This window comes from Primulina eburnea, chromosome 7 (assembly GCF_022965805.1).
Source record: "Primulina eburnea isolate SZY01 chromosome 7, ASM2296580v1, whole genome shotgun sequence".
NCBI classification, from domain to species: domain Eukaryota; kingdom Viridiplantae; phylum Streptophyta; class Magnoliopsida; order Lamiales; family Gesneriaceae; genus Primulina; species Primulina eburnea.
This window is the reverse complement of record NC_133107.1, coordinates 5,966,660-6,037,579: the sequence shown is the minus strand read 5'-3', so window position 1 is coordinate 6,037,579 and position 70,920 is coordinate 5,966,660. Positions and strand designations below refer to the sequence as shown.

Sequence of the window (70,920 nt, the reverse complement as noted above, 5' to 3'; positions counted from 1 at the left end):
CAAAGGCACAGCAATTTTCTTGTTTTATTTAATGAGATTAATTTATTTATTAGAACTGGCAACTATTGTGATTTGTGCAATAATTTCTCTAAGCTTATCAGCACACAATGGATCTCCAACTGGTGGGCAGCTACCCTTGGGTAGAAAATATCAAGTAAAAACTTGACCAAAACTGAAAATTTCAGAAAAGAGAAGTTGGGTACCTTCCGGAATGAGGTTATAGAGAGAATCAAGTGCCTTGAGCTCATAAACAATGCCAAGATGTTCACCATCAAAGCAGTATTCGCACAATGTTACCATGGCGGGATGACTGATTGCTGTGTGGTGGCCAAGTAAACTCAGCTCATCCTGAACAAGCAAGCTATTAGTAATCTGTCAGACTGCTAGACAATGGAAATATGAAATGTGCTTTCTCCAGAAGAAACCATACAAATAATCTAGCCTCATTTTCTCCAGGTAGATAGTTGTATATAACAGGAACTTCCCATATCTTCACCACCACATGTTGGACCCCACCCTTTCGTACAATTTTTCCATGGTAATATTTTCCAAATTGGAAATGGCCAATGTAGTTTCCCTCACTAAAGTTATCGGTATAACAAATCAAACTCTCATAGGAGACTTGTGAAAGTGTATCATAACCCATTTCGCCAATCTTCCAGTCCAGCCCAACTGTCCAAGAAGTTCTTTACTTCTGTATGCTAGTTCACAAAACAGAAATTAATATCTCAAGGAGACACCATTTGTTGAAACAGTAACTTTTTGGGAAAATATAAGCACAAGCAATGTAAATGAACAATACCTTCACGACAAACAAATATCTACAATTCAATAACTTGTGCATATAGCCTATGATATATCATCAAGTTATAAGGCCTAATGCATAAGCAAGAGGGTACTTATCAATATCAATTCATCTAAGGATCAGCATATCATTGCAAAAACGTCAGTTAAGAAGAGATTGAGTTAAAAGTTCAGCAGTAAGAAAATTATTTTGAACTAACAAGAAAAGTAGGTAATATTCAAGCTAGCCTGGGTGAAAAAACAAAGAGTAAGTTGCATTAAATTGAATGTCGACTGCAAGGTCTGAACAGTAGACAAAATAGATGACAAATCACCCCTTTCTATTTGGCATAAAGAATCAAAAATTGAAAGACGCTACTTACTGAGAAAACAGAATCCCACAACCCACTCAGTGTATATCCTTAGCTGAAAAAATCAAAAGAAAATACTAAAGTTCGAGAAAGTCTAAAGAAATTCCAGTAAAAAAAAAAACAAAGGAAGATTCACAAATATTTTGAAGGGAGATTCACAGAACCCAAGAAAATAAAGTTTGAATTTAGACGGAAGCCATTATTATGGAGGATCTGGAGATTTGGTATTGTTGGAGGTGGATTTCGAAGAGAAGCCAGACGAACAAGCAAGAGTGGTTTCAGATTTGGGGAAAAACGTATTTCCCGGTCTCAATTACATAATCAAATATGGATTTTTATACATATTTAGCTATATTTCCTTATTTAATTTCAGATATTCTAATTAGCTAACTATAAAAAATAACAATTCATTATTTACCTTTATTAAATCAGATAAATTGGAAAGTTGTTTATATCAATGTTTTATTATCGGATCGATAATCAAACTAATCTATCTTAAAATAGTATTTAAATCATAAATTCGAGCCTTGATTTTTTTTATTTTTATTTTTAATATTTGTTTCGATTAGATTTGTTATTCTAAACTTTCAACAAATCCGTTTCGTACCGTACATAGCAAATAATACATATGAAAAACGACATCATTCGCACATTCTCAACTTTATGAACATACTTTACATCTCCTTGAAGTAATTTACACAAAGAACTTCAAACAGTCAACACACGTCTCAATATGAAATATATGTCTTTAGCTCTTATTGCAAGAAGTCATGCTATACAACATTCTACATTTAGCCGGACTCAAAAACTGCTACAATGCATGATACAACAAGCGGTTTTAACTATTTCCGCCCAAAATGTATGCAAATGAGAATAATCAGTCGGTTTTCCAGTCCACATCTCCATTGGAGTTTTCAGATCAATCGTCACTGAAGGACAACGATTGATAATATAACAAGTAGTTTTAACTGTTTCTGACCAAAATGACTTATCTAGACCCGCAGTCTTCGACATGGGTCTTGTTCTGTCCAATAAGTTCATGTTCATCCGCTCCGTCATTTCATTCTGTTGAGTTGTGTAAGCCGTAATAAATTTTCTTTTGATCATGTTTACAAAATGCATCAGGCTCGTCACTGATATATTCTCCTTTATAGTCAACATATTTCTATTATAATTAAATAATAAGATAAAACATCTCCGAAATGATCACTAAGAATAATATGTCTTACAGTTTTAAAGCTACAAATACTAATTAAGTCTGTATAATATGTTGTTTAATAATTTTTTTTCTCGATAACACACTCAATCAATTCAATATTTTTTGTGACATGATTGATCAGAAAAAATTTTTGAAGAACCTTAATTTCGAGAAATTTCGTTATGTACTCGCTATTATAACTGGGATAATTACAATATTTTATAAGCAATATGAATATTTGGGAAACATGCATACACTTTCTTAAGCAATTCACTACATCAAATTGCTGATTTTGTTCTCTCGTTAACGATTATTTTATCAAACTAAAGTAATAATACTTTAAGGCTGCGTTTGGTTGTAGGATAAAATAAACTAATGATTAGTATGTAAATGATAAAAAAAAAAATGATTGTTGTAGAGATGTAATATATGATAGTATGTTTGGTAAGATTTTTAAGTATATGATAATTTTGAAATTTTTGATGAAAGGATAAAATTGCCCTTCCTCTTTTATTTTTCTTCTTCCACTCCGACGACGGCGGTCCGACGGTCCGGCGGCGGCGATGGCGCGGCGACGGTGGTCCCGTGACGGCTGTGCGGTGGCGTCCGACGAATGTCCGGCGAGGGCGGCTGTAGTGACCCGTTCCAGAATCACCTACTAATCAAAAACTAAGCATGCAATTAACCTAATTAATTATAATCAGAGATAACAGCGGAAATATGGCCAACAACAATAGTTATACAACCCAATCGAAATCGAAGTCTAGACTAACTCAAAATGAAATATCCAGTACAACCATATCGAATCAAATGGAAAACACTGAAAACTAAACCAACCAGCTACTCAACGTCCTCCTCCTGCTCCTCCTGAGCCATCCAACCTGAGGCCTGCCCCGTGGGAATGGGGTGTCCAAGAATAAACAAAACCGAGGACGTGAGCGATAAGAACGCCCAGTACAAAAGTATGAGTATACAAACCTATATGAAATGCACATGCTATTATATGATACCAGGGTAGTCAAGAAACAGGAATCACAAAGGATCTCAAAATGCTCAGTCTAGAGGCGCCAAGTGGATAGTGCCGCACGGTCCAACCTCTGGGTCACTGCATCCACTACAAGACAAACGTGGACCTAAAATGTCCCGGACCACCGAAGCCCTCCCGACCCGTCGGCCACTGTGTACTCTCGGTGTCCATGCGTCCACAAGACAGGGCTGAGCGGCCCCAAGATATAGCTTATCTCGAAAGAGATACAGCTCAACAGTAAAGGCTATCTCGAAGGAGATACGGCTCAACATGATATGCAATATGCATCATAACTCGTGACATAATAGCATGCATCATATGACATATAACAATGCAGCAAATACTCATGCAACACATATATGAATGTATACTCAACCAGGATATCTCGGATAGTACTTTCGTACCTCTATCACAGCAAGCCTAGCCTTACGCAACACCGCTAATCAGGTCTAGCACAAGCCTACGCATCAAAAGCATACTCAATCAATACTACCATGCTCGACTAGCAAAACCAGTACTCCCTAGTACTACCAAAGGTTTAGGGTTTACCTTCGTCCGTCGACAGCCCTTTGATGTCGATTGCCTTGAAACTCAGGCGCCGCTACGCTACTACTCCTGGCAGCTCTTGGCTATCGCTCGACCAACAACTAACCCTAGAAACCTTCCAAATCCTCTCAACTATGAGGCAAAATCATGAATTGGCAAGTCACAAATGAGAAATCCGAGCACTATTTATAGGCCATGTTCGGATCCTCCGAACAACACTTCGGAACGTCCGAACGCTACGTGTCCATTGGCTCTTGACAGCTCATGATCGGATCCTCCGATCATACACTTCGGACCGTCCGAACATGCATGGAAAATGACGTGTCGATCAACACTTGACACCTATGATCGGATTCACCGAACTACACTTCGGATCGTCCGAACTCTTCGGTGCTTCCGAACCCTCTTCGGTTCGTCCGATCATGACCATAGCCAAAATTACACCTTAAACCTTCTTAATCACCATTACTCCGTTAATTACCCAATTTGGAATTCGGGCTACTACATTCTCCCCCCCTTAAAAGATTTCGTCCTCGAAATCAGGCTTAGAGAATGAACAAAACGAAATAACAACATCATTAATACATCTCAATTGTTGTTGAATACAACTGATACTATGATTACAACTGAAAACACAAACTTATACAAAGCACAACTCAAAAGAGCTCTGGATGCTCCGAACGCATACGACTCTCTAACTCCCAAGTGGCTTCTTCAGTGCCTCGACGCTGCCACTGCACTAAGACAAGAGGAATGATCTTATTCCGCAACACCTTATCTTTGCGATCTAGAATCTGAACTGGTCGCTCCACGTAAGACAAATCCGTATCAAGTTGAACTTCAGATGGATGTAAGATGTGCGACTCATCTGCTACATAACGTCTCAACAAGGATACGTGGAACACATCATGAATACTTGATAGGTACGGCGGCAACGCAAGTCTGTAAGCTAAATCTCCCACACATTCCAGTATCTCGAATGGACCAATAAATCTCGGAGACAGCTTACCCTTGAGACCAAATCTCAAAATCCTGCGAAAAGGCGAAACTCGGAGAAACACCTTCTCACCTGGCTGAAAATGAAGAGGTCGACGCTTTGTGTTCGCATAACTAGCCTGTCGATCCTGAGCAGTCTTAATCCGCTTCTTGATTACTGCAACCTTATCTATAGCCTGCTGGACTAACTCCGGTCCCTCTACCTGTCGTTCCCCGACTTCATCCCAGAATAATGGAGTACGACAACGTCGCCCGTACAACGCCTCAAATGGTGCCATACCAATACTACGATGATAGCTGTTGTTGTACGCGAACTCAATCAAAGGCAAATGATCCTGCCAAGCGGGTCCGAAATCCATAACACAGGCTCGCAACATATCCTCAAGCGTACGGATAGTCCTCTCTGATTGACCGTCAGTCTCCGGATGATAAGCAGTACTCAGACTCAGTGTAGTACCCAAAGCTGACTGGAAACTACCCCAAAACCGTGAGGTAAAACGAGGATCTCTGTCACTAACAATACTGACAGGCACTCCATGCAAACGTACAATCTCCTGAATGTACAATCGAGCCATACGATCGAAAGTGAAATCACGATTATACGGCAGAAAATGAGCAGACTTGGTGAGTCGATCCACCACTACCCAGATAGCATCGCTGTTCCTCGAAGATAATGGCAAGTGAGTAATGAAATCCATCGTAATATGCTCCCACTTCCATTCTGGAATAGGTAAGTTCAACAACAATCCTCCCGGTCGACGGTGCTCTGCCTTAACCTGCTGGCAAACTAGACACTTGGAGACAAACTGATACACGCTGCGCTTCATCCCTTTCCACCAAAACCGCATCCTCAAGTCTCTATACATCTTGTTGCTTCCTGGATGAACACTTAACTTGCTTCGATGCGCCTGAGACAATATCTCGTCCCTCAAAGTGTCATCCTCTGGTACTACCACCCGATTAGATAAGCACAGAAGACCATTGGACTGATAATGGAAATTGCTATCACCACCAACTAACCGAGCTAATCTCTGAGTCTTGAGATCAGACATCTGAGCTTCTCGAATCCGAGTGAACAAATTGGGCTCAGATAAAATGGTAGCAACACGAATGCTCTCCATACCTTTCCGATGCTTGAAGTTAAACCCCAACGAGCAACTATCCTGGATGGCACTAGTCATAGCACAAGTCTGAAGTGCAGAGGCTCTCACCTTGCGACTAAGTGCATCAGCTGTGAGATTCGCAGAACCTGGATGGTACTTGATCTCGCAATCATAATCCTTCAGCAAATCCATCCAACGACGTTGCCTCATGTTCAACTCAGCCTGAGTGAACAGATATTTCAGACTCTTATGATCAGTAAAGATTTCAAACTGAACACCGTACAAATAATGACGCCAAATCTTCAGCGCAAACACAATAGCTGCCAATTCCAGATCATGAGTGGGATACTTCTCCTCGTGAGATTTCAGCTGTCTGGAAGCATAAGCAATCACATGACCATTTTGCGTCAACACACACCCTAAGCCTTGAGTGGAGGCATCGGTGTGAACACTGAAACCATCAGATCCTGACGGTAACGCCAAAACAGGTGCGGAAGTCAGAAGTCGACGAAGCTCTCTGAAACTATCTTCGCACTCGGATGACCACTCAAATGGAACATCCCTCCGAGTAAGTTGCGTCAATGGTCTGGCTATCTGAGAGAAATTCACGATGAAGCGACGATAATACCCTGCCAGACCTAGAAAACTACGGATCTCAGCCACCGTCGTCGGACGTGACCAATTCAGCACTGCTTAAATCTTGCTGGGATCCACAGAAACTCCTTCCTTGGAAATCACATGACCAAGGAATACCACACGATCAATCCAGAACTCGCACTTACTCAGCTTAGCATACAATTGCTTCTCGCGAAGAATCTGCAACACAATCCTCAAGTGTTGGGCATGCTCTTCCACACTGTGGGAATAGATCAAGATATCGTCAATGAAAACCACCACAAACTGATCCAGAAAATCTCGGAAGACTCGGTTCATCAGATCCATGAACACCGCTGGCGCATTCGTCAATCCGAATGGCATAACTAGAAACTCGTAATGCCCATAACGAGTACGAAATGCAGTCTTGGAAATATCATCATCTCTGACTCTCATCTGATGATAACCCGATCGCAAGTCGATCTTGGAGTAAACAGAAGTACCCTGAAGCTGATCGAACAAGTCATCAATACGGGGTAAAGGGTACTTGTTTTTGATCGTCACCCGATTCAGCTGGCGATAATCAATGCACAACCGCATCGATCCATCCTTCTTCTTGACAAACAAGACTGGAGCTCCCCAAGGCGAAACACTCGGGCGAATATAACCCTTATCAAGAAGATCCTGCAATTGCTGCTTCAGCTCTCTCATCTCTGACGGAGCAAGACGATAGGGGGCACGAGAAATCGGTGCAGTCCCTGGCATTAAATCTATGCCAAATTCCACCTCTCTAACCGGAGGAAAACCAGGAATCTCATCTGGGAAAACATCAGGAAATTCACAAACCACTGGAATATCCTCTAGACCAACACTACCTGTGGATGAATCAATCGCATAGATGAGGTAGCCTTCCCCGCCCGACTCTAAAGCACGACAGGCTTTCAGAGCAGATACCACTGGCATCGGAGGTCGCGCTCCCTCACCATAGAAAAACCAACTAGAGCTTTCAGTCGTACGAAACTGAACAAGCTTCTGGTAACAATCCACAGTAGCTCGGTAGGTAGTCAATAAGTCTATACCCAAGATACAATCAAAATCTTCCATCTCTAGGATCATAAGATTCGCAGTCAACTTGTTACCCTCAAAATCTAAGGGACAACCCATCACTAGACGCTTCGCTAACACCGAATGACCCATCGGAGTAGAAACAGAAAGAATGACGTCTAGAGAAACATAGGGTAACCTATGACGCTTAACAAATCGTGCAGAAATGAAGGAATGAGAGGCTCCTGTATCAATAAGAACAAAAGCAGGAATACCGCATAAATGAAAAGTACCTGCTATGACTCTCTCCGTCTCATCTGCAGCCTGATCCTGGTTCAGCGCAAAAACCTGACCTTGGGCACGAGGTCGAAGATTAGAACTACCCACTGCCTGACCCTGCCTCCTCTGCTGAACAGTCGTCTGAGATCCAGAACCGGATCCTGCTCCACCTCGCAACTGAGGACAATTCTTCTTAATATGCCCCATCTCTCCGCACTGATAACAAGCTCCTGCGGCTACTCGGCATTGCTCCGATGGATGGTTCTTCCCACAATGCGCACAAGACTCCTTCTTCTTACCAAAGCGGAAAACACCACTAGATCGAGATCCAGATCCAGAAGAAGATGAACCAGATTTCTTGAATGACTGAGATCGAGGCCTCAAAGTACTCGGAGGTCTAGAAGAAGAAAGAATAGCCCTACCACGCTGGAGACTGATCTCTGCCTGGCGACACCGGTTCACTAACCCATCATAAGAAGTAGGATTATCACAGACAGTGACTCGATCAAAGATCTCCTGATTAAGGCCCTGGAGGAAATGATCATACTTGGCCTCAGAACTGCCACTGATATGAGGAGCGAAGGGTAACAACTCAAAGAATTTCTGCTGATACTCATCAACAGACATACTCCCCTGCTTAAGATTCAGGAGCTCAATCGTCTTGGCCTGGCGAAGGGCTGGAGGAAAGTACAGCTGCATGAACGCTGCACGGAAATCGACCCAAGTCGCTCTACCCTGCGACTGAACTATCGGCGCAGAAGTTGATCGCCACCACCTGCGAGCACGGCCCTCGAGAAGAAAACTAAGGGTCTCCATCTTCTGCTCATCGGTGCACTGGAATGCGCGGAAACAACTCTCCATGCGCTCTAACCAATCCTCCGCATCATCGGGAGTCTCACCGCCAACTAAAGGCTTAGGCCCCATCTGCATGAAACGATGCATATCGAAACGCCTAGGACCATCCCGATGATGACGATGCTCACGATGACGTCTATGATCGTCCTGGTCACCCCATCGACCTACACTCCCCTGACTACTCCCGTCATCAAAATGGTCAGCCATCGCTACAAGATAGAATAGGGAAAATGGTAAAATGGTCAACGGAAATCCCAAAACAGAATCTATATCCCAAAATCATACGCATGCTCTGATACCATAAATGTAGTGACCCGTTCCAGAATCACCTACTAATCAAAAACTAAGCATGCAATTAACCTAATTAATTATAATCAGAGATAACAGCGGAAATATGGCCAACAACAATAGTTATACAACCCAATCGAAATCGAAGTCTAGACTAACTCAAAATGAAATATCCAGTACAACCATATCGAATCAAATGGAAAACACTGAAAACTAAACCAACCAGCTACTCAACGTCCTCCTCCTGCTCCTCCTGAGCCATCCAACCTGAGGCCTGCCCCGTGGGAATGGGGTGTCCAAGAATAAACAAAACCGAGGACGTGAGCGATAAGAACGCCCAGTACAAAAGTATGAGTATACAAACCTATATGAAATGCACATGCTATGATATGATACCAGGGTAGTCAAGAAACAGGAATCACAAAGGATCTCAAAATGCTCAGTCTAGAGGCGCCAAGTGGATAGTGCCGCGCGGTCCAACCTCTGGGTCACTGCATCCACTACAAGACAGACGTGGACCTAAAATGTCCCGGACCACCGAAGCCCTCCCGACCCGTCGGCCACTGTGTACTCTCGGTGTCCATGCGTCCACAAGACAGGGCTGAGCGGCCCCAAGATATAGCTTATCTCGAAAGAGATACAGCTCAACAGTAAAGGCTATCTCGAAGGAGATACGGCTCAACATAATATGCAATATGCATCATAACTCGTGACATAATAGCATGCATCATATGACATATAACAATGCAGCAAATACTCATGCAACACATATATGAATGTATACTCAACCAGGATATCTCGGATAGTACTTTCGTACCTCTATCACAGCAAGCCTAGCCTTACGCAACACCGCTAATCAGGTCTAGCACAAGCCTACGCATCAAAAGCATACTCAATCAATACTACCATGCTCGACTAGCAAAACCAGTACTCCCTAGTACTACCAAAGGTTTAGGGTTTACCTTCGTCCGTCGACAGCCCTTTGATGTCGATTGCCTTGAAACTCAGGCGCCGCTACGCTACTACTCCTGGCAGCTCTTGGCTATCGCTCGACCAACAACTAACCCTAGAAACCTTCCAAATCCTCTCAACTATGAGGCAAAATCATGAATTGGCAAGTCACAAATGAGAAATCCGAGCACTATTTATAGGCCATGTTCGGATCCTCCGAACAACACTTCGGAACGTCCGAACGCTACGTGTCCATTGGCTCTTGACAGCTCATGATCGGATCCTCCGATCATACACTTCGGACCGTCCGAACATGCATGGAAAATGACGTGTCGATCAACACTTGACACCTATGATCGGATTCACCGAACTACACTTCGGATCGTCCGAACTCTTCGGTGCTTCCGAACCCTCTTCGGTTCGTCCGATCATGACCATAGCCAAAATTACACCTTAAACCTTCTTAATCACCATTACTCCGTTAATTACCCAATTTGGAATTCGGGCTACTACAGCGGCAGCGGCGGCGAGTGTCCGACGGCGGCGGTCCGGCAGCCGAGGTGGTTCAATAGCGGTGAAGGAAGAAGGGTAAAATTGGAAAGAGAGTAGGGATAGAGAAGGGATTAATAATCCAACGGAGGAAGGAGGTATTATTTAATCACACGTAATACCACCCAATCACTTATAGGAGGGATTGAGCTGGATAATTAAAAATCGTACCAAACGCAGGATAAAGTGTGATAAAAAATTTAATCCTTCTTAATCTGGCCAACCAAACGCAGCCTAAGAATGTCAACTCCAAAAATAAAGCATCCACGTTAATATCATAACAATTCTTATGAATCAGATAATAAATTTATATTGTGTCAATTTACTATAATATATAATAAATTTAGAGAATCATAAATATTTTTTTGTTTATACCTATCCATGGAATAAATATTCAAGAGGCCCAAGGTTAATAAATTTTGTAAATAAATTTATCAAGATACCCATGAATAATAAAAAAATTATATCAAGCTAAAAAATATTTTATTGCGCTATGTTAGGAAGAAAAATCCTCAAATAATAATTTACACTAATATATAATAAGATTTTTTTAAAAAAATAATAAACCATCGTCTATACTATATTATTAAGTAAGAGGCATCTAGAGTAACTAACTTTTGGTGTCTTGGTCTGTTTTACTAATGATATATATTAATAAAGTGTTAAAAAATTAATGTAAATCACATGTAGTTTAGTGGATAAAGCCTATGTTTTTTAGCCATGAGGTTGTGGGTTCAATTTTTATTTGGGTCTTCTTTATTTTTTTTAGTTCATATATCAAAATTACAATGTAGCAACTCATTATTTCTTATAAATATATTTTGATCTTCATTTAAATATAAATCAAATAAATTATAAAAACATATCGTACAAGCACGTAACGCGTGCGTCGGTGTACTAGTAAAAATAGTGCAAGTAAGATCTCAGACCTTTGGATAGAAATGGTCATGTATATACCAAATTGTGAGAAATTTGGGCCAATAGACCTCCTCACAATCACATTTAAGAAAACGGGCCTTCTATGTCAAATTCCCTTTTCTTCCCAACAGCCTACGTTCCTCCGCAAGAATCTCCATTCCTCTCTTAACTCTCTTACCTTGCTCAGAAGGACAAAAGGCGATGGATGGACAGATTTATCTCCAAATCTACGTCTCTTTCAAACCCAAATCAAATCTCATGCATCTACTTTCTGCGGACCACATCGCATATTAATTATTAACTGATGTCTTCTCTTAAATTTATTTCTTCTGAAGGATCGATAGATTATTTATTATTCTGCAAATGGTCTTGAACTTTCCTTCTTTTACCCTCTTTATCTTTATTATCGCGGCTTTTCAGATCTTATTATGATTCACCACTTTATTCCCGATTAATAACTGGTCATTTATTGTATCTAAGTTCGTGTTGTAGCTGATTGGCTTATAATTTATTTTTCTGTTTCATAATTTGTGTGCCCATTTCTATCCTTGCATGCTGCCTGCAAAATGTACGTAGCTAGCCAGCCACCGTCTTATAAAATTAGTGTCTGGTAAACATATTAGTTTCTACGATTTTACGCTCGCTTGCTTTTTGATGAAGTTATCCACTTTGCTACTGCTATTTGGAATCCTTAAATCTGGAATTATCACCAAGTACTTTGACGACAAATATTAAAGTAACATGGATTCGGAATTCTCATAGTAAAATATGTTGTGCAAATACTTCATTATATCCCCGGAACAGCTGGAAAAATAAATTACTGTATGATAATTGATGAATTACAGAACTAAGACTCGGACTTAAGTCCCCGTAGCTGTGATATAACTTCATCAATTGAAGGACGCCTATTTTCGAAGTCATCTGTGCATGAAATTCCTAATTTTGCGAGTTTAATTGCGTCTTCTGTGCTGCATCCCGAACTTACTATTGTTTTGTGAACAACTTGGTCAATCTGTTTATAATATTTTGCAATCACTGAGATGTGATTTTTTTCTTCCTTTCTGCTGGAGCTACTTCCCCCCTTCCTTTTGCTCATTCTTTCGGGCCTTGTTACGGAACTTTTTGTGGGCACTTCTCCAAAGTCATTTATCTTCATTATCATCTGGAGAAGAATTACACCAAAACTATATACGTCTGATGCAGATGATCCATTCCCTATACATATTAATGTTAAATTATAAATACAACATGGTGAAATATTTTAGAGAATTTTCCAGATTGAGTTAATTTGGACATATGTATTAAAATTTATATATTTCTAAACTTAAGAATATCAAGTTTGTTTTGTGTACATGTAGATTTTCTTGAGCCAAACGGTAGTTCTATTAGTATATGGCAGAAAGGAGACAAAAATCTAAGTAGTCGGCACAATCTCCAACCTGATGTGTAACTAATTAGCATTTAATTTAATTGTCATTAGATCAGAAGTGAATGGTTATTTAACGTGTTAAAATTAATAAGATAGTGTATTATTTAAAAGTCTCATTACCATTGATAAACAATTCTCTTGCCGTATAGTGCCAATTTACTGTTGGTATATTTTTCCCTCCTTTTCTTGCCGATCCAAAATCACATACAAAGACGTTATATTCCTGCAATAGCATAACTTGGTAAGATTAATCAAATTATATGTTGACATATACTTTTGTGGTTTTCATTGCATTAAATTGTTTATACCTTATCCAACAACACGTTATCGGGTTTGATATCACCGACCACGAAATCTTTACGAGAAATTTCTTGAATCGCCATGGCAAGCTGTAGGAGTATCTTATGCACGCCGGGCCATTCGAGTTTCATTTCTATTAATCATGTTGATCGATTATAAAAATGGGATCGCAAAATAAGTATAATTTTCATACATGCACGGTAACAAATTTTCCTACCTTGAAGAACAACTTCGAGATTTCCGGGTACATAGTTCAAGACTAAACTAAAATGTTCTTCGTCGTCACATTGTATCCCAATTAAAGATACAATGTGTACATCATCCAAGCTGCTGAGAGCATCTCTTTCATTCTTGCAATTGAGAAAATCACAGTTTCAATTAAATAATTAAAGTTATTGCTTAATTAATCACATTTTACATGATGAAAAATGGATTTTTAATTACCTCCCAATAAGCTTTGTCAGCGTAGTCATACACTTTAACGGCAATATCTCTATAGTTAAATGTTCCTTTGTACACCTTGCCATATTTTCCCTCGCCAATAGGTGTATTGAACCCGTCAGTCAATTCTTCAAGTTCTACGTATGTAAAAACTCGAGGGTCTTTCCTCTGATTGAATTTTTTTTTAAAAAAAGTTCATTTTATAAGGCATTGTAAACATCACTCTAGTGAAAAGCTAAATCGATTAATTTAATTTTAAAGTACATTTGTTTTGCTCAATGATAAATGTTTCTTATTTACCTATTGTTATCTGGATCACAAAGGAGTAAAAATAAAAGAACAGTGGAAATCAAATATGAACATGAAATCATAGAAATTCAACCTCGTGTGTCTTTTTCGAAGATTTCGGTGAAGCTTCTGAACTTGAAGCTGAAATCAATTTTATCTTTCCAGCATTCCTTGATTTCGGGGCCATGATTGATAAGTTTGCTTCCTGATCATTTAAAACAATGCACGTCTAAGCATATTAAAACATAAAACAATCCTGCAGCATGTGTTTCTTCCTCCAGTACATGCATGAAAGGCAATAAGATTGAAGTCAAGCCGGAAAGTGAACCTTGATAATGTGGTAGGACTCACCTGTTGTATGTTCTTCAATGTCTTCGACCTCGATTACGACGAGTTCTTCAAGCCCAGAGATGATTACAACCAGCTTACAAGGTAGGTTTAGATGATGTGGGTTAAATATGATTCACAGTTGGTACTAGTAGTACTGCATGGTGCTGGAACATGCATATTGCTTTCTGATAACTTTGCTACTTATATCCATACTTATGTGAACATGAAACGGCCTACAGTAGTTTGTGTCAACGACGCAACAGCTGACTTGAAATCTCTATCTATGGTTTACGTAGTAAGGTATTTTCTGCTTCTGATTGTTTCGGCTTCTGATGATGCTCAAGGGAGATCCTTCGATTGCTGCTAGATTCGAACTGGACCAGAGGTTGTTTATTCTGCTACGAAAGGTTTGAAATCCATGCCATTTGGAGAACTGCTTGATGCTGTCTAAAAGAAATTCGCAGCTCTGGTTCACTTTTCTTCCAACTTTTTTTATATTTGCATATTGAGCAATTGCATTTTATATCTTCATTTTAGCGCTTTCTAAAGATTTAAAAATGAGAGTCTTCGGATAATTTGTGTTATTTGAAAGTGTTAAAAATTTGATGAGCAAGTACGTTCTTATATATTTATATTCATGAGACAGGTCGATTCAGTTCATTTATATAATGAAAAATAATATTTTTTTTGCATAAAAACGGTACTTTTTATGGATTGAGTATGATATCTATCTTATGAAATTGATGCGTGAGATGATTTCATATGCGTTTTGTTTTTTAAATTTTATTTATTAGTAGCATATACGATTTATGTCCAAAACTTAAAAAATTAATTTATTGAAAAATATATATCGGCGACAAAAAAATGATGTGTAAATTGTATTTTATTTAGCAAAAATTAAAATAATTTTATTAGGATGCTGTTTTCGGACACACACAGCATGTTCTATTTGACAGCTAATGAGTTTTGAACACAAAAAGAGAACTTGGAAAATAAATAGCGATCAACGTCGGAGCTTTAAAAACACTATGGGTGTATTTGGTTGAGTGGATTAAATAAGGATAGATTAATAGTCCAATATTTATCGTTAAAATTTTAAGTTGTTTTAATAATCATTTTGACCCGGTTTAAGATCCAATTTTATGGATAACTATTTGATTAATAAAATTGGATCTTAAACCGGGTCAAAATGATTATTAAAACAACTTAAAATTTTAACGATAAATATTGGACTATTAATCTATCCTTATTTAATCCACTCAACCAAACACACCCTATAGGTCTAATTTTTTGATACCAACAAGAGCCGCCACGCCTTAACAGTCTACTCTAGGTGACTCCAGATCGTGCTTTTAATTAGGAGCGGGGAAAACATATCAAATTTTCGATATATCGAGATTATCGTACCGAAAAATTTACTGAATTTTCGGTGTACTGAATATTTCGATACGAGTTTTAAACAATAAATTTATAAAATTTTAAAAATATAAGGTTTTTTCGATATAAAATAGTATACACTCATACTGTACATAAATCTCGGTATACCATAAAATTTCGATATAATCGGTATGCTAGTTATACGTACTGAAATTTTCGGTATCGGTATACCAAAAAATTCGATACAGTATCGTTATAAAAAAAATTTATATCGTAATTTTCAGCACGATATACTATACATAATTTTCGATACGGTATGATATACAACTTCTACTTTTAATTAAAGACTCTTCATTTTAAGACATCGATTGTACTGCATAAACACCTATATGTTACATCTCATATGATTACATATCAATGGATTATCAGAATTCAGACAAAAATGTTATGAGGTCTACAAGAACATTTATTAATGTTTTTGTATAAAATCATAAATAATGCAACATATTTGATCTAACATACACGAGCTCAATTGTACATATCTTTAACATATTCTCTTTGGTCTTCCGTTTCTCGTGGGACCAGGGTCTTAATTAGGTTGATTTCATCATACATGTAGGGACACTACCCTCATGATAGAATCAAGGGCCCAAATTTAGCCACACATATATGAGGTCCACTAATTTTTTTTAAAATCACACATATGTGTGAATCTTGTCTATCCAAACCATGTGGGATAGTGCCTCCACATGTAGCATCGACTTAACCCGTAAATAGTTCGATTCCTTCTCTTCATAACTATACAAAACCAAAATAAAATCTTAATTGGCTATATAATAAAATCTTAATTGGCTATATATAATCTTTTTAAAAAAGAACAAAAGCAACACTATAATTGACATAAATTTCAACACTACTTAACAATATAACATTTTTTGTGTGGCGTGAGAATTCGCAACTACTATTTTTTGGTATCCACTTGGTAAAATTCTTAGGTTAATGCAATAGCTTGCAAGCCAAACTCAAGATGATGTTGGTAGAGTAATCGAACTCTTAATCATTGGTTAAGTGTTCACACACTTTCACCAACTCGAGGACACATCAATATAACAATTTTTAATATTATAATAGGAGGTTTCCGATTTCCCATGAGTATCAATAAATTTAGTAGTACGTATGTAGACATGCTAAATTTTAGGTTGATGTGATTTTTACTCTATTTTATGTTATTACTAGGAAAAGAAAAGTGTTTTATATATGGATCGATATTTTCATTTGATAATAATTAGCAAGTGGATTCGTTTATATGAAAGTAGATGATTCTGAGCCGAAATAAAAAAAAAAAACTTAAAAATATGGGTTTATTTTTTAAATTACCACTTTTAGATCCTAAATAACTCTATGTTAAAATCTAACATTAAAATGGTATTTGGTATACACAAAAACTCATATGAGATGGTTTCATATGTCAATTTTATAATACAGATATCCGATCCGACCCGACCCATGAAAAAATGTTATTTTTTATGTCAAAAGTATTTTTTTAACTGTAGATATAAACCGAGTTGACTCGTCTTACGGGAAACCTACTTCTTGGGTTGCATAAACATTAGTAATCTTGATTTTGTTGTTAAATTTTTTTTTTTATTGTATTTCTAATATTTTAACTCAAATGTGCAGCTGTTAGATATCAACTTAGAAGATTTGAAAATCTGGAACAAAAATGTAAGTTGAAAATTTGGCCAGCCGGAATATTTTGATATCTCACAAACCAGTGGCCCAAATGACCAGAGGGGAAAACGGTTAAAAAGACAATACAATTCTCTCCAAGTCATACCTCAGTCCGTTCAGGTTATTTCTTAAGTTATCTATGTTAAACGGATGTCGCAATGTCCAGTTGGGAGTCACAGATACTGCAAAACAACTACACTTGAGCAGTTATGATATTTTGGTCATGTTTCTCAGCTCGATTATCATAATAGAACAATTTTAAACATGCTTTAAAAGGACAAAAGTGATATACAAATCATCTTCCAAAGTCAAAGTCTGAATCAGAGCTTAAGAAGCTGATAAATAGTGATGGAGTTTCTGGTTCTGCAACACGGATACTGCTGCTGACTAGACATGAGCAGTTCTAGTATTTTGAGATTATTTATGGCCCTTACACGGTGGGATTGTAACCGTTATACGGTCTCGTCTTCTTAGATGAGTAAAAATTAGAGAACTATATCAGTAAACCATGAAAAGTAGAGAAACCTCAGTACCTTGACCAAAATTATGCTTATGGTAATGACGATGACATGTTATGAGAATTATGATATGCATGATATGATATGTGGTTTTCGAAATTCATGTGTATTTTTATGTTTGTGTTCGAAAAACCCCGCTTACTAAGTGACGATCATATCCCTCACCATTTAGTCTACCCACTCCAGATAAGTCAAAAAAAGAAATGAAGAACATGAACACGATCAATTTTGCGGTTGGAAGTGCACGCATGAAAAAGTTAAATTAGCTTATGTAAAATTGATTTTGTTCATGTTCTTCATTTCTCCAAATAAAAAGAAACGAAGAACATGTACAAGATCTATTTAACATTGTAAAACACTTCTGCAGAATTTTATCATTTTAGAAATTCCGTTATACAAGTTCAATAAATTTTTGATTGATCAAATTTTTGCAAATAATATTAAATTTTAAGAGTAAGATAGATTTTTTTAATATTATTGTATATTCGTATATATACAGAGTAATTATTATAATTTTTAAAATATTACACTTTTCAGGTTGTAAATAAAGTTTAATATTCGAGTTTCTAAAGATAAAAAAAGAATTTGGTATTATAAGAAAAATATTATAATTTATTATAAGGATTTCTTTGTATTTGAGTAAACACTACAGTACCTAATTTTACCAATTTGCAGATCCTTTGAAGCCGAAACAATCAGAAGCAGAAAATACCTTACTACGTAAACCATAGATAGAGATTTCAAGTCAGCTGTTGCGTCGTTGACACAAACTACTGTAGGTTTCATGTTCACATAAGTATGGATATAAGTAGCAAAGTTATCAGAAAGCAATAACTACAAAGAGTTTCTTAATCATTTTAACTCTCAACACACTTACACCAAGCAAATATAAAAAAAGTTGGAAGAAAAGTGAACCAGAGCTGCGAATTTCTTTTAGACAGCATCAAGCAGTTCTCCAAATGGCATGGATTTCAAACCTTTCGTAGCAGAATAAACAACCTCTGGTCCAGTTCGAATCTAGCAGCAATCGAAGGATCTCCCTTGAGCATCATCAGAAGCCCACCAAAGGAAACATATATATCCCTAAAACCAGTAGAAAACAAATCTCAGACAAAGTACAAGAGAAGCATGCAATGAAGATTAAGAAAGATTGCAGGTTGCACCAAGGAAATGTTGAAGCTGTCATTGATCACTTCTTTACCATTGTTTAACTAGCATATCACTCCCAGAGATGTATTAGAATAACAATAATTTGCAAGTGATTTTCAAGAAAAAACATAGATAAATGTCACGAGAGATGAATGCATACGCTTTAACATGCTTCTCTTTAGTCTCTTCAGAGATTTTGTACAACTTCCCTTGCATGACATAATCAAACTTATCTGCGAGCGATTTTCTGTTACCCTGAAATCAGATTATAATTAACATAAAGCTAATCAATCGTTCTCCCAGTGATGGTGCAAGAGAATAATCGGTTGCTCAACCAGAATATAAAATAGCATTTTACCAGAAAAACCCAAGATAAAAGTACAAATAGCTGATATTTTGTTTTCCCCTGATTTTGATGAAGTGTAAGTTTGTTGCCTCACACCAATCGGAACACACAACTCCAGGAACTGGAGGACAAGTACCTCCATTTCAAATTCTGTGCCTTACGAGTTTGTTTCATTCTCGAGACTGGCAAGAACAAATTAAGTCAAGGGGACAATAAAAGAAAATTCTAAAGCAACCCCGGAGTTAGAGTCAGCCTATCGGTATCCACAAGATCCCAAACGTACAAATATATTTGCAAAACAGTACAGCTTGCAAATTTAGATGAGTATAAAGAACTTAACAAAACTGGCTCTTGTATCAAGAAAGCATCGACATGAATCTGCTTGCGCTCAAATAGAATGCATCCACTAAACAGGGCAATAAGATGTTCTAAAATCATGTAACTAGGTGTCGCTAGGGAAAAATATTATGGGAAGATGTAACTGAACAGAAGTTGCAAAAACCTGTAATATGTCAAAGCACAATTACCGGAGTGTAAAAACCACTGTCTGGTGTTCCATCCAGATTCAGAGTAGACGCCAAGACCATCATGAATTTGTCTCCAACATACATCGGATATATCTCCGTGTTGACATCAAGGTGCAAGAGCATGTCAAATTGTTCACTTCTAGCAACAATGCGTGAAGCTAAAGAAAACATAACAGAAGATTAGAAGTTAGGACAATATTCCAGATCAAAACATGTCACAGACCAAAGTATAAAAGCAGTACCTAGCATTGAAAACCAACTTACAGAAGCCTGAAAACAGCAAGAAAATCAAAGGATGACAAGGCACAATTATTGGCTTCTGATTTAACAATTCAGTGCACCAGTTCTTCATTCATTTTGTAGGTCTAGAGCATGCATTAAGTGTGTATATTTTAACTTTAACATGACCAACAGTAATTTAAATTTAGAAACCATAGCGAACATAATAAAGGAATGTCGTAGTTATAAAAATTTATTTTAAGACCCACATAACAATTAATAATTAATAGTTCGATATTAAGAAGATATAGCACTCAATAATTCACTGTCTTGGAGAAATTTATAGTCGTTGAGACCTTTGTATGTCAATTTTGGCAACTGACCGAATGCGGCTAAAGAAAAACAAGAGACAAGCAGAAATAAAAGTTCTTCAACATAATAGGTCAAATAGCCATATCATTTATAAGATGCTCTGATCAATAACATAGATGCTTGTTGGGGCAGTTAGATTTTTAGCCTCAATACAAAAGGGGTCCTAGTTTCCATAAAAAAAAAGCAGGTGGTAAGTTTTTTTCCACAAAAAACTCCATGCTCGTTATTACATGAATGGACAAAACAGAAAAACTCCGAGATTGAGCAAATATAATAGTTGTTATAAATTTACAGCATCGGAGAATTCATATATAATTTATTTGAAATCTGGAAATTAAAGAAAATGTTTGCAAGGAACTTGTTATGACTTTCTCTCTCTCTCTGTTTTTTTTTATTAATATTTTCACTTATCCTCAACCCTTTTAATTTTTCTTTAAGAACTGGCGTGTTTTAAATATAATTAAGAAAGTGTCATATCATAAGAGCAGCTGATAATAGATGAACCACACTTCTCAGTTCAAGAAATATGGCTCTGTAATAGATGAACCACACTTTTCAGTGAAAAAATGAGCACATTTACTATGTTGTCATAAACTATGCTGTTTGTTAACACAACTCCCCTCAATAGCATTTCCTACTATGTTCCATCTCTTCATTATCTTAAATAATCTATCATTTACAGGTCATCCATTCGAGGTGTGAATGGCCCAAGTTTCATAAATTAATTCCTAAAGATGAGATTAACTCATCATGTTTATGACAGCCTCACACGCCTCAAATGTTGGGCTTAATCAACTGAACCTACTTTATCTTACAGCAATGCTTAGCATGGATATCTTGTAGTTTCCAATACTCACCCTCGATCATATTCCCAAGTGACCGGCTATATCATCACAGGCACAGGTTGACATATCAGCTTGCCACTGGCAGAGCTACAACGAATCCAGGGGTTAATGACCAACCTGGTCTTCAAAATAGCCTTAGATACATATTCATCTCACATGTATATCAGAAGAGATTTCGAGATAAATGTTTAATTGACCTCACCACCAAAGAAAAATTTAATTGGTGGTGTCCAATCTTTTCATAATGAAAAAAAATTATCAGTAGATTATCATTAATATTTTGTTATAATGAATGTAGGCAACTAGACAAATTCTAAGAGACTAATATTATAAATTTAACCATCAAATTACCAATACACTTCTCGGGGCTATCATTCCAAAATCAAAATCAGATTATCAATGAATGCCTTTCTGGTCATCAATATTTTCAGAAGCAAACACAGAATCATGAATACATATTATTTTTCATTTATATACAAAAATCATGACAATCAATTTTGTTTGATGTATAATTTTCTTTAGAAGAACAATAATCAAAATTGATTATCAGTATTCTTTTAGGTGCGGATATATTTTACAAAGAAGGTTGATAAAACATGAATAACTTTGTGGTGAAACTAGTATTTTGCTTGAGCAATATTACTAAAAAATCGACTGTAAAAATAAGTGAGATTCTACTGCTGTTATGTTTCAACTTTAAAAATCACTGAATAAAGCTGAGAAGATACATGGCTTCATCATTTCTAATACATCTTCTGTAGCCAATGTTTTGCTTAGATTCTAGTTAAGTTCCAATTAGTAGGACTTAGGATTGTTCAGTGCTAAGCTTGGTTACGTCTTTCCCAAGGAATTAGAATTTTGTTAGCATTTACACGTGCCCCAGTTAGCCCTCCTCCAAGTATTGTAGCCACTATTCTAAACCACCAAAATCTGTCAATGCCCGAGTTCCATGAGCATCCTAGCTCGTGTAAACTGAACTACACTGAAAATATATTTCTAAAAATAACGACTTATGGTGACTTACCAACAATCTCTTCTTTTCCTTTATCATCTTGCAATCTAAATTGAAGAACTCTCAGGAAAAACAACAAAAGTTGGATGCTGTTTACTAGTCAATATCGCCGTTGAAGGAAAAGAGAAAAACACACAGCAAGTTGAGATGGAAAAGAGAAAAATAAAATTTGCAACAACTTGAGGAGAAAAGTTTAGGAAACCCATTGAGAAGATGACTTTTAAAATACTTATGGATCTTTTTTTTTCCACATGTCATCCTTTGGGTAAGGGTTGTATAGTAGTCTTTTGAGTTTTGAGTCCAATTTTTTCAAATACCACCGAGTTCAATCCTTATAATCTAAATTCTCCAATACATTCGTATGTCAGTATGCAAGCAACCAACAGAAAAACAACGAAACAAACACAAACAGATAACCATAAAATTCCCTGGAACCATAGGATACCTTTATCGAATATTTTGTCATCTGGGTCCAGTGCTTCCACTTGAAATATATCTTCGAACAAAGTTTTCACCATGATAAAAGAAAACTAGGAACCCGAAGAAGAATCAGATACGCGCAAACTACGAATAATTTTATTCAAAAACTCAAAAATCAAAGAGAACGAATGGAAGAACGGAGAGAAGAACGGGGTGTGGAGATTGGAGACCTAAATCATTCTCACGTGAAAAACAAAGACTATATATTTTGAATTTGGGCTAGAAATCCTCGAGCAGCCGTTTTTACCAACACAAGCAATGAAAAATAATAGGTGGGTAGAGTCAGTGGCCTGTTTCGTTTGGGCCTCTTTGTTTTTATTATATTATTTCAATGTTTGATAATTAGCCTAATCCGTAACTTGATGGGCAGGCCAAGGCGGGCCGGTTGGTCCGTTTGACAGCTCTGAGCCCATTAACTAGACATGGGCTGAAAAGGGACCGAAAATAATCACACGGCGCCGCCCAAACTTCATCCTCCGGGGTGGAGCAAAGGGCCTGCGGTACACTCTCTCCTCCTTTCCTCGAGTCGAAGTTCGATATTTCCTCAACAGTATGACATTTGATGAATTTTGTTTATTTCCCTGTTATATATGTCTTGATTTAGCATTAATGCTTATATTTTTTCCCCCTGACAGTTTCATTTCAATCCTCCTTCCTATTTGACGACGTGTTGTTTCTTGAGTTTCGACCGAGCATAATGAAAAGGCTGAGTTTCACTCAAATCCCTTCCTTAGCTTTATTCAATTCCGACAAGAACACAGTTCACTCGTGTAATTCTGTTGTGATGAACCAAAACCCGAATAGTTCTTGTTGTTCTCACAATATTATGCTTAACTATAAGATTCCCGGAAATCATTGCAGAGCTTCTTTGGATGATGCCCGAAATGTTACACCTAGGTACCAGAATACAGTAAAAAAATTTCTTCTTTTAATAATTGTAGTATTTATTGTTTTGCAAAATGCACGTTGCGAGCATTACATTCACTTTTACATAATTTTCATTTTATGTAGTCAGAACTTGGGAATAAATATTGGCTGATGGGATTTTCTAACTACTTCTGGAATCAGACTTTTTGTTATGTGGCCAAATCAATTAGATTGCTACGATGTTGTTGTCAACAGGGATTTTTTTTTGAGTAAATGTAGATAGACAAATTTGATGCTTCGTCTGTGTCTTCTGCACTTGATCGTAATTCTAATGTTGGTTGGATTGGTGTAATTGTGCTCACATTTTATCGGGACAAAATCTAGACACACATATATTTGTATTTAAGGCAATCTCTGACTGAACCCTCCAAGACAGTTTAAATTGTCTTTAGAATTTGAATGATTTAAGTGCTTTATTTTCAATTGTTTCTGATTTCTGATTGATTTTTCACAATGTTCCATTGCACAGGGGCACCACCACTGATACCCCCGGATGGAGGATGGGCTCGGCCCGCTCTCGATGGCCCAAACTCGAAGGAAGCCCATCACTCAGGGGAGTGCTTGAGGTCATCCGCGGGAGCTCATCCCTAGCCGACCTCCCATATCAGAGGTCACCCCCCTAGCCGACCTCCAAGAAGGTAGTATCGGGACGATCGGAGATCCTCGGCCGAGCTCCCGAACCGACCTCCAAGAAGGTAGTTTCGGGGCGATCGGAGACCCTAGTGCCGAGCTCACATGAGGTCCTAGCATCACGGGGGTACATGTCTACGAGCGCCCTTATTCAGGTATTAAGCGCGTAGCCCGCGGAGATCAAAACCCAGAAAAGTAAAGCCCATTAAAGATCTGAATTAAATCTAACGATATCTAAATCAAATCTGGGCGAAGATCTAATCAAATCTTACGAAGAATCTGAAGATCGAAACCTACCAAAACTAGGACTCTGCGGTTCACCTATAAATACCAGGTTTCGTTAACTCTCAAAGGCAAGTCATATATTCACATTCTCTTTGCACACACAGTTTTCTCTCTCAGTTTTCTGACTTGAGCGTCGGAGGGGCTACGCCGGAACAACCTTCCGGCCCCCTTCTAACACTCTTGTTTGTGTTTCTGGATTTCGAGGTGTCTGATCCGAGCTCCCAAGGTGAAGATCCGACCTCCCCGCCAGCATTCCAAGGTTTGATCTGAGCTCTCCAAGCAGGGATCTGACCTCCCAGCCAGCATCACCGATTTCAGCGATATCAATTGGCGCCGTCTGTGGGAAATATACTGAGAAGACGTAGACATGTGGGGACGAACAGGTAAAAGGACATGCCCTAGAGGTGCCCCAAGAGGCCCCGGTGGTAATCAGGGAGGCCGTGGAGGTGCCCAGGGAGAAGAAGCAGTTGTTCTCAGCCTCGAACAGCTGACCCAACTGATCAACACATCTATAAATGAGGCCCTCCATCGAGAACGAGCTCAATCACCTCCATTGCAACCACCTCCCCCTCCTCCCCTTGGACACCTGGACGCTGTTTGGGAGGAAATCAGGAGGTTGGGTAGACAATTTGGGGGCCGACCTCCCCCGCAAGACAGGGAAAGTCCTCTCTCTCTTGAGATACTGAACGAGGACCTCCCGCCCAACTTTCGTCAGCCCACTGTGAGAGATTATGACGGGAGTACTGACCCCGAAGAACACTTGGGAAGATTCAACAATGCTGCCCTGCTCCACCGGTACTCAGACGGGGTGAAATGTCGTGTCTTCCTTACCACATTGGTGGGACCAGCTCAGAGGTGGTTCGATCTATTGCCACCACGTTCCATCACCAGCTTCCGAGAGTTCAGTACTGTCTTTATGAACCAATACGCCACTAGCAAGAGACATCTGAAGACCTCCCTGGGTTTGTTCAGTGTGAAACAGGGTGAGACAGACTCTTTGAGGGATTTCATAAGGCGTTTCAATAGCGCAGCTTTGGAGGTCCCCTCCGCAGCTACGGAGACCTTGGTGAACGCATTCACACAGGGTCTCCGGGGGGGACAGTTCTTCAACTCCTTGGTGAAAAAGCCCCCTCGTAGCTATGATGAACTTCTGAGCCGAGCTGATAAATATGTAAACCTCGAAGATGCACAGAGGCAGAGGCGTACGGAGGGCAAACCGGGAGATAAAGACAAAGGAAAGGAAAAAGTAGACCTGAGCAGGAAAAGGCCTGCCGAAAGATCAGAGGAACGGAGCCGAGGCCCCGGACGCTTTCCTTATACCCCCTTGGCCATGAGCCTGGAAAGGACCATGGAAATATGTGAAGAAAGGAGGAAGTTAGAACGCCCCAAACAAGCCGAGAAAGGGCCGCGTTTACCTTCCTCTGATAAGTTCTGTGAATTTCATCAAGAATACGGTCACATTACAAACGACTGTCAGGGACTAGGGGAAGAGGTACAAATGATCATGCAAAGAGACCCTCACATGAAGAACCTCCTCGCTCGACAAGAAGGGAGGTATCAAAACAACAGGAGGAGCCAAGGACCTCCCTGGATAAATCAGAGACCTCCACCAAGAGAGAACCGACCCAATCAAGAGGGTCGAGCGGGTCCCCAACGACAGCAGGGACCTCTGGTCGAACAGATAGCGAATGACCCGACCCTGGGCATCATACACATGATATCTGGTGGCGCAACTGACGGGGATTCCGGAAGAGCTCGAAAAGCCCACGGTAGGAGACTGGAAAGCCTTGGGTTAGACCTTGCTCCAAAGGCTGACCCTGCCATCAGCTTCGGACCAGAGGACCTAAAAGGTATTGTCGCACCTCACAACGATGCCCTATTAGTAACTCTCACCATCGCCAACTACGACGTGGCAAGAATCTTTGTTGACACTGGAAGCTCAGTCAACATTCTTTTCAAGAAAACCCTAGACCAAATGAAAGTGGAAGGGTTCGAGTTTGACCCCATCTCAACACCTTTATTTGGCTTCACAGGACATGCCGTCCAAACTATGGGACAAGTTATGCTTCCCTTATCTTTGGGAACGGGACCACACCGCATCACCAAGATGATATGTTTCACAGTGGTGGACGCACCCTCTTCGTACAACGGGATAATGGGTCGACCAGCCCTGGCTGACTTCCGAGCTGTGAGCTCCACGTACCATCAAAAGCTGAAGATCCCGTTTGGTATCAAAAGTTTTTTGATTAAAAAAGTACTTTTTTAAGTTGGCTTTTAAAAGTGTTTTTTTAAGTCAAAGTTATGTTAATATTGTGTTTGGATGAATAGATAAAAAACACTTTTTAAATTAATAAATGTGTTTGGATACATATCATTAAAGTGTTTTTTTAAGGTTATTAAAAAAGCTAGTGAAAAAAGCTCTAAAACAAGGCTTTTAAAAAAGCTCTAAATTCAACTTAAATAAGTGCTTTTTTAAGCACTAGAAGCCCACCCAAACAAGTTGAAAATTTAAAAAGCATTTTTTTTTTTATCAAAAGCACTTTTTTAATTGTAGCTTCTTATACCAAACGGGCTCGAAATATCCTACAGAGAGCCAAGTGGGAGTTGTTTGTGGGGACCAGAAGTCCTCACGTCGTTGCTATGTGGATGAAGTAAGGTTTGAAGTGAAGAAGTCCCGAACTGAAGTGGGGATGGTCGAGACTCCACCACGAACTATTTCTAGAAGAGAGATTCAATTCATATCAGAGGAGGAGCCCGAGACAGTGGAAATAGGAGACCAACGCAACATCAGGGTGGCGGCCGACCTGGACCTTCAAAGTAAGAATGATTTGTTAGCCTGCTTAAAGGCTAATACCGATGTGTTCGCTTGGTCTCCGCAAGAACTTCAAGGAGTCAGTCCAAAGGTCATGGAACATCGCCTCCATACCCTCCCCGAGGCTCGACCGGTTAAACAAAAGAAAAGGCACTTCGGCCCTGAGAAAGATAAGATAATAAAGGAGCATGTGGATGAGCTACTCAAAGCAGGGCACGTACGGGAGATATTTTTCCCAACATGGTTATCAAACGTGGTTCTGGTCCCTAAGAGTTCTGGAAAATGGAGAATGTGCGTCGATTTCAGGGATCTTAACAAAGCTTGCCCGAAAGACTGCTACCCCTTACCGAGGATTGATCAGCTGGTCGATTCCACCTCGGGTCACCAATACCTATGTTTAATGGACGCTTATCAGGGGTACCATCAGATACCTCTCGCAGGGGAAGACCAGGATAAAGTAAGCTTTATCACCTCTTAGGGAACATTCTGTTATGTGGTAATGCCTTTCGGGCTAAAAAATGCAGGAGCTACTTATCAGAGGCTCATGGACAAGGTTTTCTCAGATCAGATAGGAAGGAATGTGGAGGTCTACGTGGATGATATTTTAGTGAAGTCCAAGAGTTTGGCGGACCTTATAACAGACCTCCGCAAGACCTTTGCCACTCTGAGGTCCTATGGGTTGAAGCTGAACCCGCAGAAATGCACATTTGGGGTGAAAAGCGGAAAGTTCCTGGGATATATGGTAACAGAAAGGGGAATTGAAGCTAACCCCGAAAAAGTAAAGGCCATCCAATCTATGACACCTCCTGGGAATCTCCAGGAGGTTCAGAAGCTTGCCGGGAGAATCGCGGCTTTATCGCGATTCATTTCGAGGGCGGCGCACCGGAGTCTGCCTTTCTTTCGCGTGCTTAGAAAAGCCAAGAAGTTCGAATGGGATGAAGAGTGCACGAAGGCATTCGAAGACCTGAAGACATATCTGGCTGAGCTCCCGATACTAGCAAAGCCATCAACAGGGGAGCAGTTGTATGTTTATCTATCAGCCACCGAAGCAGCTGTGAGCTCAGTCCTGGTCAGACAGAAGGGCACCGAGCAGAATCCCGTATATTATATATCCCATGCACTCAAGGGAGCTGAGCTCAGATATACGACAGTGGAAAAACTTGCTTTAGCTTTGATCACCACGGCTCGGAGACTGAGACCATACTTTTTGTCTCATCCCGTTATGGTCCTCACTAACAGCCCTCTCGGAAAGATAATGACTCATGCTGATATCTCAGGAAGATTGGTGAAGTGGACCACCGAACTGGGAGAATATGACATTCAATATGGACCTCGAACCGCAATCAAAGTACAGGCCTTGGCCGATTTCCTGGCTGAGACTTTGCATGTGGAGATGGAAGACCTTTGGAAGGTCTATGTGGATGGTTCATCCACCAATGAAGGCAGCGGAGTTGGTGTGTTATTGATCTCTCCAAAAGGGGATGAATTAAAGTTAGCCGTGAGACTAGACTTTAGGGCATCCAACAATGAGGCAGAATACGAAGCGGTCTTAGCGGGTCTAAGAGCAGCACGGCAGGTCGGAGCAGCTAGGGTCCACATCTTCTCTGATTCTCAGCTGGTGGCCCACCAAATGAATGGATCCTTCGACATCAAGAATGAGAGATTGATAGAATACGTAAAAGCGGTGGAAGCAGCTAAAGAACTCTTTACAGAACTGGTTTTTAAGCAAATCCCCCGGGAGGAGAATGAGGGAGCCGACTCCCTTGCAAAAATGGCAAGCTCACTTCACAGCTGGAGATCAAGAGAGGTGGTGGTCCAAGTAGAGTTAAGCCCTGCTGTGCATTACCCCTCTCCTGAGCACGAAGACAATGACTGGCGCGCCGAGTTATTGGATTACATGAAAGATGGGGTGCTCCCCGAAGATCCGAAAAAGGCTTACAGGATGAAGCGAAGGAGCCTTCGGTTTGTAATGATCAACGGAACTCTTTACAAGAGGTCAGCCTCTCGGCCTCTTCTCAAATGTCTGGGTCCCAAGCAATCTAACTATGTACTAAGGGAGATTCATGAAGGCTGTTGTGGAAATCACTTGGGATCTTACTTTCTAGCACGAAAGGCACTCTTGGCCGGATATTTCTGGCCCACCATGTTAAAAGACGCTCTAGCCATCGTCATCTCATGCGACAGCTGCCAGCGTCATGGTAAGCTCCAACATCAACCAGCTGCACTAATGAAGAGTATTGTGGCAGCCTGCCCGTTCGACCAGTGGGGGATCGACATTGTGGGACCTTTTCCCACGGCCCCAGCTCAGAAAAAGTTCTTGCTTGTTGCCATAGATTATTTCTCAAAATGGGTAGAGGCTGAGGCTTTGGCGAAGATAACTGAAAATGAGGTACTCAAATTTCTCTGGAAGAATATCGTCTGCAGGTTCGGAGTCCCGAGGAAGTTGATATCCGACAATGGGAGGCAATTTCAAGGAAGCCGGATCCAAGCCTGGTGTAAAGAGATGAAGATCCAGCAGCACTTCACCTCCGTGGCCTACCCTCAGTGCAATGGCAAGTGGAGGTCACCAACAGATCCTTAGTGCAGAGCCTGAAGACCAGACTTGGGAGCGCAAAGGGTAATTGGGTGGAGGAACTCCCCAGCGTGCTTTGGTCATACAGGACCACCCCAAAGATAGGCACGGGGGAGACACCTTTCAGCCTAGTCTATGGAAATGAAGCCGTGCTTCCGGCCGAGATCGGTGAAGAGACACCTCGCGTAATATTCTATGATGAGCAAAACAATGAGAGGCGAGCAGCAGACCTAGATTTCGTGGAAGAGAAGAGGGAAGCCGCGGCCATAAGGATGGAGGCTTACAAGAGACGCATAGCCCAAACTTACAATAAGAGGGTCATTCAGAGGAGCTTCCAGGTTGGAGACCTAGTCTTTAAGAAGGTTCAGGAAGAGAAGGTCGGAAAGCTCGATCCAAAATGGGAAGGACCGTTCAAAGTGGTGGAAAAGCTCAGCTCAGGTGCATATTACTTAGAAGACTGGACAGGGAAGAAATTGAAGAGGCCATGGAATGCTTATCACCTTCGCAAATATTATGCTTAGATATTGTTAGAAGCTTTAGTTCTTTTTTATGTCATTTACTTTCGATGCAAGGACGTCAGGTTTTGATGCTTTATTCAGATACATTAATAAAATTATGCATTTTTGTTAGAAAATTATTATCATTGCAGATAAGGGTTTCCACCCTCAGTCAGTTCAGGAGCCCGAAGCTCACCTCATCTTGGTCACGCCAAGTATGAAAAGGGTTTTCACCCTCAGTCAGTTCAGGAGCCCAGAGCTCACCTCATCTTGGTCACGCCAAGTATGAAAAGGGTTTTTACCCTCATCCAGTTCAGGAGCCCAGAGCTCACCTCATCTTGGTCACGCCAAGTATGAAAAGGGTTTTTACCCTCATCCAGTTCAGGATTCCAGAGCTCACCTCATCTTGGTCACGCCAAGTATGAAAAGGGTTTTCACCCTGAGTCAGTTCAGGAGCCCAGAGCTCACCTCATCTTGGTCACGCCAAGTATGAGAAGGGTTTTCACCCTCAGTCAGTTCAGGAGCCCAGAGCTCACCTCATCTTGGTCACGCCAAGTATGAGAAGGGTTTTCACCCTCAGTCAGTTCAGGAGCCCAGAGCTCACCTCATCTTGGTCACGCCAAGTATGAGAAGGGTTTTCACCCTCAGTCAGTTCAGGAGCCCAGAGCTCACCTCATCTTGGTCACGCCAAGTATGAGAAGGGTTTTCACCCTCAGTCAGTTCAGGAGCCCAGAGCTCACCTCATCTTGGTCACGCCAAGTATGAGAAGGGTTTTCACCCTCAGTCAGTTCAGGAGCCCAGAGCTCACCTCATCTTGGTCACGCCAAGTATGAGAAGGGTTTTCACCCTCAGTCAGTTCAGGAGCCCGAAGCTCACCTCATCTTGGTCACGCCAAGTATTAGAAGGGTTTTCACCCTCAGTCAGTTCAGGAGCCCAGAGCTCACCTCATCTTGGTCACGCCAAGTATGAGAAGGGTTTTCACCCTCAGTCAGTTCAGGAGCCCAGAGCTCACCTCATCTTGGTCACGCCAAGTATGAGAAGGGTTTTCACCCTCAGTCAGTTCAGGAGCCCAGAGCTCACCTCATCTTGGTCACGCCAAGTATGAAAAGGGTTTTCACCCTCAATCAGTTCAGGAGCCCGAAGCTTACCTCATCTTGGTTACGTCAAGTACGAAGGGTTCTCACCCTCAGTCAGCTCAGAAGCCTCATATCCCACCTCAGCTCGGTATAAATTTATGGTTCGAAGTTATGGTTAGGTGGCTGGCCGATCTCCCATGGCCGAGCCGAGCTCAGCAATATTTTATTTTTACCAAGTTATTATGGTTAAGGGGCTGACTGATCTCCTATGGCCGAGCCGAGCTCAGCAATATTTTATTTTTACCATGTTATTATGGTTAAGGGGCAGGCCGAGCGCCCAGGCCGAGCCGATCTCAGCAATGGTTTATTTTTACCATGTTATTATGGTTAAGTGGCTGGCCGAGCTCCCAAGGGCGAGCCGAGTTCTGCAATGTTTTATATTTTATTTTTACCATGTTATTATGGTTAAGGGGCAGGCCGAGCGCCCAGGCCGAGCCGAGTTCTGCAATGTTTTATTTTTTATTTTTACCAAGTTATTATGGTTAAGGGGCTGGCCGATCTCCTATGGCCGAGCCGAGCTCAGTAATATTTTATTTTTACCAAGTTATTATGGTTAAGGGGCTGGCTGATCTCCTATGGCCGAGCCGAGCTCAGCAATATTTTAGTTTTACCATGTTATTATGGTTAAGGGGCAGGCCGAGCGCCCAGGCCGAGCGCCCAGGCCGAGCCGATCTCAGCAATGGTTTATTTTTACTATGTTATTATGGTTAAGTGGCTGGCCGAGCTCCCAAGGCCGAGCCGAGTTCTGCAATGTTTTATATTTTATTTTTACCATGTTATTATGGTTAAGGGGCAGGCCGAGCGTCCAGGCCGAGCCGAGTTCTGCAATGTTTTATTTTTTATTTTTACCAAGTTATTATGGTTAAGGGGCTGGCCGATCTCCTATGGCCGAGTCGAGCTCAGCAATATTTTATTTTTACCAAGTTATTATGGTTAAGGGGCTGGCCGAGCCGAGCTCAGCAATATTTTATTTTTACCAAGTTATTATGTTTAAGTGGCTGGCCGAGCTCTGATGGCCGAGCCGAGCTCAGCAATGTTTTATTTTTTCCAAGTTATTATGTTTAAGTGGCCGGGCCGAGCTCCGCAATGAGTTACAATTTCATCATGTTAGGCCGAGCTCCAAGAGCCAGGGCCGACCTCTTTCAGAGCAAATGGAGTGGTTCGTTATTTTATTAAGTGCTAGGCTGATCTCCAAGAGCTTTACCGTATTATTATTGTACTGTGTCTAGCCGAGCCACCAAAGAGAAACCTCGGCAAATGGAAGGTCTATTATGTTCATTGTGATTGCTGGTCTCATGCAAGATGAAATGATTGAATAAAAATTTTCATTAAAATATTTCAGTACAAGTAGAGCGGAGGGAAATAAACTATTGAGTTGGGGGGGGGGGGGGGGGGGGGGCTGCTGAGCTCCTTCAGTGTCTGGGTCTTCTGGGGGGAGGTTATCTACCACCCTCTGGGAATCAAGAAAATCGGCTGAGGCCCCTTCCAGAGGGTAGCCAGCCTCCTTGAACTGGGCCACAGCACCGTCGAAGCCCACATATATGAAACCGAGGGCCTTCTCAGCAACGGTAAGGGCAAACTCCTCTGACTTCAGGAAGTCCTCCTTGAAGGCCTCAGAGCCCATTTCAAGCTCAGCTTGAGCAACCCTAGCTGCCTCCTGAGAGGTTCTAGCCTTCTCCTGGGACGCCTCGAGTCGGACCTCCAACATGCGCAGCTCATTCTTCAACTTCAGGGTCTCTGCAGCAAAACCCTGGCGCATATCCTCCTCCCGCCTCTTTGAGTTGGCCTTCTCCTTCTCCAAGGCCTCAGTAAGGTCAGACAACTTTTTCTCCAGCTCGGCTGAGGTGGCTTGGAAGGTCCGTGTATCCTTCGAGGATATCTTCCGGAGATTAGTAGCTCGGAAAGCTACCTCAGCATTCAGTAGCGCGGCCTGCATAAGAAAGAGTTCAGTTTGTGAAAGAATATATAAATATAGTAATAATAAGGAAGGGAGAGAGAGTCACCTCAGCACTTGCAGAGGTTGACCTCGAGACGAGCTCCGACCAATTGAGCTCTTGGAGGAAGTCTGCATCGGCCTGAGAGGCGACGTCCCGCAGCACGGCTCCAGCCAGAGAAGTGGGCCCCGCCCCTACTATCCGGAGGTCGTCCCGGTACATGTCGTAAAGGTGAGATCTGCAACGGCTGACTTTGGATCGAGGGTCCGGCTTGAACTGCCGAAGGGGAACTGCGTCAGTTTGAAGAGGCCCGAGCTCCCCGCTGCTGCCGGACTGACCCATTGGGCCAGGTGTGCTGGGGGCACGGCGCTTCCGGGAAGGGGCGCTCTGAGAGATCTCCAAAGCCTCAGTAACAGCCACCACAGTGACCTCCTCAGCACTGGCCTCAGCAACCCTGGCCTTGCTTTTACTCGCAGCACCCGAGCCGACCTGATGCTTTTTGCGAGTTGCAGCCTTTTGGATCAGGGCATTCATGACTTTGTTAGCTGACACGAATAGAAAAGAGGGGGTCAGTTCAGAAATGAATATACATGCAAAAAAAAAAAAAAAAAAAAAGAGGGGTGCGAGTGGCAGGACGAGCTGAACTCCATACCCGCATTGCCCTTGGGAGTGACTTTGGCCGAGCTAAGCCCATAGTAGCTCAAGAGGTCCTCAGCTAAAAGGGTGGGGGTATGGAAACGCCGACCCCGGATGACCCCGAAGGGCCTCAGAAAAGTATCACTCTTGCGAAAACCTGAGGCGGGACAGGGGAGCTCGGGCAGAGCAGCCCGCCATTGCGAACAGATGTCCCAGGAGTCAGAGGGTTGGACGAAAAAGAAGTGGTTTTTCCAAAATTTGTTAGAGCTCGGGGCCCCCTCAAAGAACTGGCAGCTGGGCCGAGCTGAGAAATAGAAGAGACCATCTTCTGACCTCTTGGGGAGGTAGAAATGAGAGAAGGTCAGGGGGTCGACCTCAAAAGCTAAGGCTTTGAAAAGAACCACAAAATTGCATAAAGTGCGGAAGGTGTTGGGGGAAAACTGGCCGAGGTGGATTTGGTAAAATTGGCTCAGTTCTTGAAAGAAAGAGGGGAGAGGGAACCTAAGTCCACCGTCTAATTGGTCCTCATAGAAAGTGTAATATCCAGGAGGGGGGTTGTGGGCTCTATCCTCGGAATGAGGAATATAAACTTATAATCCCTGGGAGCATAGGAGAGAACCCGGATGCGAGGCTCGTCCGAGGCATCCAACCATGAAGGGTAGAGCTCGATCCAGGGGTCAGACATCCTGAGTGGCTCCTCGGGGTGACTGAGGCTAAGCTGGTTCAGGACTGCGCCGTCATCACCAGCAACGAGGCGGGAGCTGACCCCCTCAATCTCAGGACACTCACCTGATCCCGAGGCGACCTCCGTGAGGGGATCATACTGATCCACCTCTCGGAATATCCCCTCGGAGGTCGACAAGGAAGAGCGGTTGGGGGAGGCCATGAAACGATACCTATTGAAGAAGATCGGGAGAGCAGGAGTTTGAGGGAAAGGATGAATTCTTTTGGAAGGTCGGAGCCGAGGTAAAATGAAGGGAAAGTAGGAAATGAAGTAAAAGGGGTAACGGGTATTTATAGAGGGACCAGGAGGAGATCTGACCGTTGATCACGAAAGGCTTGAACGGCCAAGATTGTATCGAAATATGTGAAACTTACTTTTTAACTGACAGCTGGCAGTGACGTTTCGTATTCAGCACAGCTGGAAGTTCGCCTCAGTCTCGGCTCAGCACGGATACCGAAATGAATCAGCGTGGCTTATGGGACACAAACATAAGCTCAGCTCAGCTATACCTTCATCATAGTGTGGAGTGCCTTGTTTAGTCATTCAGCCCGGCTTTGAACTTCATCTTCCAGCTCAGGACGAACGAAAACTGCGCTCAGCTGGAGAGACTCACTTTCTGTGGGCAGAACTCCCTGTAACTCGGTCATCCTAATCTCAAGACAGTTCAGGTGCACAGAGGTCATTAATCATGGGCCACCGAGAGCTCATACCACTACGAGCTTCTGGTTTTCAACGTCATCTCGACTTGAGGGGGGGACTCGTGATACCCCCGGATGGAGGATGGGCTCGGCCCGCTCTCGATGGCCCAAACTCGAAGGAAGCCCATCACTCAGGGGAGTGCTTGAGGTCATCCGCGGGAGGTCATCCCTAGCCGACCTCCCATATCAGAGGTCACCCCCCGAGCCGACCTCCAAGAAGGTAGTTTCGGGGCGATCGGAGACCCTAGTGCCGAGCTCCCGAGCCGAGCTCACATGAGGTCCTAGCATCACGGGGGTACATGTCTACGAGCGCCCTTATTCAGGTATTAAGCGCGTAGCCCGCGGAGATCAAAACTCAGAAAACTAAAGCCCATTAAAGATCTGAATTAAATCTAACGATATCTAAATCAAATCTGGGCGAAGATCTAATCAAATCTTACGAAGATTCTGAAGATCGAAACCTAACAAAACTAGGACTATGCGGTTCACCTATAAATACCAAGTTTCGTTAACTCTCAAAGGCAATTCATATATTCACATTCTCTTTGCACACACAGTTTCTCTCTCAGTTTTCTGACTTGAGCGTCGGAGGGGCTACGCCGGAACAACCTTCCGGCCCCCTTCTAACACTCTTGTTTGTGTTTCTGGATTTCGAGGTGTCTGATCCGAGCTCCCAAGGTGAAGATCCGACCTCCCCGCCAGCATTCCAAGGTTTGATCCGAGCTCTCCAAGCAGGGATCTGACCTCCCAGCCAGCATCACCGATTTCAGCGATATCAACCACACAAGTTCATGGTTTGTCTGAAACAGTTGTAGGTGTTCTTGGTGGTGGGCAACTTGGTTGTATGTTGTGTGAAGCAGATTCTCCCATGGGAATAAAGGTGGTTGTTCTGGACCCCGAGGAAAATTGTCTTGCAAGTAACCTATGCCAGCATCATATGGTTGGAAGCTATAATGACAGTGCTACAGTAATAGAATTCATTGTGTGGAATGGTGCTATGCCCTTGCCGCATAGCCTTTTTGGAATCTGTAGGAATATATGTCGGAAAGGCCGTCGCGAGCTAAACGGCGACGGTTATTGAAAACCGTCGCGAACTGGAAAGGCGACGGGTTTATAAAACCGTCGCCGATCGAGAAGGCGACAGTTTTAGAATAAGCCGTCGCTATTCGCGACGGTTTACGGGATATCCGTCGCAACTTGCGACAGTTCGCTATGGTTCTATATATACCGAGGTTCGCGAACATTTTACATAAGCAATATTCGTCTATCTCTGGTCGTAACGAATCTCTTTTAATCTTTTCGAAGTTTCGGTTTTTTATTTTGTACTAACTATTTCGTATTTATTTTGTAGATTTGCTACTCGGTGTGATTTTTCAGCGTTACCTGTAATTTCATATCTTCACGCAACATCAGGTTTTAAAGATTTTTTTTTATAGAAAATTTAATACATGATTTTAATTTTAGCGTAGTAGTTTATTTGTGTAAATTTAATATATTATTTTTTGCGTAAATTTAAAATCTTTGCGCACATCAAGTGTGACTTTCATTAAACACCGTCGCTATATTAAGCGACGATTTTATAAAAAACCGCCGATTAATATAGCGACGGTTTTTTAGACCGTCGCTTAATATAACGACGGTTTTTTATAAAAACCTTCGCTTAATATAGCGACGGTTTTGTAAAAACCGTCGCATAATATAGCGACGGTTTTCTCTTAACCGTCGCTTAATATAGCGACGGTGTCTAGAAATCGTCGCTTAATATAGCGACGGTGTACTTACAACCGTCGCTGCATGTAGCGACGGTTGGCATATAAACCGTCGCTAATGAGCGACAGTCCTCTTCAACAAAACCGTCGCTATAGGCGACGGGACAACTTAAACCGTCGCTTTCAGAAAGCGACTCCAACTTTTATTACGGACCGCCAAACCGTCGTTAAAATCGTCGTTTTGACCTTTTAGCGACCTAAATCATTCTCAAGTGAAAAACGTAGATTATATATTTTGAATTTGGGCTTTGAAATCCTCTCGCAGCCGTTTTTACCAACACAAGCAATGAAAAATAATAGGTGGGTAGAGTCAGTGGCCTGTTTTGTTTGGGCCTCTTTTTTTTTATTATATTATTTCAATGTTTGATAATTAGCCCAATCCGTAACTTGACGGTCAAGCCAAGGCGGGCCTGTTAGTCCGTTTTAAAGCTTTTTTTTTATAGAAAATTTAATACATGATTTTAATTTTAGCGTAGTAGTTTATTTGTGTAAATTTAATACATTATTTTTTGCGTAAATTTAAAATCTTTGCGCACATCAAGTGTGACTTTCATTAAACACCGTCGCTATATTAAGCGACGATTTTATAAAAAACCGCCGATTAATATAGCGACGGTTTTTTAGACCGTCGCTTAATATAACGACGGTTTTTTAGACCGTCGCTTAATATAACGACGGTTTTTTATAAAAACCTTCGCTTAATATAGCGATGGTTTTTACAAAACCGTCGCCTAATATAGCGACGATTTTCTCTTAACCGTCGCTTAATATAGCGACGGTGTCTAGAAATCGTCGCTTAATATAGCGACGGTGTACTTACACAACCGTCGCTGCATGTAGCGACGGTTGGCATATAAACTGTCGCTAATGAGCGACAATCCTCTTCAACAAAACCGTCGCTATAGGCGACGGGGCAACTTAAACCGTCGCTTTCAGAAAGCGACTCCAACTTTTGTTACGGACCGCCAAACCGTCGTTAAAATCGTCGCTTTGACCTTTTAGCGACCTAAATCATTCTCAAGTGAAAAACGTAGATTATATATTTTGAATTTGGGCTTTGAATTCCTCTCGCAGCCGTTTTTACCAACACAAGCAATGAAAAATAATAGGTGGGTAGAGTCAGTGGCCTGTTTTGTTTGGGCCTCTTTGTTTTTTATTATATTATTTCAATGTTTGATAATTAGCCCAATCCGTAACTTGACGGGCAAGCCAAGGCGGGCCTGTTAGTCCGTTTGACAGCTGTGAGCCCATTAACTAGACGTGGGCTGAAAAGGGACCGAAAATAATCACGGCGCCGCCCAAACTTCATCCTCCGGGGTGAAGCAAAGAGCCTGCGGTACACTCTCTCCTCTTTCCTTGAGTCGGAGTTCGATATTTCCTCGACAGTATGACATTTGATGAATTTTGTTTATTTCCCTGTTATATATGTCTCAATTTAGCATTAATGCTTATATTTTCCCCCCCTGACAGTTTCATTTCAATCCTCCTTCCTATTCGACGACGTGCTGTTTCTTGAGTTTCGACCGAGCATAATGAAAAGGCTGAGTTTCACTCAAATCCCTTCCTTAGCTTTATTCAATTCCGACAAGAACACAGTTCAGTCGTGTAATTCTGTTGTGATGAACCAAAACCCGAATAGTTCTTGTTGTTCTCACAATATTATGCTTAACTATAAGATTCCCGGAAATCATTGCAGAGCTTCTTTGGATGATGCCCGAAATGTTACACCCAGGTACCAGAATACAGTAAAAAAATTTCTTCTTTTAATAATTGTAGTATTTATTGTTTTGCAAAATGCACGTTGCGAGCATTACATTCACCTTTACATAATTTTCATTTTATGTTGTCAGAACTTGGGAATAAATATTGGCTGATGGGATTTTCTAACTACTTCTGGAATCAGACTTTTTGTTACGTGGTCAAATCAATTAGATTGCTACAATGTTGTTGTCAACAGGGATTTTTTTTTGAGTAAATGTAGATAGACAAATTTGATGCTTCGTCTGTGTCTTTTGCACTTGATCGTAATTCTAATGTTGGTTGCATTGGTGTAATTGTGCTCACATTTTATCGGGACAAAATCTAGACACACATATATTTGTATTTAAGGCAATCTCTGACTGAATCCTCCAAGACAGTTTAAATTGTCTCTAGAATTTGAATGATTTAAGTGCTTTATTTTCAATTGTTTCTGATTTCTGATTGATTTTTCACAATGTTCCATTGCACAGGGGTACCACCACACAAGTTCATGGTTTGTCTGAAACAGTTGTAGGTGTTCTTGGTGGTGGGCAACTTGGTCGTATGTTGTGTGAAGCAGCTTCTCCCATGGGAATAAAGGTGGTTGTTCTGGACCCCGAGGAGAATTGTTCTGCAAGTAACCTATGCCAGCATCATATGGTTGGAAGCTATAATGACAGTGCTACAGTAATAGAATTTTCTAAAAGGTTGGATTCAAAAGCTTGTTCTTTTCTTTTCATTTACTTCTCTTGTTTGGTGAACCTTAATTGATTTAGTACGGATTGGGTTAGATGTGGAGTACTAACTGTGGAAATCGAGCACGTTGATGCTGCTACTCTGGAGAAACTTGAACAACAGGGGGTGGATTGCCAACCTAAAGCTTCAACTATCCGAACTATTCAGGTTTGTATTTCTCTCCAGTATCTTTAATGTATGAATTACTCCATTATAGCGGTGATGCATGTTTCTGATGTGTCATTGTTTAGATTTCGCACTCAATCACTTCTTGGCTACCGAACTGCAATAGACAACTTTATTTACTTGACAAAATTGTGCTTGGTTAAGACAAGTTTGTGAGTTCATAATTAGCAGTCTTATTTCATACATGAAATATATCAGTAATTGATGCTTTAGGATATTTATAGTGTAACATTACTTCTACTTGTTACAAATGTGTTCAATCATGATGTTCTTTTGTTCTGTTTTTCATTTTAACTTCATCAGTTCATCCTTCTCTATGGATTTAAGAAGACATTAATATTTAACATAAAGAAGAGTGATATTGATAATTACTTATTTTTCTGAGTGATTGCAGTGGCATAATAAAAAAGTACAAGTGGAATTGATTCTAACTATAAATTCAGTTATTTACAACCTGTCTTTGTGAGAATTGTGGTACAAGCATCAGTGTGGCTGTGAAGTGATAATTTATTTCCTAATAACATAATGTATATTATAGAATTCATTGTGTGGAATGGTGCTATGCCCTTGCCTTGCCGCATAGCCTTTTTGTTTTTTTTTTCTTGAGATGCAAGCAACTCAGTTCAGATTGTGTTACTTTAGTATGCATATTAACCTATATATTTGTTTTATGCTTAAAAAAATAATTTTTTTTTTAAAATCGTGATAGAGAATTTAGATATTTATATCCTTATTATGTAGCGAAAGAAATTATTGAAGTTACTCACCTATTTGATGACTCATGTAGCTTGTCTAACAATTTTCTCGAGTGCATATGGATTATTAAGGTTCATAATCTTACATCCTCGAAGTGAATTGTAATGATAGAAAACAATCTGATTCAAATTAAATTAATTTTATGTCCTATTTAAATACAGCCCCTTCAAGGGTTGAGAGATGATACAAGCTTGTTGTCAACACATAGTTTTAAGAGTTGCAAGTGTGATGTGTGCCATGGATCCTAAGCTCGTGGTGGTCGTCTTATTGAAGTGAGGTGTGCCGAGGGATAACACTTTAGAATTTGAATGTAGCCAGAAAAAAATGTCACATAGCATCTAATATAAACTTCACAAACAATTGAAAAACATTTAAACAGTACCTTGAGTCTTGGTGGCTCTCCAAGAACTGGCTTCATGGCCAAAGTGCTTTAGAATTTGAATGTAGCAAGAAGAAAATGTCACATAGCATCTAATATAAACTTCACAAACAATTGAAAAACAATTAAACAGTACCTTGAGTCTTGGTGGCTCTCCAAGACACTGGCTTCATTGCCAAAGTGCACGCCTCATTAAAAAGATGTGCTTTGGCATGCCTCTAGCGCAAGATTTCCACCCTGAGAGTAGTGTGCGCCATATGGCTCTTGAATGATTATGGGCCAACATAAGATTGTCGTGACCTGTGAGGTATCAGATTTGCTATTGGTCACTCCAGCATTCTGCAAAATACCAAATACTATATCATAAACTCTTTAACTAGTTCACATTTCTGTAGCATGTCAATTGTACACAACAAACGGACGTGTTTATGGCATCATTTGTAAGTTCAATTTGTAAGTATCTTCTCTTGTGAGAGTTTTGGGTCAGTTGAAAGCATGCACTATAAACTTCCATCTTTAGAACTTCGTCTTATCTTTATTTTGGCTTGTGCTTTGAGTAATAAAGTAACATCATTGTTAACAGGATAAATATCTTCAGAAGGTGCATTTTTCTCGACATGCCATACCAGTCCCTAAATTCGTCCAGGTATTTCCATATTGGCAAGAGTCCTTGAAAATGGTTAAGATGAGTATTTATATTGCTTAAAAAATAAGTGCTGCAATTTATTTTTCTGACAAATAAAAATGGCTGAGACAGATAGATGATTTTGAAGGTGCGAAAAGAGCTGGAGATCTGTTTGGTTATCCTTTGATGATAAAGAGCAAAAGGCTGGCTTATGATGGGAGAGGTAATGCTGTTGCTAAAAATGAAGGTGAACTATCATCGGCTGTGGGAGGTAAATTCACGTCAATCAACTTTTGGATAATAAACTTATCCTCGTGATGTTATTCTATTTTAGTTTCTGGGTAAGGTTGTGCTGACCAGATTATTTGCTTTATTTTCATTTGTTAAGTAGAACCTTGTGTTTTGGATTGCCTCAAGTCTTAGTTTGATAATTGAATTTCGTAGTTACATATTTGTATTTTTGCAGCAGATTTTTGTGGCTTCTAATTTCTTATTCAAATTTATAACCATGATAAGTTCATAATTTGACATTTTGCAACAATGCTTTTTTCAATATGATACTGCACATTTCATGTGTGTGTGTGTATATATATATAAGTTCAAGTCTTTTATTGAACGTGAAATTTGGCTGCTCAATCTGATTTATGGTAGTCGAGTTGATAAGTGAGGTTTTTTTGGGTTTGTATTATAAACTGGAAACTAATATACTTGTGTGGTCAGGGAATTGACTAAATTTACATTTTCCAACTTCATATAAGTTGTTCTGCTGTGATAAATTTTAGATTTGTTGTTGAAAATGGTCATTGTAACTGAATTGGGGTCCATTTGCAGCCCTCGGAGGATATGCCCGTGGTTTATATGCTGAGAAATGGACACCATTTGTGAAGGTTAGCTTCTGTGAGCAGTCCTGTCTTCATGATACATAATGTAGCTCACATCACCTGTATCCGCTTTAGAGTTTCATGTTTGTTCTCCTTAACAATTTGCAAATACATGTAATATCTGTATTAAGCTGTGAGCTCATTGGATGTTGTTTGAAATGCTGTGTATGACAGTATCATTGTTTCACGCTCACTCTCCCTACCAATATGGAAATACTAGCCAATTCTGCATGATTTTGGGTAATCCACTGGTAGATTTTAGTCTTAACCGATAACTTGTAGTACCGGTAAGTCAATTTTTATAACTAAATGGATGGGTAGAAATTTAGCTGGGAAGGTGGGACAAACATGTGAAGAAGCATAGATATGGTAGCACATTGGGAAGAGGAGTCATATCTTTGTCCAGCTCTATACTGAAATGGATTTGAGACCGAGTGCTTAAAGAGTTGAGCGGCTCTAAAGACAAGAATTGATTTTTGCCTTCCGCTGATCTGCTCCACTGTGAACTCCCGTTTTTCACTTTATTTTGCAATTTCTCCATGCATTACCCATCTCCTGAGGTAGGTTGAAAGGGATAAAGGCCATGTTGTCATTTTGGGTGGAATGCATGCATCTTTATACTTATGTATTCAACCCTATTATGAAAGTTAATTCTTTGGCATAATGATAGGGAAATGATTATTGTAACTCAAAAGATCTGGCATGTAGAATCTTGTTATAAGTTTGGTCATTAATTTTCAAACATCAGAATTAAGGTTTATGAAAGCTTTATTAAGTTATTTGCCAAATTTGGTAAAATCTCGGCCTTCGTATTGATGTTTTAATTGTTTTCTTTTATTCTTTTTTGTTTGAAATAGATAGTACTGTTTTTGGCGTCCATGCTTGAGTTCTACTTTGTAAATCGAGAATAGGTGTTGAGAGATGTGAACTGCTCCCTCGAGGCCTCGACACTTTTATTATTTTTAGTCTGAGGTTTATTTATATATATATATATATATATATATATATATATATATATATATATATTGTGGGTGTTTATTCTAATCACTCTTATCTGTTTATCAAGCATAAAATATGATGTTGAGAGCTGCCACGCATTCCTCAACAGTTTTGTTTTTAATTTAGAAATTGTTTTCATGATGCATGGACAAATTTAATGGATATATTATGTTATTTTCATTTTGTAGGTTATACATTGTCTAGACTAGGAGATTAAGTGGTTTTAAATTCATCCTTTTTTTCAATGCAGGAGCTTTCTGTCATAGTGGCTAGAGGAAGAGATAATACCATGGAGTGCTATCCAGTTGTAGAAACTATCCACAGGCAATTACGGTCACTTTTTCTTTTATAATTCTACACTTGACCCGCTTTATGTGACTCAAATCCAGGGTTTCAATTCTAGGAAACCTATTGCTCCGTCAACATGTCAATTGGTTTGGTCGTTGCTAATTTGATTAGGACCTGTACTGGTGTTTTTTAATGTGTGGTATCTATTCGTCTTTAATTATTTTTAGAACTTTTCACTAACTTTAAATATTTTGGTACCTGCATTGTATGTGTAGGGAGAACATTTGTCACATTGTTAAGTCTCCTGCCAATGTATCATGGAATATTCTAAGGTTAGCAACTGATGTTGCTTACAAGGCCGTGAGTTCTTTAGATGGTGCTGGTATATTTGCGGTTGAGTTGTTTTTGACATCTGATGGCCAGGTTATACATTGATTCATATTTTTTCACTTGCATTACATACTCAATATCAATGCATCTTTACATATACGTAAACGCATACAAGTGTTGGCTTTGCAGTTTTGTGTAGATTTTTCCTTGCTTACTTAAATGTCCAATTTCCTTAGGTCTTACTCAATGAAGTGGCACCCAGACCTCATAATAGTGGGCATCACACAATTGAGTCGTGTTTTACTTCACAATATGAGAACCATCTGAGGGCCGTTGTTGGTCTTCCACTAGGCAATCCGTCAATGAAGACTCCAGCAGCTATCATGTACAATATACTGGGGGAAGAGGAGGTAATTTTACTATTCGAAAAATCCTTATGTGTTACCTTTGTGAACAACATAAACTGACCTCCTCTGGCCAATAAATACGAGATTTCCAAAACAGTAGCCATTCATTTTGTTTATCACTAATTGATTTCCAAAACTAAGCTTCTTTGCACTACAAAGATTACCATCACATTCGGTATCATTAGTCTTTATCTGCAGCTGATATCTTTTTTCTGGATATAACATGTTAGGATAGATGATGTAGTATTCTTATAAAGCCCCAAGGAATTTGATAAAAGACGGATGTTTATAAATGTTAAGGTGGTAGTTGACATATCAGTGAACTGTTGTGTTTAATTTTATGTAACCTTCCTTATAGGGGAGAGAACAATTGACTGTCCCTGGTAGCTAATACTGTTTCGAAGTCCATAATCTGTCTTCAGTTGCGACCAGTCTTTAAATAACATGCAAGACATTTCTGAATATAGGGAGAACTAGGTTTCCTACTTGCCAATCGACTAATTAGAAGTGCATTGAGAATCCCTGGAGCATCAGTTCATTGGTATGACAAACCAGGTTAGTCAATCTGCTCGGGGCACATGTTATATTTTATTTACTCTCTCGGGTCTGCATGGTTTGATGACAATTTATGTAGTGTTGCAGAGATGAGGAAGCAAAGAAAGATGGGCCACATCACAATCGTTGGCCCCTCTATGGGCGTTATTGAAGCCCGGTTAAAATGCTTGTTAGGAGAAGAGATCTCAGATGACCGGCATGTTGGTTAGTGGTGTTATTCGATTTAAAATGTCTATTCGTGAGTGATATGAGATTTCTTCATCTTATTTAATGTATAATGCTGATCGAGAAGGATTGGATATATCATACTTGGAAAAATTTGTTTTTAATTTTTCAGAATAATTTCTCTGCCATTTACTGTTTGACCATAGTATTTTAGCCTTCATAATGCCCTTGTACTTTTGTATGAATCTGACTCTCGGGTAAATAGTCTTTGTAATTTCTGTTTCCCCCTCCATTTTCTTTATTATATGCCTCCTGCTTTCTTTGTTGGTTTAGTGTTTGACCTTGCTAAGTTTTTTGAATTTGTAATCAACTTGTGGAAAATGCATACTGGCTTGTTTCCAGTCTGTAAGTGGTTTTTTTGTTTAATTGTAGTTTGTTACGAGTGTGGGATAAAATTGGATGAAAGTTTTTTTGTGCTATAATCTTAGAGGATAGAAAGAATGAGGTCGAGAAATCATTAATTAAATGATTATGACCTTGAATCGTAGTTACTACTATGCTTTTTAGCTGAATGTACAACCAATGTATACAAACTAGTAATTGTTACTTTTGAGATTTATTTCTAGTTAAGATTTTTGTCATAATAACTTAGAGTTCATTCATCTGTATTTATCTACATCTCCCTTTTGCTCTGGAAAATAACTACTTCTCATTGTTGAGTCAATTAACGGGATTGGGCAACTTATATACCATTTTTTGGTACCTGATGATTTGTGAGTGAACTCTCCATATTGTGTGTTAATCTCTCCCTGGTCAACAACTGTTTAATGCTACATTTTTACCTGTTTCATCCTGTGTTGAGGGTAGGGCGAACTAACAATGGACCATTATAAATAACATAAATGACACCTGATACAGTTGCATGGTGTTCCTTTGCAAACACAACTTTGCACAGTTAGCATTTTCTTTGAACTGATTTTTTATATGATTGGCAGATCCTTCTTAATGCAGGTGCGCCTCGTGTTGGAATCATAATGGGCTCTGATTCAGACCTTCCTGTGATGAAGGACGCTGCAAAAATTTTAAGAGAGTTTAATGTGCCTACTGAGGTTATTGCCATAAACTGCATGTTCGTTGGTGATTTTTTTTGGCATAATTATGGCTGTTGGTGTTATTAAAGTCAAAACTCGTTGAACTTCGTTGTATAGGTGAGAATAGTTTCAGCCCACCGGACCCCTGAAATGATGTTTGAGTACGCCTCATCTGCTCGGGGTCGAGGAATTCAGGTTATCATAGCTGGTGCAGGTGGTGCTGCTCATTTACCAGGTACCTGTTAAGGCATGATATTTGAATTTCATTTGTAATTTGGAGCAAATTCTGGTTAACCTTGTTAGTTGATTAGGCATGGTAGCTGCATTGACCCCCTTGCCTGTGATTGGTGTTCCAGTACGAGCATCCACATTAGATGGACTTGACTCCCTCTTGTCAATTGTTCAGGTAGTTGTCCTACTTTAATCTATCTTTGTTAACCAGTTGTTCAATTTATAAAAGAAATAATAGATATTCTGAGGGAATTGTGCAATATGGAAATCGTGTTTTAAAATCTAAATCACACTTCTAAGCCAAGTCCGTTCTTAACCTTCTAGTACTTGTGCAAGGCAATAACTGTGAATGCCCTCATTACAGCGTGTCTTTAATTTAGGGGCTAACCACCTGCTTTTTCTCATGATGAGGCATTATTTTATACCCCCACTGATATGTTTCATTCTGGAGTTTCCAATATCTTAATCATTTTGGTCTTGTTATTTAAAGTTGATTGAATAGAGAATGACTTCTACAATTTATGCTGTATAGTCTCATTAGTACTCAATACAGAGGTACCAGAGATATAACCGACTCACTTGTCTGTGTTTTTCTAGATGCCGAGGGGAGTCCCAGTCGCGACAGTGGCTATAAACAACGCGACGAATGCTGGTTTACTCGCAGTAAGATTGTTAGGGATCAGTGACATTGATTTGCAAGCTAGGTCTGGCTATTACTCTCTCTCTCTCTCTAATCAAATAAGAGGATTGTGCAAATCTTTTCTTTTTCCCCCCCAAGAAATTAATTCACCGACTTTCTCCGTTTAAATCATGTAGGATGGCTCAATACCTTGAAGATAGAAGAGATGAAGTGTTAGTTAAGGGAGATAAACTGGAAAAAGGTGGTTGGGAAGACTACTTGAATGCATAGTGGTTCTTGCCAAGATTACAAGTGTTGTGGATTACAAGACAGGATTGCATCGGTCGAGATCGATAAAATCATGTGTATGCTAAACACAGACAGCATGGATGCAGGGAAAAGCTAGAGTTGTATGAACGTCACTTGTCGCATTGATAATCGAAAATATGGTGTTCATTCTTTTTCCTTCACCTCTTTGTTTGATTGCCGTATAGAAATTCCAATGGAGGGTTTGAGTTATCAGGTAATATAACAACCCGAACAACTCTTCTGGATTATTTTTGGGCTTAACATTGAATTTCTTCATTTTGGTGGATCATATTTGGTATTCGAAAGTAAAGCGATTTGAATGTTCATGCCTTTTAACACCCCCAACTATTGTATATGTTACGTTTTACCAAAAGCTATAGTTGGTGGCAATGTTGTAATTCAAATATTTTAAACTGCACATGAGTTCAAGTACCACGGTTCGATCGTTTTCCAATAGATACAATTATTGCATCTAATATCTGTTAACGTCACAAATTTAACAATAAAAAACTTGTACATATTTGGGTACCACGAGTTTACGACTTGCCCTTATGTGGAAATTATATTCAAGCAACTGAAGTGATCTGTGCCACAAAAAAAATGTATCATTCTTTCTCATAAACAAGAAACATTTGCCTTTCCCATTCCAAGAAAGACTATATGGTGAACTTTTGCCTTGAACAATGAATAGCAATGTCCTAAAAATCATGAACAAATTTCGAATTTTATAAGTCTAAGCGACTTAGCACAAGATTAAACGTGAAAATAATTTTAGTTTTTATTATCATTTTAGTTATACATAAACTTGAAAATTTTAAGAATTCAGGTTATCAAACAAATGATTCTCAAAATCATAAATTATGTGTAATAAAATTTTCGTCGATCGTTGTTGGATCAAATGACATTCCTTAGGCGCGCAAAAAAGAAAGGTTCAGGAAAATTTATTTCAATGTATTTAACGTTTTTTTGTTTAAATTTTTATATTATTAAAAAAATTGTTTAAAATAGATTTTAAACATTAAAATCTATGCTATCGTACTTTTTACTTGATTGATTGATATGTTCAATCGAAGAGTTAGACAACATGCTTCACGCTTAATCGACGTTTTGTCCTGTTTTTTGGAGCATTGATTAATAGTCGTTAGCACTAATGTTGTATATGGCACCAAAAATTAATCTTCTCTTTCGAGAAAATTATCGTCAAAGAAACCGTATGTTTTATTTTTAAAAATAGTTATCCAGAGTATATTGAAATACATGAGAGTGAGTTATTTTTAAAAAAACAAAAAAGACTTACGATAGGATTTAAAAAAAAAAAAAACAACCCAACAATCATTTAAGCACATTAATCATCGAAAAACATGTAAACAAATAATTTGTCCCCTTGATTTATTTATCCTTTGATCTTTTAATATTATTTCTAGAAAATAATTATTATCATTTAAAATTTTTAAAATCAAATTCATGAAATACAATTTTCTTGATTATTTGAAGGCAAAAACTTGTGTGAGATGGTCTCACGGGTCGTATTTGTGAGACGGATATCTTATTTGGGTCACACATGAAAAAGTATTACTTTTTATGCTATGAGTATTACTTTTTATTGTGAATATGAATAGATTTGACCCGTCTCACGGATCAGACAATCTCACGTGAAACATACTCTTATTTGAAAGCGATAAAATTACGATATATCAAAATTCATTTCAAAATAACACAACGATCCAATAGTACTCCCGACCATTGGCGGTGACTCTATGCTAGAATCGCGTCCTTTCACAATAACTGCGTCGATTGGCCATCGAATCAACGTCCCTTCGATCCTTATATATAATCATTCCATTATGTACAAAATCGAACTGCAGTACTTCTCCGACAACTTTTCGTTTTTTTCCTTCTCCATTGATTGATCGATCGAACCATATCCTTCCCATTCCGCCTCCTGAAAGGCTGAAATAATCTCCACTGTGGGAGATTTCTTGCTGCGGAGGAATCAATGGATTACTTTTCTTATCTTCCGGAGGCTGTCATTCTCATAATCATTTCCTTTCTGCCATTCAGAGATGCTGTCAGAACTTCTATGCTGTCGAGAAGGTGGCGCCATTACTGGCATGCCGCCAGGAACATTGATCTCGACGAGAAGTTCTTCGTCAGGCATGGAGATTCCGACGAGAACATCGCTTTACAAAGAATGGAATACATGCATTTCATTAATCACTGGATGGGAATTTTCCGAGAACCCGAAGTGAGAACATTCCGGGTTGTTTTCTCCAGCATTGCTCCGGGTTCGGCCTACGTTTCCGACATGCAGCGATGCGTGGTATTTGCCGCTGGTAAATGTCTGAAACCCATAGCACTTGATCTCGATTTCTCTAGTCCTTACTGGGACGTTCAGAATCTTAACCAAAACCCTCAGACGATCATCCAACTTCCGTTCATTGAAGCACATGCAACGTTGGAATCCCTACAGTTGTCTGCGTGCAGATTTGATTTCCTCCAATGCAACAACTTCGATGCACTGAACAATGTTCATCTAGGATGGATCGAAGTGCCCGGTTACACTCTAAACAAATTCATAACAATGTGCCCTTCGTTAGAGACTTTGAGCCTGAAAAGATGCTGGAATGTGAGAGACATGATTATCAGTGCACAGAGACTCAAGGTCCTGGTAATTGACAAATGTATGGAACCTGAATCGATCACAGTCGAGGCGCCATTATTGACTACCTTCAAATACTACGGTCTGTCTATTTACATGAGAATGGATTATCACAAGAACATGGAGGAGGCAGTCTTTGATTACGGGCTTCAGTCTGAAGTTGCGGACGAAGGAGATGGAGAAATGCTATACAATCTGCTTTTAGAAATTTTCAGCGTCAGGGTTCTCACCATTTGCAGCTACATGCTTCAGGTAACACATCAAAAATTCAAGCACATATACATACATATATATATATATATATATATATATATATGTACATGGATTTCGAAAATCTTCCAACTTATTATCATAATGTCGGTTTGAAGGTATTACCAATGTGCGAAGAACCACTGTCGCTAAAGCCGAAGCTTGAAAACATGAGACACTTGATACTGAAGACGCAGTTGCACATCAACGAATATTATGGGATAAGCTTTTTCTTAAATAGCTGCCCACGATTGGAAATTCTTGAAATTGATTTGGCGCCAAAGAGGATCTTGGTATAAGCTTTCTTTATTTTTCGTTTCATACAATGTTTTATCTTAAAAAGCTGGCTATATTGTACGGACATGCATTTGTTAATTATTTTTTAAAATATTTTCTAAGTTTTAAAATTTCCTTCCCGATACTTATGTAACGAAAAACGTACCATAATTTAGTGTTTTTATATATTTAATTATTTCAGGATTATGGACCCCCATACGGGTACGAGGAACATCCTTTCTTGATTCACGAACAACATCAGATAATCTATCGATGTATGAAACGAACTTTAAAGACAGTGAAGGTGAAAGGATTCAAAGGGACGACCGATGAAATGGTTGTGCTTCGATATTTGCTCAAATTTGGGTTTGTTCTAGAGAGTCTATTCGTTGATTTTTCGAAGGAGAAAGGCGCGAATGACGTCGACATGGAAGCAACGTACAGAGGCAACCTTCAAAGGTTGATACAGTTGGGGACTGCATCTCCTTGTCTCCAAGTATACACACACCATCCAGAGAATTAGTAGTTGGTTTCAATTCATTTTGTGGTTCAATTATATTTATGGAACTTTATATTAATTTAAAATTATATTATATATGTTATTTTATATGTGTAACTGGTTGTGTGATTTTCATGCAAACTTTGTTCAATATATATATTACATATGTTGTTTTATATATGTGTCACTGAAATTTCATAAATAGATGTCAGATAATTAAGGAGCATGACGAAAAAAACGAAAGTTGAGGACCCAAATGTCAAATATGATTGTAAAAATTTTTAAAAAAATTGCAATATATTAATTATGTTAAGATTTACGTAGTTTATATATTCATAATTTCAAGTACCATTCTGAATTAAATAAATAAATCTTCACGGGCTTTGGGCTTGGCTAGAGTAGGACCAAATGGATCAAAGACATCGTCACATTAAAGTATATAACAAATTAAACAAAACCGTATTGTCAACAAATCAGAGTGGCGCAGCGGAAGCGTGGTGGGCCCATAACCCACAGGTCCCAGGATCGAAACCTGGCTCTGATAGTTGAATGAGAGCAAGCTTCTCAAATCCCCACTCTTTTTGAATTTTCTGTTTTTTAAAAAAAAATTAATTTTCAAAATATTTTTTTATTAATAAAAACTATTAGACTGATTAAAAATTAATCTCAAAATCATTATTTTAATTAATATACCTATAAATTTATTTTTTTTCTTTACTTTCGTTTAATAAACAAATTCATCATTTTGTATACACTCTGATGTCCATGAATTTGCAATATTAAATTTACTCTTATTCTTTTTTGTCTCTGATGGCTTTTTTTTTTTTATTGATCAATGATGTTTTAATAAAATAAGCTAAAAATAAGGCAATTGAACTCAACCAAAAAATATCTCAAAATACACTTAATAATATTATATTATTACATAATAATGTTCTCTTTGTCCCTCCCAAATACACAAAGGTTGATGTCAACATTACCGAGATCTGTCCCTTAGCACCCCTTTCTTCTTTATTTATTGCATTCATATGCCCTACAACGAAGCAAAGAAAAAAAAAATATACCTAAATACTATTACCTGAAAGTAGTGGATCCGAGTAATCAATCAATCAATTGGGACGTCCACGCTAGCGAATTTTCAGGTTATCACATACGTCACATGTTTCGGTCCTCTTCCCCATTACTTCAAAAAAGTGAGCCATGTTTCAATTGAACACTTTCCATTTTTGATATATCAGATTTTTTTGATAAAAAAGAAGAAATGATTCCTGATTATTCATACTTCAAACTTGACTTATTCACTCAGATTCACTATTTCGAATAACATCAATCCACTACCTTCAGATAACATCATTTGTTTACATCATTAAAAAAGACGTTATCCGAAGATAGTGGATCCGAGTGATCAATCAATCAATCAATCGGGACGCCCACACTAGTGAATATTGGGGTTATCACATACGTTGCGAAAACACCATCACTTAATTAATTAAACAGAGATGAGGTAATATTAATATGCATGGATAAACTTGGGATGTGATCCTTAATTTCATCGTAATTTTACATAGAAAGGGTTACCTGAGATGTGGTGGTGGTTGTGCAACTAAATGAATAATGTGTCGATTAGGACCACAAAGTGAAAGTATATGAATTGGTCCCTATGTATTTGGACTTGGAGACACCTCAAAAGAGATAATTGACAAAAAAGTGATCCAAATTATTCCCATGATTTAAACGGCATGAAATGTCTGGTTTCATGCCTGGTTGATACTTCAGGTGGTCCTTTAACTTTACAATTTAAGGTTATTAATTTTATATCCAATAAAAAGAGAAGATGCATGCCACCAATTACTGCACCTAATCAGATTTCATGTTATGGTATTTTACGTATTTAGATTTAGATGGAGAATAAAAACTATGATTACTGGATTAAGCGTGAATGGGTGACAATAGTATTGAAACATCTTGTGACCTCTCGGGTTAGGTTTAATGGTGAGTTATGTAGCTTTTGTCTCATCATAATTTCCATGTGTTACCACATAGACCATAGAAGCTAGCCTTTGGATAGGGATGAAAACGAATCAAGTCCCTCGCAAGCTACTCAGAGCTCAACTCGGTAAAAAGCTCGTTCGATATCGTTCGTTAAACCTACCAAACCGAGCTCGAGCTTAGATATTCGTCTCGTAAGCTCGAGCTTGACTAGTTTGTCAAGCCTTGAATGTAAAATAATAACTTGCATTGTCCAACATCGAAATTCAAATATAAGATAAGTTATTGAAAGACTTTAAAACCATAAGTCTACTATCATAAATTATCATGTCTTAGTAAACCTTTTGACTAAAAATGCTCGACGAGCTCGAAAATGATATTGTTTGATGAGCGCGAAAACAAGCTCGCTTAACGAGTCGAGCTCGAGCTATTCGCAAGCTTGATAATTTTAAAACGAGTAAAGCTCTAATATGTCTATAGCTTAAACGAGCCGAGCTCAAGCCTGACATTATTCAGGTCAGCTCGACTCGTTTACATTACTACCTTTGGGTAGCATATGAACATTAGCATCAAACTTTCAAATTGGATAAATCGATGATTGGATATCAGCATGCACAACACAACTATATGATATTATTTACATAATAAAATTGAAGATACAAAAAATTTATGAAATCGCCCCGAAAAACATCCTTTTTGTCTCTACCGTTGATTATATATGTTGGATGTACACCATCCATCTGGGTCATAAAGTCACATTTTATGTTCTTTATCATTAAATATAAGGTTCACATGATGATGAAATCTCATCTCATTTGGTTCCCATGACCCTTTCCTTCCCCACAAGGAAGATAACACACTTCTTTTACCAAACGATGCACTCTCAATTTACTCTATCGTGAAAGGCTACATATCACTTTTTATTCCACCAACATACAAAAAAGACCAATAGGGAAATCTTTAGGTTTGCCAATCAGTTGCATATAATGGGTTATTGAATTCGAATAACTTAAACATCAAGCAAGAAAATAAAATAAAATATTGTATAAATTCACAATTCGGTTGGGTTGGTATGGTTGAGCAATAGTACTATTCAAAAATTGCTCAACCCGAACCTGAGCCAACCCGAAAACTCTCAACTCAAACCTGATTCCGAATCAACCCGATCAACTCATCAACCCGTATAACCCCGATTTTGAATTTTTTAAAGAAAATTAAATAAAATTCAAAAAATAATCATAATATTTTAATTTAAATACATAATAACAAAAGCTCCCTCATATATATGATTTAAATTTGAAAGTCTAATTGTAGAAAAATAAAGTATATTTACTAAATCAAATAAACAATTATTTAAAAAATAAAAAAATGCTCAAAATAAATATTAAATTATGAAAATTTATGATATAAGTATACAATAAATATTTGTTTAGACCTAAAATATATAAAAAAAAATATATAGGCAATATTTATTAATTATTTATTTTTCTAAAAAAATTAAATTTTCCGGTCAACACAAGTTGACCCGAACCAACCCAACTCGGTCATTTTTTTCAGGTCAGCAATCGGGTCCAACCCGATCTGACCCGAACCGAAAGTCCCAAAACCAAACCTTATTTTTTCGGGTTGAACCATATCGAGTTGGTGGATCGTACCGGATTTTGACACTCCTGATTTTAGAAATAGGATCCCTAAACATGAAAGCGAGTGGAGTCAGTCAGCTCCAGCCTATCAGGGGTGTCTTCGAGTTGGTGGTGTAAGTGAGTATTTAACTAATGACCATAGATTCGATCCTTTTACAACATTTTTTCATACGAGCATGTTGCACGGTGTTTGCCTTGCGAGGTGTACCTGGCTAATGTTATTTGCAAATTACTGCGTTAATCCGAAAGTTCACCCAGTACTGTGCATTGAATGACAGCAGTTCAGATTCCATCTTCATAAAAAAATAGTTGAGTCAGCCAGCTCACAGCTTAAACTGGTCAAGGCCGAGAACGAGTCCGACCGAGTTGAGTAGCATTTCAAGTTGGGTTTCAGTATGAGTTTTCGCCAAATACATGAGCCTGGTAGTTGGAAAAATCCAAGCTCGTGAATTGAGTTCGAGCTCGACTATTGAAAGTTATTTTAATTCGAGCTCGATTCGTAGCTCGAGTCAACCAAATACTATGCTATCATACAAAAGCAATACTTAATTGCGTCCACATGAATTATATGACCCCATCACGACCCAATGATACCTGTCTCATCGATCTCTCGAGCCACCACTTTAGATTAGAATATAAGCCAAAGAAAGAACTCATGCAACATCACAAAGCACTAACATTGAAAATAAACCGACGATGTCTCATATTCTAAACAAGTCTTCCAACAAGACAAGACGACCACAAACCACAACTCCGCAAGCACAAGCATCGATATTCTCTCCTTGTCAACTAATGATGGCACGCACACCCCATATCTTCGGCTCCATGCCTCATGAAAATACGGGCGCAAAGCCAAATCTGGTGGCAATAGGGACAAGAGGTACTGTTGGATCCCTATTCAAGAAAGAGATAGATTACTTCAGCCGGCTAGAGCTAGGTACGAGGAGGTGCTCCCGTGAGCCTTCACGCGATCTTGCGAGCTCGGCTTCAAGTTGTGTCAATTTTTCTGATCCTAAGATCGAATCAACCATCAATATTGCTCGAAAGAAGAAGAGAGGAAGCAACAGGCTCATACCGAGCATGTGTGCTGTGGTTGAAGTAGTGGAAAGGTATCAGACATCAGGATTTACATATAGGAATCTGAAGTCAGATCTTAAAAGGTAGCAACTGAGACGAAAATTCTTTCGAAAATCCAAGATTCATTAACTGTTTTTCTTTCATGTTTCATCCAATATCCCTTGTCTTGATTGCTGCATAATATCCAATATTTCGAGAGGAGTCGCATCTACGTACTGATCATACAGCAGCAGAAGCAAATTTGATTTGTTCCAGGTATCATTTAGACTATTCAGGAGTACTGTCTGAAACAGAGAATAAAGTACACGACAGACATATCAGATGCAGACCATGTTAGAATTTTTTAATTTTTTGGGTCGAGTCCGGAGACCGGAGGAGTTTGTTATTATTAGATCTCGAGTCGAGTTTACATTTGTTGGAATCTGTTTCTTTAAATATATCAAGAAACTGATCGTCCCAAGCAGAGGCGGAGCCAGAAATATGGCTCTGCCCGGGCTAAAATTTAAAATTATAAAATTTTTTAATATTTTAAATTGATTTATCCGGACTACTATTATATTATTCCAAAATTTATACAAAATTTACATATAAACTTTTAGAAAAAAATCGGGTTAAAGCCCGGGTACATTAGCTTGTACCTCCGCCCCTGGTCCCAAGTTTACCTACTTTTCCATGATATATATATATATATATATATATATATATATATATATATATATATATATATTTGAATTATTGGTTGATTGCTAATGTAAAGATCTATGGACAACTATTCTATATATGGATGTTGACGTTAACTATTGTAGATTTGGTATGAATCAATCAGTTTAAGATCGATTTTTATCTTTTTTTTTCATTGGATTGTTTGATTGAATTTATATCAGATGCTTTTTATTAATTTATTTAATATTGGTAGTTTAGATTTATTTGAAAGCACAAGTTCAAATGCAACCTAAATATGAAACAATTTTTTTTTTTGGTCAAGGACTTGTGTTCACAGACTAATTCTTTGTTGTTATAACAATTGGATTAATTGTTTTCGTAAAATGAAGACAGATACAAAATAGTTGTTATAAAGCACCACTGTATGTATATATTTTTTTGGGTTTGATTTGTACGTCGTAGTTTTTAATAATTTGAGAGTTGCTTAGTCTACTATTATTAAGCTAATTTTGTTTTTTTAATTAAAAAAATTTGCAGGATACGACACTTTACTTAAGTCTTAATTTTTTGATAATATGAATGACTTGGGGTATGTTAATTTAGTGCATTGTTCTATTCCTGTGAAATTTCAAATTCCAAAGAAATATGGGTTAATTTTATTGTAATGCTCAAATTTAGTGAATCAGGATATTGTTAGTCCTGTATGAAATAAAATAAATTGGTATCCTCGTTAGAAAATTAGAATGGTCACAAAAAATGTTAGAGATTTTCTTATGAGTTAATTTCGTGAGATGAATTTTCGATCTGATCTATAAAAAAAATTTATTTTTATTTCAAAGTATTATTTTTCAAAGAAAAAATATCATTTTTGTTAATTATGTTATGAAAAAATATTGATTAATATTAAATGATTTGAATTAAAAGTATCTTACTCATAAAAAATATTATATTTTATATCCAATTTATTATTTTTCAATACAAAAGTGTCAATTTCGTTAGCTATGTTATAAAAAAATATGGTGTAATATATGCTGATTGAGTAGCGATCATGTGAAACGGCTGACAGATTTACATCCCTAAGACGGGTTGACCCGGTTCATACTTGGAGTGAAAATTAATATTTTTTATATAAAAATTATTAATTTTTCATGGGTCAAGTCGGATAGAAGAATCTCACAAAAATGAGTCATGAGACTATCTCATATGAATTTTTGTGATACTAATTTAAATTAAAAATATTACTATGTCAAAAGTATATTGTGTAATATCGGCTGATTTGAGTGGAAAAATATTATTTTTATGTCAAAAATATTATTATTACTATAGTTTGATACCAGATATAGATATGCGATATCGTTGCACAAAAATCTAGTATAAAATGTTTGTCCAATTAATGTGGACAATTTTGTGTCAAATTAGAGAGTAGTTTTTAATCAATTATATATACAATATATTTCTTTTAATACTTTAATTGATCATCGTTGCTCACTCATTATTAGCTCACAACTCGTCATTTTCAATGCTAATTCACTTTTGAGTTACAAAATTACAATATTAAATTTTACATCCTAGTTACTAATAAATAATTATTAATATTCGACTAATCATAGTAGTAAAACATAATAAATCAATTATAACAAAGAATATGATAATAGAAAGTAAATAAACATTCGTCAAAAAAAGAAAGTAAATAAACAGTTGATGAAATATTCTAAATATCAATAATAGCGATAATAATAATTAAATGTGGACAATATCACTTTATATAATAACTTGTAAGAAATTATAAAAATAACGCTGACAATAATTATAGACGCTCAGTAAATTAGAATAATACCGATAATAGCTTATAAAATAACATCAAATAAAATAAAATATTCGATAGAAAATTATCTTAATTTGTCATCCTAATTAGTAATAATGTAATCAAATAATAAATAATGGTGATAATAATTAGATGTTATTTATATTAGAATAATACTACTTGAAATATTTAGATAATCGTTTATAAAAAATGAAAGATTAAGAATCACAGTTATTGGTTAAACGTTGGCTACTATTAGAAATAAGACCATCTCAAAAAATAAAACAAATTAATATTTTAAATTTTAATTATTACTCATTAATGAACTTGAGTAAAATCATAATAAAATTTAGCAATAATTAATCGAATTATATCATATCTAACAATATAATAACTTGTCATAGTACATTTGGTGTATAAGCATATTGGAGTTCAGATATCCGATAAGTCTGACCGAAAGGCTTATTTAGAATGAAAAAAACGAGAAGAATTTGTTCAGAACCAGTTTTTTAAAGAACTGATTCATATCCGAAAAAATTTCAAAAACCAAAGTGTTTATGCAACACCTTGTGAAAGAATGACAGTTTGATATGAGAATGAGAAAGTGCTCGTCAGTATCTATCTAAAGAAAGATGAACCGCGGTCAGGTATACAAACAGGTTACCAGGTTAGAACAAGTGAAAGAGAACCTTACAATTCAAAAAATTTCTCTCTATTTCACCACTTTCATTTTACAACAGATGATACCTGGAAAAATCGAAGTTACGCGTGAGACAATCCTCGGAGCAAGTGGTTTTCCACCTTATATACAGCTTAAGGATCTCTGACAATCTCCTCTCCCTGATTAGATTACAAAATGACGAAGAACCACCAACTCCGAGTCAAATTCTGGTACTCAGGCCGAGACCCCACCAAGAATGTGGATGGAACACCGTCGAAGAAGCGAGTTTCGTTGAAATCCAATTTGTTCAAGAAATGGTGAATCTATTTGGCAGAATACCAGTTCTGCGCACATTTGGCATCAACAGACAAATCAACTTTAAGAATGTTTTCGCCATTGAAAGGATTCGACATGCATTCCACCACTATAGCCTTAGCAACCTCAGCTGATTCAGTTGGCCCTTCTAGGATCACCTCATCGTGAACCTGTTAACATAAACATCGCAATTGAGTCTCTTAGTTGATAGTGAAGAACAAGAGGCAGCTATATCAGGGAAGAAGATTTGTAAAAAACAACCGTATACTTCTCATGCCATTTAGTAAAAAGAATGGGTAAAAATCAATCAATATCACACCACAGCGGTAAAAGTGCAACAAACTGAAACTTTAGATAAGACAGCAGTTGCGTCATATCTAGTCAGTATTAGATAAATGGCCTAAGTAATACTCTTTTTTACCATAAAACTAGTGATTTAGATAAAGGCAAACGTATTACAAGCCCACAAGGCTGCACTTGCACTCAAGGCTGTGAGAAACTCAAGCCATTACCGTGCCTGGTCATGCTACGGATAAGAGCTTGATCTTGAAGCGCAGCGCTTCAATGAAACGTGCCTCAATCATAAAGCCACGGCCTTGTTGCACTCTAAGTGCTTTAGGCACACAAGACTTTTAAGCACAGGTTATATGGTAAGATAGTAAGTCCAAAATGAAATGTAAGATATTAACATTATCTTTTCTTAGAGAATAATAAGTATTTGTTATCATTTAATGGTTTGTATAGTACATATTGGGTTATACACGCTGAAACTTCAGATATTTTACATTAAAGGTCATCATCTTCTCAAACACTTAATTTCAGCTAGTGCATGTAAGGTCTTTTTTGTAATTAATTTAATTTATATTCAAATATGGGTAATATCATAATTGTAAAAATTTACAAGGCCATAATACAATTTGAAATGATAAAATGAAATTGGAAAAATTAAAGAGTCGTACTGCAATTTGAAATGATAAAAACAAAAACAAAAACAAAATCAAAAACAAAAAAACCCCGACCAAGACAACATCCAGATTCTTAATAGATGAACGCCTTGCCCTGCACCTACACGCTAAGCATTACTGCACCTTGCGCTACTCATACAAAATAGCATCTATTATAGATGTAATAATGCACAACACAAGCATATATGCCAATTTTACTTCAAATAATCAAAAAATGGGAGGTACAAATGTGAGTTGATACAAGTGGCAGTTCCTTTTATTTTAACAAGGAATGCTAAATTGACCTGTAACAGTAGTCTCCACCCTAGCGCCTTTAGTCGTGCATTCTTCGATATTTCCAACATGGCACACATAGCAACATCTGCAGCACTTCCCTATAACATTTTGCAAGTCAAAGCATGTCAACAAAACATTAAAAGGCAAGCACGTTAAAAATTACAGCGACTAGGAAACAGGGACCTGCACAGGGGTGTTGATGGCAGCTCTATCTATATGAGCTTTATGGGCTGAGGTGGCATTGTTCAGAGATGGAAAATGACGAGCCCGTCCCAGTAATGTGTCAACAAACCGAAATCTACGTGCCTGTTTTTTACGTTCGTGTTGCCATAATAACACTTCTTTTCTGTCACTGTACCAGAGATCAACTGTTTTCTGAGCTTCCTCGCGAGACACCTAAAAACATGGATAGCATTCACAGAATTTGTAGGAATGAACTCTTTCCCAGTTGAAACTCGCCAAAATAATAACATACCTTCCAGTCACGAGCAAGTCCCACAGTAGTTTTCCCATATGCAATGGAAAAGTTAAGCATCTTTGCTTTTCTTCTTTCAGAAGCAAAAGCATCCTGAAATAAAATATAAATAGTGTCATCCACTGTAGCTGTTATTCAAGCTTGTACTTGATTCCGAAGGAAAAGGATAACACCTAACATGAAGTTGCTCTCGCTACCTAAGTTGGACAAATATCAAGGAAAATTCTGAAAAGGCATGATTGTGCCATTTTAACCCACTAATGCAGTTCATAAAAGATTTGCTTATTTAAGATGAATTGTGGACAGATTATGTAAGCATCAAATTCAGGTCAAGCTGGCAGTTATCACGTAGCTTGATCGAAGACATGCATTATACTAGAGAAAAAATCGAGCAAATGAGTAATTTCAGTGATTTGCTTCATCAAAAAGCAAGTTCATGTTCGCCCTGACCAGCTTTTTCCATATCTCTTGTTATTTTGACAATTATTACCCAATCAAATTCATTGGTAAGGCAACAGCTAAACCATGTACTGGGTGTGATTTTAATCCACCGGATCTCAAATTGTAAAGAGAACCTTGGAAATTATACATACATCAATTTGCCATCTCCATTATAGTACAACGCCCATGCTCAACATCTACTCAATCTTTAGTTATTATAGTCCAAACAGTTGTTGCGCTCAGCACTCAACAGTCCAGAACCTTCAAAATAAGCTTCGAGCATACATCAACCCATCAACTTCACATAGAAAACTATAGACGCCAAAGGAATAACAAGATGAGCCTTTCTCCTATCTTAGTCACATGTAGAGTATCTAGTAGCAGTCAGATTAATCAGCAGTATAAAATCGACAAAGATGTGACCATTATCTGACACAGTTGATTTCAAATTTTAAAACCTGATGACAATTCAAATCTTTCTTTTCTCCTGTTAGAGGAGTCAATTGGCTATAATTGGTTCTCTGAGGAAGACAAATCAGAACAAACATGAATTGGTACCACATTTTAAATCTCAAGTCTAACACTGATTCTCAGTATATAAAAAATTGATTCCTTAACCAGAGCTGTCAATCGCGCCGTTGGAGCCAAGTTCTAGGATCACATTCGGCCAAACTTTTTCTGCGCTTTTTTCTCAAAGCTTATGTTTGGTCAGAAAATTCAGATAAGCTTTAAGCCGAGCCGAAGAATGTCCCAATTACCAATCACTCTTTTCTCCATGATTAACACATAAAACCGAATCAACGAAGGAACTATTTGCTGCAGATCGTGGACACAAACTTGGCAGGAAGGGTAGAATTTTTTGGACTATGTAGTTCATTATATTGGCTTGTCAATTTGGTTGGAGAGGAATAGAAGTTTTATAACATAGAAGAGTTGGTTGAAGAGTGTTGGAACGAGATTAAGCTTCAAACGTCTAGTTGGATTAAGAAGCATAAAAAGTTCAAGACATTCTCGATTTCAGATTTTAGGGATTGGAGTTATTCATGTTAATATGATCAGGGATTTTTTTAGGGTGCGGATCACTTGTCCGAATTTTGTAATTAATAGATTTTTTAATTATTTAATATAATACTGTTTCCTTTATAAAAACAAATAAAACCAAATCATTAATAGGAAAGAAAACAACTTACAGTATAAAATAAAATTCAAAGAAGTAAAATCAAATCATGTTCTTGATTGTAATACAAGTTCTGAAGTTCCTTATTTTTAGGCATGAGTATCTTTATTTAGTAACAAAATATTTTTAGTTCAAGTCTCAACCATCTGCTAAACCCTGGTTGGGTTTGAAATTAAATAATCAAGTAAAGATTGTGAACCTAGAGTTAGCTTGAGCTTATTAACAATTTTATCCTTAGTATAAGTGTGACAAGTACCATATTTGATTATGTAATATTGTTCCCCGAGATATAGTTATTGAATTCCTCAACGATGTATTTATCTAGGTTGACAAAGTTCACAAATATAACAAAAAAGATCAAGAGGCTAATGCAGCACACATGCTATTACTGGAAAAATGTAGTGAAATTAATCAATGGGGTAGATAGATTCGATAATAACCTTTAGTAAAGGGGCCGGAGGCTCATCTTCACCAGGCTGAGGATGCCACTCAAGAAGTACGTCCTTCCGTTCGACAGCTTCACGAATGTGTGGATACATATTCATTGCCGTTCTTGAATGGAAGTCTCCACCAGCTTTGAAAGCATTCAACATGCTCTCACAATTGGCAAGATGTGCAAGAATCCTAAGTTCTAACTGATAGCGCAAACACATTTTATCACAAACAAAATAAAACAAGTAAAGTAGTTATATTTTAGGATGTCCAAGTCATTACCTGTCCATAATCAGCAACTATCAGAGAGTTACCAGGTGCAGCTACAAAAGCTTGCCGAATCTTATACCGATCTTTCTCCAAGGCAGGCTGGTTCTGAATTTTAGAATCAGAATATCATAATAAGCAGTTTCACTGAAAATATATGATGAGAATTCCCAAATTCAGATTATATCAGGTGGTTTTTCCACCATAAACATGAATCCTATAGGTCAGCCTACAGTTATAATGGCATTGGCAGTTATTCTCAAACAATGCATCACTTGCTTTGAGCAACAAAATAAACCTTGTGATGCCAATGCTATTCATATATCTACACACCCCCGCTACCCTAACTCAAGAAATTAAGGTGGTGTTTGTTTTGGCTTTCCAGTATCACCAACTAAAAAATGTAGAAAGTAGTTTCTAGATCTCTTTTTAAAAAAAAAAATTGGGGAAAACGTTTCTGAAATTGATATGAGATTTTTCTTATTGGAAATTTTGCTACTTTAAATTGAAATTTTTGGGGGTAGCATACTTTTGGCCTTATGTAGCAGTAGTGATGGGATGGATGAAAGTTGTCTCTGCACGAAAAGCAATAAAAAACAGCATAATAATTCGCCAATAAAAACATGTCTCTGCACGAGAAGCAAACAAACACAGCATACTTAATTCACCGACAGAAATCACGTCACTCTGGATTCTGGAACCAACCCATAAGCCTAACACTTCAACGAGATTTAAAAAATAGAGTTGCAATAATTTGACTACAGTACACAAGGCGTTATTGCAGTTATATTTCAAAAGATAACACCATTGACAAACCTGTAAATTCGGCCTTCTTGCAGACAACCGCCCGGTTTCTGTGTTGATATTCAAGGAACAATGGATTCTCCCATTCTTGCCAGATATATGATTGCCCTGTATTAGAGTGAAACAGAACGGTTGCACAAATTAGAGACACAGAATCACTAAATATGTCCACACTCCTAACGACAGACTATTGTCTTATAAAGAGGCTAATCTTAGAAAAATAAATATAGGATTTCCGAATTTGGAATTTCAAGATAGATATAAAATATATCCTCTAGTAGTAGACAGGAGACCATCTTTCTAACTCCAGAGAACTCAGTTTACAGCATCTTAAAAAATTAAAAAATAAATAACATCCACTGGAGTTGTAGGAATGCAAGTCCAAAAATTAATTCCCCCAACACTTCATTATTTTATTAAAAAATATTGGCCATCTGAATTAGTCAATGTTTGGTTATATTTTCTAGAAAGATTTGATGCTCGGGAAATACATCCAAACAAATCCATCTGATTTTCAATTTCTTTTCCACAATATAATGCCACCCATTTACACTGCCAATACAACCATTATAAGTTTCAACTATCATTACTATCAAAAGCAATACTGACACGATATTATCTTCCAACATAATACAGCAAAACATATTAACATGCATGCTTCCAATAACAAAGCACGTGTTACTGAAAAACTAAACCCGATATATTTTGAAATGACATGAGTTATATGGTAGAAAACAAAAGGAAACATACATCACATTCTCCAATTCAACTTCTAAACACAATTTCAATAAATATCTTCTATAATTTCAGAAACATATCAAACATTAACACCGGAATAAGTTTTAGGAATTTTAACATAGCAGATTTTGTTTATCATTCTCTATGCTACACTTCAACATTTAGTAGTTTAATATGAGAATAAATGTTCCAGGAGACCCTCTCACCCAAACCCAACGAGAAACATGAGAGGAAAGCAAAAAATCAAATGAGACCTTAATCCTAAAAACACCATTGTTTATTCATTCATATCCTTTTTAATGACATTAATCATCATTCTAATCATGTATCCTGGTAAGTTTAGCAGTAATAACCTGCAATGGGAGAATAAGTTGGATATGAGCGAGTCTATCGAACAAACGTCACATAAAGCAGCAATGGCATGGCAAGCATCAATTCCTGCCTGTCCACCACCAAAGGCAGTGTAAGCTGGTCCATAAGCAGAGGTATCACGGTCTTCAATAGGAGGTGTTTTCATTGTCCTCGGAAAGGTTTTTAGTCACAGTTTCAGTCAGTTCTTCATCAATGTCTTCATCCACAAAGACAAAGTCAGCAGAAAACCTTTTCCAGCTAGACTCTTAAACATCTCCGCTAACAGAAGGCCAACCGCTTGCAGTGTACTTGTCAGTCTGAATGTCAACACCATCAGGCTTGCGCAGTGTGATTTTACAGTATTTTGTGGATTCTTCTTGCCTTCTTCGATAATATTATCTATATTTGGAACTTTAAAATCTTTCTCCACCGGAAGAAACTCATTGGGGTCCTTTCTGCAAATAAAATGTGAAGAAGAAGAATAATTAAGTACACCACTTGTTCATAAGGATGCAGCATTTAGTTAACCACTCAAGGAATACTCAATTCCATTGAAGTTTTAATTATAGTTCTCTACAGTATTGAAAAATGACAGGCCAAGTTTTTCAATTACCATTCCACTTCAGGTTAGTTTTAATTTTGTAAGCTTCAAACCAACCCATCATGATCTCTTTACTCTAGGCCCATCAGCATACTACAATTTTGCTGAGAATTTATGTTTAAACTTTAACAGCTTTTCTTACCATTTGCCGTACCAAGAAATAATACAAGGAGGAATTTGAAAAAAGAACCAATAGAGCAAAGGATTTGAAAACAAATTAACATATAAGGAGGAGTTTATGAAATAATTATGTTTGTATATCAGCATAAGGATCCTTCAGTATGAATGTCGTCCATACCTGTTTTGTATACCAAAAAAAAAAGCTGTCGCAACTGTGTATCACTTCCGACATTCATGTATTTGGCATCAGGGCAATACTTTGATGCCCACTTGCGAAATCTAGCTGCCGAAACTTGCTGCTCTGCTTTAGCTACCCTTTCAATCTCAGAAAGGAAGGAACGGTCAACCAGCATCCCCTCTGCTTCCATTTTTACAAGAAGTTCACCAAATGGACGCATGAATTGTTGGTAAAAATCAAACATCGATCCTTTATATTGCCCATCAAGTCTCCAACAGCGCTTCAATAATTTCTTCTCTAAAGATAAAGCTTCAATGTGCTGATTGAATCTAAAGCAGAATAACAAATCCATGGTTCTCTCTCAACTCTTTGTAGGTCTTCAACAGGAGGAATGATGATTAATTTTCCCACAGATCCATCGATCCTCAGTTTTTTTCTTCCAAAGATAGTTTTCATCGACACTTTTCCTATCACTTCCTCACCAGGGCCTCTCTTAGCATCTGACATGACTTCCGAATCACCTGTCAGTGCTTCTAAAGAATACCCACCTTCAGTTCGCCGAGCAGAATTCCATAATCGAGCCATGTGCATTGTATCAGCAAAGAAACCACTAACTTTAAGTCCATAGTTCTCTATGACATGACAATCAAAGCTATAATTGTGCCACACCTGCAAAAGCACAAGGAAACCGATTACGATGATAAAAATGCAAGTTCATAACAACTCCATCATGTTGCTTCAAGTATCTACATTGACAGGATAAATTCAAGATGACCAATAAAAGATGATCCTGCAGCATGGACACAAGTAAATGATAAACCTTTTTAATAGACCCGTCTTCAAAAAATGGAGTGAATACGGCCAGAAGATCTCTGCCACCTCCATCAAGGACATCTACCCAGATGCAAGATTTGCCATCACCAAAATCAGCATCTGACCAGAATATATACTGAAACAAATAATTTCTCCATGGTTGACTGGTGTTTCCTCTTTCACATCAATGTTGGCCACCTATAAGTCATTAACAATCATGTAGAGAAGAGAAAGCCAAGTTATGACGCTATCTTGCACAAATTTGGGGATTAAAAGTACAAAAGTATGAGTGAAGTTCGAGCCAATACATGCCTCTGTATCACAAGCGTGGATGCGATTTTTGTACTGATTGGTGAGCATGTCGACTACTTTCTAGCTGATGTGATGCTGTCAACCACAAGAACCTTGTCATAGACCTTGCTAAGCCTTTACGGAGTTCTGTGGCTTCAGCAGTGGCAATGTTTCCAGTTATAATTTCATCATCTCTGTCAGTGGAGACAGATTTTCTATTGGTCATATCATGTTCTTTTTATCAGGGACATAGTCCATGCAAGTTATCAAACCTTGATGTCCATAATTTTTCAAGCCATTGAGATGAGCACCTTCTGGCATCGATCGACTCGGAATAACAACTTTCTTTTCTCCGTCATTTGTATATGATTCTAGGTCACGTCCAACTTGAATAACAGATGCTCGGTCATGGGACATACAAGGTCCATGTCCAACATTTCCAATGTTTTCGCTGTCCTTTTTGCTTAGTCCACTTCCTTCTCCTTCATACTGCAAAACAAACAAATTTTCATCATGAGAACGCTTAGGCAATGTTTGTTAATAGTGACGATTTTCAATGAAAGACTTGCATCTTCAAAGCAGTCAGTTTTAAGAATATCTCACAATGTTGCTTCTCCCAAACTTGGCCTTGTCTGCAATGTTTTCTTGACAGAGTATTTCAAGATTTGCAGATTGATTATTGCTAATAGCAAATACTCTCTTCTTCATTTTACATTCTTCAGTAGCTTTACCCCAGTCTGCCGCAGTATGTCCAGCAGAAATTCCACCATCCCAAATTACATGATTAAGTTCTCCATGCACAGAAGGTTTATTCAAGGGAGGAAACGTGAAAGTATTTCTTCGTCTTTCACTTTCATCGCATGGAAACGTGCTATAACTCGGCCTATGTTTTAACTCAAGTAAATCAACATTAAGAGTTCCGTTTGACAGAGGCTATTAGCACTTTGGGGCTCTCTTCCATCCAGTCTGCAAAACATCACTCACAAATTACGAGCATGCATCACAAAACTTAAATGGGTAGTCTGCATTCAAACCCACTGCCGCAATTACGAATTTCCACACTAAAATTCCCACTACAAGATAATAAGAAAGCTTCAACTCTGAACCGAGTAAGATTACTTAATTTATAAAAAAAAAGGTTCTTACATTAATATAAACTAATTGCTACCCACAATCAGAACCACATTTTCAAGAAAGCCAAATTAAGGAAACGAAAAAAAAAAAAAAAAACCCTTCTAGTTGTTCATAGTTTGCACCCGAAACATTAAAATATCGAGCTCTCTACAACACGTGCGCAGGCAACATATTCCACCAGAAACAAAAAAAAAAAAACAAGAACTAACTGGGTGAGTTCTAAAGAAACCAAACCTGCTGAAAACTTTGGTCGTAGAAGAAAAGGAGCAAAACCGAGTACCGGAGCGGCAAAGCCAGAAATACTGAGGGTGAGGAAGGAGAAGGCCAGAAGGCATTAGTCTGAACAGAGAAACCCATTTTAGCCATCGGCGCTGCGACTCTGCCTAGCTTCTTGCTAGTCCTGAAACTAACAACACTACAGAAAGCTGCCGTCTTGATAAGGTATTATCAATTGTTTGTCGTGGAGCGTTGCGTTGCGCGCGTGACAAGAAGCGGAAGAGGGGCGAAGTGAACATAAATGCGTTATAGAGCGAGAGGAGAGAGAGTGACTCGGGGATTGTGGTAAAGACTGGACAGAGAGGGAAGAGTGAGGGAAAAGCTTCACCTTGGAGGTCGCGTGAATTTAATTAGCTTTTTATTTTCTTTTTTTCCCTTATATAATATATACAGTGATATGTAATTTTTTTTTACAAACAAAAAAATAAATAAAAACTTTTTTCCAAATTTTCCTTTCAATTAAGATCAGCTCCACAACCCCACGCTTAACCTCAAACGGCCTCCTCCCATGTCAAAACACCTCCGCAAAAACCGTCGTCACTGCTTCTAAATCGTGTTTTAGCCGTCCTCATCCTTGCTTTGTCACCAACACAGTCGCAGGCGCCATTGTGAATCATTCAAATACTAGGTCTTGTCTATTTACATGAGAATGGATTATCACAAGAAACATGGAGGAGGCAGTCTTTGATTACGGGCTCTTCAGTATGAAGTTGCGGACGAAGGAGATGGATAATGCTATACAATTCTGCTTTAGAAATTTTCAGCGTCAGGGTTCTCACCATTGCGCACATGCTTCGGTAACACATCAAAAATTCAAGCACATATACATAAAATATATATATATAGTATATATATATATATATATGTACAGGGATTCGAAAATACTTCCAAACTTATTATAATAATGTCGGTTTTGATGTAATTACCCCAATGTGCGGAAGAACACTGTCGCTAAAGCCGAAGCTTGAAAAACATGAGACACTTGAGACTGAAGAACGCAGTTTGCACATCAACGGAATATTATGGGGATAAGCTTTTCTTAAATAGATGCCACGATTGGAAATTTCTTTGCAAATTGATTTTTGGCGCCAAAGAGGGATCTTGGTATCTCAACGCTTTCTTATTTTTCGTTTCATACAATGTTTTTATCTTAACAAAGTGGCTAGCTATATTGTACGGAACATGCATTTGTTAATTATTTTTTACAAAATATTTTCTAAGTTTTAAAATTTCCTTACCGATACTTTGTAAACAGAAAAAAACGTACCATTTAATTAGTGTTTTTATATATTTAATTATTCAGGATTAGGGCCCCCCATAAGGGGACAGAGGCAAATTCCTTTCTTGATTCACGAACAACATCAGATAATCTATCGATGTTATGGAAACGAACTTTAAAGACAGTGAAGGTGAAAGGATTCAAAGGGAGACTGACCGATAAAGGAAAGGTTGTGCTTCGCATTATTTGCTCAAATTTGGGTTGTTATAGAGCAGTATATGCGTTGATTTTTCGGAAGGAAGAAAGGCCGCGAAGGAGTCGACATGGGAACCGTTAACGTAACAGAGGCAACCTTAAGGTTGATACAGTTGGGGACTGCATCATCCTTGTCTCCAAGTATACACCACAAGATCCAGGAGAATTAGTCGTTGGTTATCAATTCATCTTTGTGGGTCACTTGATATTTATGAACATGTACTATTAATTTTAAAATTTCATATCTATATAGGTTATGTTATTGTGCTACACTGGTTGTGTGATTTCATGACAAACTTGTGTTCAATATATATATTAAATATGTTGTTTTATATATGTTGTCACTGAAATTTATAATAGATGTCAGATAATTAAGGAGCATGACGAAAAAAAACGAAAGTGTGAGGACCCAAAATGTCAAAATATGATTGTGTAAAATTTTAAAAAAATTGCAATATATTAATTATGTTAAGGACTTACGTAGGTTTTA

The 70,920-nt window shown here is 38.4% G+C and overlaps 6 protein-coding genes, 1 non-coding gene and 1 pseudogene across 22 annotated transcripts in view; 4 read left to right on the top strand and 4 right to left on the bottom strand.

Moving 5' to 3' along the window:
* Positions 1–1,478, bottom strand: part of LOC140836952 (probable serine/threonine-protein kinase PBL17) — a 3,259-nt gene extending 1,781 nt beyond the window's left edge. The window contains exons 1-4 of one of the 3 annotated variants that reach the window (XM_073202856.1): positions 1,319–1,478; positions 1,167–1,209; positions 431–701; positions 204–348 (exon numbers count right to left, since the gene is read on the bottom strand). In XM_073202856.1, coding sequence (XP_073058957.1) covers positions 204–348; positions 431–646 — 361 coding nt within the window. In that variant the 5' untranslated portion in view covers positions 647–701; positions 1,167–1,209; positions 1,319–1,478. Of the gene's footprint in view, positions 1–203; positions 349–430; positions 702–1,166 lie in introns of all 3 variants that reach the window. The other 2 variants (XM_073202858.1, XM_073202857.1) reach the window with 2 other exon arrangements.
* A 10,871-nt stretch (positions 1,479–12,349) lies between these two features.
* Positions 12,350–14,147, bottom strand: LOC140837458 (probable receptor-like protein kinase At4g10390). The gene is made up of 6 exons (XM_073203617.1): positions 14,055–14,147; positions 13,676–13,840; positions 13,449–13,581; positions 13,240–13,364; positions 13,052–13,154; positions 12,350–12,717 (listed from the first exon to the last, which is right to left on the bottom strand). The coding sequence occupies exons 1-6, from the start codon at positions 14,145–14,147 to the stop codon at positions 12,350–12,352; spliced, it is 987 nt and encodes a 328-aa protein (XP_073059718.1).
* A 4,469-nt stretch (positions 14,148–18,616) lies between these two features.
* Positions 18,617–23,095, bottom strand: LOC140836951 (DNA-directed RNA polymerases II and V subunit 8A-like). 3 transcript variants are annotated; one of them, XM_073202854.1, is made up of 5 exons: positions 22,832–23,092; positions 21,387–21,461; positions 19,939–20,096; positions 19,226–19,320; positions 18,617–18,999 (listed from the first exon to the last, which is right to left on the bottom strand). In XM_073202854.1, the coding sequence occupies exons 2-5, from the start codon at positions 21,394–21,396 to the stop codon at positions 18,888–18,890; spliced, it is 375 nt and encodes a 124-aa protein (XP_073058955.1). In that variant the 5' UTR covers positions 21,397–21,461; positions 22,832–23,092; the 3' UTR covers positions 18,617–18,887. The 3 variants fall into 3 exon arrangements, with proteins under 3 accessions (XP_073058955.1, XP_073058954.1, XP_073058956.1); XM_073202853.1 differs by lacking the exon at positions 21,387–21,461 and having other exon boundaries at positions 22,832–23,086; XM_073202855.1 differs by lacking the exons at positions 18,617–18,999; positions 21,387–21,461 and adding an exon at positions 19,424–19,547 and having other exon boundaries at positions 19,220–19,320; positions 22,832–23,095.
* A 193-nt stretch (positions 23,096–23,288) lies between these two features.
* On the top strand, positions 23,289–48,108 carry LOC140836948 (phosphoribosylaminoimidazole carboxylase, chloroplastic-like). 12 transcript variants are annotated; one of them, XM_073202847.1, is made up of 18 exons: positions 23,293–23,416; positions 38,957–39,026; positions 39,183–39,218; positions 39,718–39,933; positions 40,018–40,129; positions 41,866–41,928; positions 42,040–42,178; positions 42,739–42,794; positions 44,038–44,111; positions 44,351–44,498; positions 44,642–44,815; positions 45,280–45,367; positions 45,455–45,571; positions 46,544–46,641; positions 46,741–46,858; positions 46,935–47,029; positions 47,452–47,558; positions 47,671–48,108. In XM_073202847.1, the coding sequence occupies exons 2-18, from the start codon at positions 39,019–39,021 to the stop codon at positions 47,762–47,764; spliced, it is 1,743 nt and encodes a 580-aa protein (XP_073058948.1). In that variant the 5' UTR covers positions 23,293–23,416; positions 38,957–39,018; the 3' UTR covers positions 47,765–48,108. The 12 variants fall into 12 exon arrangements, with proteins under 12 accessions (XP_073058945.1, XP_073058948.1, XP_073058943.1 ...); XM_073202846.1 differs by lacking the exon at positions 23,293–23,416 and adding an exon at positions 38,610–38,822; XM_073202845.1 differs by lacking the exon at positions 23,293–23,416 and adding an exon at positions 38,610–38,871.
* A 1,550-nt stretch (positions 48,109–49,658) lies between these two features.
* Positions 49,659–51,509, top strand: LOC140836063 (F-box protein At3g62230-like). The gene is made up of 3 exons (XM_073201473.1): positions 49,659–50,693; positions 50,810–50,983; positions 51,169–51,509. Exons 1-3 carry the CDS (start codon positions 49,779–49,781, stop codon positions 51,487–51,489), a joined length of 1,410 nt encoding a protein of 469 aa, XP_073057574.1. The 5' UTR covers positions 49,659–49,778; the 3' UTR covers positions 51,490–51,509.
* A 428-nt stretch (positions 51,510–51,937) lies between these two features.
* On the top strand, positions 51,938–52,009 carry TRNAM-CAU (transfer RNA methionine (anticodon CAU)). Its single transcript has one exon. It is a non-coding gene; the product is annotated as a tRNA-Met (tRNA).
* A 3,883-nt stretch (positions 52,010–55,892) lies between these two features.
* LOC140837457 (uncharacterized) lies at positions 55,893–56,261 on the top strand. The gene has a single exon (XM_073203616.1). It carries the CDS (start codon positions 55,893–55,895, stop codon positions 56,259–56,261), a length of 369 nt encoding a protein of 122 aa, XP_073059717.1.
* Positions 56,262–59,212: 2,951 nt separating this feature from the next.
* On the bottom strand, positions 59,213–69,046 carry LOC140837456 (DNA polymerase I A, chloroplastic/mitochondrial-like; annotated as a pseudogene).
* Positions 69,047–70,920: the final 1,874 nt, after the last annotated feature.

Bases quoted from the DNA above. Each gene is read 5' to 3' on its own strand.
- LOC140836063 (XM_073201473.1), top strand. From the start codon at position 49,779: ATGGATTACTTTTCTTATCTTCCGGAGGCTGTCATTCTCATAATCATT. The intron at 50,694-50,809 runs GTAACACATCAA...GTCGGTTTGAAG, and splicing joins TTTGCAGCTACATGCTTCAG to GTATTACCAATGTGCGAAGA. The intron at 50,984-51,168 runs GTATAAGCTTTC...TAATTATTTCAG, and splicing joins TGGCGCCAAAGAGGATCTTG to GATTATGGACCCCCATACGG.
- LOC140836948 (XM_073202844.1), top strand. From the start codon at position 23,564: ATGAAAAGGCTGAGTTTCACTCAAATCCCTTCCTTAGCTTTATTCAAT. The intron at 42,795-44,037 runs GTTAGCTTCTGT...TTTTCAATGCAG, and splicing joins AATGGACACCATTTGTGAAG to GAGCTTTCTGTCATAGTGGC. The intron at 44,499-44,641 runs GTTATACATTGA...CAATTTCCTTAG, and splicing joins TTTTGACATCTGATGGCCAG to GTCTTACTCAATGAAGTGGC.
- LOC140837457 (XM_073203616.1), top strand. From the start codon at position 55,893: ATGGCACGCACACCCCATATCTTCGGCTCCATGCCTCATGAAAATACG.
- LOC140837458 (XM_073203617.1), bottom strand. From the start codon at position 14,147: ATGGCCCCGAAATCAAGGAATGCTGGAAAGATAAAATTGATTTCAGCT. The intron at 13,582-13,675 runs GTAATTAAAAAT...CTCAATTGCAAG, and splicing joins CTGACAAAGCTTATTGGGAG to AATGAAAGAGATGCTCTCAG. The intron at 13,365-13,448 runs GTAGGAAAATTT...CATGATTAATAG, and splicing joins TCTCGAAGTTGTTCTTCAAG to AAATGAAACTCGAATGGCCC.
- LOC140836951 (XM_073202853.1), bottom strand. From the start codon at position 22,904: ATGGTGAAAACTTTGTTCGAAGATATATTTCAAGTGGAAGCACTGGAC. The intron at 20,097-22,831 runs GTATCCTATGGT...TGTTTTCTTTAG, and splicing joins TGACAAAATATTCGATAAAG to CTTCACGCATTGTTGCTAGA. The intron at 19,321-19,938 runs GTAATTGTGCTT...ATCTGATTTCAG, and splicing joins ACAGTGGTTTTTACACTCCG to GGTAACAGAAAATCGCTCGC.